This window comes from Pithys albifrons, chromosome 1 (assembly GCF_047495875.1).
Source record: "Pithys albifrons albifrons isolate INPA30051 chromosome 1, PitAlb_v1, whole genome shotgun sequence".
NCBI classification, from domain to species: domain Eukaryota; kingdom Metazoa; phylum Chordata; class Aves; order Passeriformes; family Thamnophilidae; genus Pithys; species Pithys albifrons.
In genome coordinates, this window is record NC_092458.1 from 98691116 (window position 1) to 98763204 (window position 72089).

General features: G+C 41.0%; 1 protein-coding gene across 1 annotated transcript; it reads left to right on the forward strand.

Moving 5' to 3' along the window:
• The first annotated feature begins 3214 nt into the window (after window positions 1-3214).
• PLCXD2 (phosphatidylinositol specific phospholipase C X domain containing 2) lies at window positions 3215-30441 on the forward strand. The gene is made up of 4 exons (XM_071562092.1): window positions 3215-3337; window positions 18412-18872; window positions 20598-20839; window positions 24432-30441. The coding sequence occupies exons 1-4, from the start codon at window positions 3280-3282 to the stop codon at window positions 24592-24594; spliced, it is 924 nt and encodes a 307-aa protein (XP_071418193.1). The 5' UTR covers window positions 3215-3279; the 3' UTR covers window positions 24595-30441.
• Window positions 30442-72089: the final 41648 nt, after the last annotated feature.

Consider the following 72089-nt stretch of genomic DNA (forward strand, 5'->3'; position numbering starts at 1 on the left):
CACATGACAGCCTGGGGATGCTGAAACTGATTGTAAACAAGGGAGAAAGTTGCTGTGCTGTGGTAGCACTGAAATACCCCAATATGTCACATTCTTTGGTACTATTCAAAAGTGATGGCAAAGGAATAGAGGTGTTTGGGAGGCTGTGAAAGGAGAAGGTTTGAGACTCTCTCCCCTCCAGCTTTAGCCCCTCTCTTTTCTAGCTGATCTGATGGCAGAGGACCACAAAGACCTGCTCCTATGGTAAATATTATTAGACTCCTTCTCCCATACCAGAGCACACTCTATATGTTCCTCTTCACACTCCACTGTCTGCCATAGTCACTCCATCTTTACATCCTTTGAAAGATGGAAAACGCAAGACAGGGCCTGGCAAGGACACCAACAGTACTGTGTCAGCAGTCCACCTTAATTGTTTTGGCTCCAGACTGCAGTTTCATTGTATACAGTTCCCTGCCCCAGAGACACAAAGATGTCCTCAGGACACAAAGATGTCATCTCAGCCTTGGCGAAGTGGCTACCCCTGCACTGGAAAGCTTTCTCATCCTGGAAAGCTACGCCATGACACAGCCTTTGTCACCAACCATATTCACACGCACTCATTTGCTTGGCAGTCACAGGCTGCAATGGTGAGAGCATGAAAGAGGAGGTAACCTACAGAAAAGTAGTCAGTTAAAGAAGGTAAGCTTGCAGTAATGTGGACTGGAGCTCCCATATTGGAGTCAGTCTGTCAGTTGAAGATAAAAAATTATTTACAAGAGAAAATGTTGCTTGGGGGCTGTTGTGGGGAGGTTTCCCACTGGTCATAGGAAAGGGAGATCAGCCCCCACTTCCCGATGCCCCTAGACGAACCACGACGACCGATGAAGCAGGACACAACCAGGAGCAATTTATTAGGGTAGAGCACTCACTTATATAGGGTAGGCGAGAGAAGCTTCCAGAAAATGGGGTGGTCCCCCAATCCCAATTGGACAATAGGGGGATTGAGAAATGCACCAATCAGAACATGGGGATAACAACCAATAAGAGAACATATTCAACAACCAATAAGAAACCAGATACAACAGCCAGTAAGGAGTCACAATGGACAAAATGACTGGAAAATGCCCTAGGGGGTTATGGGAAGAAGAAACTGGGAGGGCAATGACTAAGGGAAAATATAACTGGGACTCCATAATGGTTTTATTTAAACTGTGTCATAGCTATAAACATCCTTACCACCATACTATTATTCTTTTCGTCATTCCTCGGTGCAATGTCCTTTAGTCCTGTATTATCATCGTAGATCCACCTCAAAACAGCCCTGTTATTGTTCCTCTGGGCAGTATCTTCTAGCTCTGGGTCCTCATCATAGGTCCATCTCCTGAAATGACTTTTCCACTGATTATATCCCTGGTATTCTCCCACAGTTTCTGATCTCATATATATGGCTTTGACTAGCATAGCTTGCGGTCTCCTACACTGAGGCAAACGTACCAGGTGGTCTTAAAGGGAAGGGGGAGCAGAGCTGCAGGACAGTGGAATGCATGGTAAACTTACCCTCCAATGCTCTTCCTTGAGTGTAAGGGTCCTAGTTCAGGAGTGCTTTGTGAAAACTTATAATAGAAATTGCACCATTTTTAAGATTCTTCAATATCAGAGTTCTAAAAGCAAAATGTCTTTGTTCACTTCCTTGAGAAGGAAAGTGCAGATTCATGGAAGGAGATGGATTCTGGTTGTAGTAGGTGAAAATATATAGTTAACCTGTGCATTTACAGATACATTAATTTTATGTATACTTTCAATATATAGTTCAATCAGCAGTTTTACTATATATCAATGAAACTATTCTGTGAAAAATGTGCAAACTGTAACACACCGAATGAAAAATACCTACTATTTTAAAATAACTTCCCTATATACAAAACAGAGGACTTCTGAAATACATATCTCTGGCATTTAGCATTCAGCCTTTAGTGATTTGACAATGAAAAATTATCTTTCAGGGCCATGTTTGTGGGGTTTTTCCACCAACATATGATGGAGTAAGTCTCAATGATGCATACCTGGGCACCTTTATGTCCTGAGGAAAGAATATGGAAATAATGCTTGGACATTTGTAAGGAGCTTTTAAGAGAACTTGCTCACAAAGCATTATCCTTCAAAGATGTAATAAATGCAAGGAGGCGGGGGGGGGGGGGGGGAGGGCAGAGGGGAAATATATTTTAGCCAACACATTTTGTGTGTCACAGCAAACTCAGGAATTGTTTTGGAGAAAATGCTTTAGCCAACAGCTAAATACAATGAAAGTCCAAGTTTGAGACTGTCAGGAGAAGATAACTTCTGGAAGAGCAGGGGAGTGAGCCTCTCCTCTCTAGCTCCTTAAATCTGCTGCTGCAGTGTTGGCTCTTGCCAGGTGCAGTCCATAAATCGCTCCAGCTGATCCACTTACTGACCAGTTGGCACCCTAAAACCAAGGAAGGCACTGACCTTCTATACTGGGGGTAGCTTCTCTGGTACTACAGTAGAGGGAATGAATGAATTTTAGGGGACAGCCTCTTTTATGAGGAAAGGCTGAGGAGGCTATGCCTGTTTAGCCTGAAGAAGTCAGAGAAGGGACCTCATCAATGCACACAGTGATTGAATGGAGGGTGCCAAGAGGCTGGAGCCAGGCTCTTCTCAGTGGTGTCAAGCAATAGGACAAGATGCAATGGGCAGAATCTGATGCACACGAAGTTCCACCGGAATATGAGGAAGAACTTGTTTATTGTGCAGTGACTGCACACTGGAACGGATTATCCAGACAGCTTGTGGAGTTTCCCTCACCAGAGATACTCAGCAACCGTCTGGACACAATCCTGTGCCATGTGCTCTGGGATGACTTAAGCAGCGAGGCTGTAGGTTGGAGCAGATGTTCCATCCCGTAGTCCCTCCCCCCCGCCCCATCCCGTCACTCTGTGGCTCCGGGACCCGAGCCCCCCCGCCCCATCCCGTCACTCTGTGGCTCCGGGATCCGAGCCCCCCCCTTGCCCCCCCCCCCCCCCCCCCCCGCCCCATCCCGTCACTCTGTGGCTCCGGGATCCGAGCCCCTCAGGTCCCCACGGGACGGGGCCGGTGGGGCCGACGGCGGCGGGGCCGGAGGCGCGGCCGGCGGCGCGCAGCCAATGGCGTGGCGGCGCGCGCGCCGCGCTGTTACATAAGGGCTGCGCGCGCGGCAGGAGCTGCCTGCCCGCCATGTGGGAACGCGGGCGGCGGCGGGGTCGCGCTGTGGCGGCCTTGGCGGATGGAAACGCGGACTGGATGGGCTCGCTGCCGGCGCCGCTGCGCTCCCTCCCGCTCTCCAACCTCGCCATCCCGGGTAGGGCGGCGGGGCACGGTGTTTGTGGGCCAGGTCCTGGCGCTGGGCGGGCGGCGCTTCTCGGCCGCGGCGTCGCGTTCCTTGTAACAGGATAGGGGCTGAGGGAATCCCTGTCCGTTGCAGCTGAAGAAGGAGGGCTTAATCTTCCGTAAATACAGCCAAGAGACTCAAACCCAGTGACCTGCTGTCTTCACTGGTCTGAATGAAATAGGTAGCTGTGGCCTCGGGAGGTCCTCCTTAAGGTTTTTCAGGCTGTTTAAGCAAGGCAGAAATGAGGTCGTGGGAAAGGCTTGTTTGTGTTGACCCGAACAGCTGGAGGTTCAGCAAATGGACGTGTTCAAGGTGTGTGTGTGTGTGTGCGCCTCGGCTTCGCGAACGAAGATTTGGGAAGGGCTGTCCCCACGTGGGTGTGCCCTTCCAGCCTGCGCAGTGGATTTTAGGTGAGGCTCAGCGTGCGCAGAACTGGCCCCACCGTTTAAGTCCTGAGGTTCGTCTGCCACGGCCGAGCGAGCTTGGACAGTGCCCGTGAAGTCCTCAGGACTAGAACCTACAGCTCCCGGCATTTCCCAGAAGGTCTCCCATCCAAGTACCACTCCGGGGCTGATCCTGCTTAGCTTCCGAGATCTGACAGGATTGGATGTCAGGGAGGTTCAAGGTGTGCTGGGATGAGATTTGGAGCAGCCTGCTCTTGTGGAAGGTGGGCTTGGAACAGATGATCTTTAAGGTCCCTTCCAACCCAGGTTGTTCTGTGATGTCTCTTCTATAGCACAATATACATATGACTTATTAGGGGAATAAAAGTGTACAGGATGGTTATGAAATATCCTAATTATGGTCTTACACTAAAGACACTAAAATACTGTAATGACTTTTAAAATTTTCCTGCTAAAATTTCCATCAAAACTTGAAATAGCTAAACCTATCTCCTGTGCAGACCTTCTGGTTTAATTTCTTAAAATTGGCAAGAGTAAACATCATCACTTCAGGTTTACAGATAGATAAACTGATAAATGAGTACAACAACAGATGACTTGAAACTTAGATAGGAAGAAGCTGAGCTTCCAACAGTAAAGGGCAAAAATTACTATTACTTATAGATGTCAGTAGGGAAGATTTTAAGGGTGGCCACAGTGGCAGCTAATTCTGATACTGGATGTTAGACTGCTACAGGTGTGTAGTTTATTTTAGTGCTTTAGCTTGTTGGAACAATTTGGATATATGTTATATTACAGATTAGTCTCAGACATTAGGATATAGCCTATATGGGAGGAATTTCTTCACAGAAAAGGTGATTAAACATGGTAATGGACTGCCCAGGGAGGTGGTGGAGTCACCAGCCCTGGAGGTGTTCAAGAAGTGACTGGAGTGGCACTTCATGCCATGGTCTAGTTGACAAGGTGGTGTTTGATGAAAGGTTGGACCGGATAATTTCAGAGGTCTTTTCCAACCTAATTGATTCTATACAGCAGACATTCAGAGATACTTCCCTAGAACAGAGTAACTTTTTGTGTCTGCAGAAATAACCTGTCTCCATGAAGCACGTAGAGGAAGAGGCTGTGCATCTCCTGTGGGGTACCACAACACTCACTGCTGGTTACCTGAAGCAAAACAGCTGAAATGCCAAGTTTCAATCATAAGTGGCACCCTTTCTTATCCTGACAGTAGCAAAAGCATTTCATGTGACCCTGTTCAAGAGAAGTGGCACCAAAAGGAAGTTCAACGTCCAAATGCAAGTGTTGGCAGATTTTGAAACTTCTAGGAAAGAAATGTTTCTGTTTTAGTGAAGGATAACAAGGTCAACGTTTTGCTCCTGTAACCACTGAAAGGCTGTGAAACTGAGAAGAATATTATGATACTGATTGCATTAGATACATTGCTGCAATCTGTCCCTTGCAAACTTTATGCAACCAGTATTGCAGCAGAGAAACCAAGGAAATGAGTTCTTGTTTCAGTAATGCCATGATGCTTTTAAAGTGAGTAGTTGGGTTTTTGAAAATTATTACAGTATATGTTTATTTGCGGTCAAGGTTGGTGTATCTTCCCCCCCTGTTTCCTGTTTATACCTCCTGCAATCTGTAAGCAGGCAGAACACATTTTGGATGTTTTGAAAAAAAATTTAAATATTATTTTAATCCACTAATTATTTTGCTGAAGTGCATTTTTGGTACAGTGCTGGACAAAGCAACCTTTTTGAGAGCCAGAGTGGTATTCCCAGAGGTGTGCAAGGAAAGGATTGTACAATCCAGGTTGCAATTTAGGGATCTATTTACAGATGCTGAATGGCAGTGGAGGCCAGTGTTATCTTCAAAAGAGAAATGAAAGGTAGGCTTCAGCCCAAATGAGAAGCATTTTTGTCTGTGCTTAATACCTGCATGTGCATATGACAGGTGTGGCCTGCTCTTGTACGTCTCTGGGTGCATTTGTTTTCTCCTCTGGAATAATGGACTCAATTGGTTTTGGTTTGGGGATTTTGTTTGTTTTCCCTTCTCTACTCCCAGTCACTCTTTGTACACAGGGGCAGAGATGGAGCTCCAGGAGTGGAAAACTTAAAATTTTTTTAACTTGAAATAAAGTCAACATTAAAAATCATGTTACTGTTGCTTTTTACTTTTTGCACTTCGAAGAATTGAGCTTTCAAAGAATATTTTACTTCTTTTTTGGAAAAGAGCAAAATGATTGTATAATTGCTGTATACCTGTTTGAAGTGGGGCTATTTGAAGTAAAAGAATTATAGTACAGAAAGTAACTGCTTAGGTTTAATTTATTGTGTGATATTTTAAGTTGGAAAGTCTCTTATATGATATTCAGAATGTCTTAATAGAGTTCTGCTGCTTTATCTGTTGCAAAACTTTTGCTTTTGGAGCTGCTTGTTTTCAAGGTAGTTGTGACTCCTGGGGGTCCTTTTCAAGCTGTGTTATTCTGTGATTCCATGAACTATTAAATATAGTGTGAAACATTTTACCTATGAAGAGAGAAAGTCATTCTTTGCTCAATCCTTAGAACCAACTGGTAACAAATGATATTGAAGATGGGTACATCATTAAGTATACTGGGTTTTTATAGGCTTATTTGTGCTCAAAATGGAGAGAGAACATAAAAAAGTCAAAGTCATTCTCCAAAGCCTGTGGGATCTTTTCGCACATTTGGGCTTTTCTGTTCTTTCTTTTAGAAATCTTATACTAGTGTAGGAAAAGATGTGTGATATCATGAGAGGGAGAATCTTTTGCAATTAGAAATTGCCAACTATCAAGTAATTAAAATGTCGTCAATTTAAAACCATACAATATAGTCAACAAAAACAACTACCCTCAACAAGTGGTGACCTTGTGGGAAAGTCTAGATGGTTTTATCTTAATTCTATTCCTCTAATCCTCTTTGAATGTGGGTTTAAAAATGACCTCTTAAACATCATGATTGTGGACATGACCCTTGGCAGGGTATTGTATGATATTTGTTTAATCTCAAGCTGGTTTACTTTAAATAGTTTCATGAAATCATGAATGACTGTGATGCTTACTATTTTCCTTGGTCATCTGTTGATCTGCATCAGCTATTTTTCTTACTTCTTCCATGAGAAATGGAACACAAGAAAAATCTGGAATGCTCTCACTGATCTGCTTTTGAAGTAAATCAGCTATTTAAAGAATTAACTGGAGAAGCCTAACCTGTTCCTTCCTTGTACTTGCGTGCTGATAGCTCATTGCACCATGGTATGTGGAGTTTATATTGTTCCATTTTAACTACTTAAGGAATTCTTAAGCAAGTGTCTTGATTAACTAGATGCCAGAGTCTGAGGTCTGAAGGTACAGTACCACCTTCCAGTTTCATCAAGCTTTTACAGGTGAAACACTTATTCTGTCTCAAGGTCCACTTTGTGAAGTCATGATAAGTTTGTGCCTATTGGTTTGAGACAGCAAGGCAATCTAGCAATGTTCACTGCCAACTATCAGTATTTGCTTATTGAGTGTTTTATTAGTCCAGCCTCCAGGGTGCTGGATGAATGTGATAAGCAGAAAAGCAGGCAGTTTGGTTTTCCTTTGGGTCTTGGTAATAATGCATTTACTTAATCCTTTTTCCAACTTAGAATATTTAAGAGCACTGATGTAACAGGTAGGTATACTTGCAATTTTATATCAACCTATATACCTCGACTGGTTGGTTCCCAGTTCTGGTCAGGATGGTTAGCAGTGAGTTTGCCCAGTGCTGATTTTCTTTTTGTCTTTTAGAGTAGGCTTGTGATGACTTGGTAGGGATCCACTGCTCCTTGCAGGAACACCAGAGTAGTTATGGGTAAGGTGACCAAAGGTCCTGCCTTCCCTCCTCTTCCCATTCGGGTACAAATGAGTGTGTTCAGGAAGCTAACCTAATGGAAAGGTTTTCTGTGGTGATTATGATAGTTTAGAGGAATTTTAGAGGTGAGGGGGGTTGGGGAGTGTTTTTGTTTGCTTTGGGGTTTGCTGGGGTTTTTTTTTTTGAGAAGTGGTTCCTGCCAGGAAAGCTTCTTGCAACAGTTACCCATGGAATTGGGCAAGCCCCAGGTTGGCTGCTGGAGCATATGTGGGTGTCCCAAGGGAACATGAAAGTTAACCTGATGTGTCATGGTAATGCAGATGTAGACAGGAAAGAACAACAGGTTGTAGAATATATAAGCAATTATATGCTATTAGTAAAAAGTAAGCTTGGTCGGGGAACAATTGAGTTGAATCTGAACTAAGTTCAGTTTGATAAGAATCACTGGAGAAAAGAGCTGAAAAATGGAAACTTTGGGAAAAATAAAATGTTTTAATTTAGCACTTTGAAATGTAATACTTAAAAACCAAAACAAAACCCCTCACACCAATGGTTTTGTCCAAGAGTCTAAGGATTTTTTAAAAAATTGGAAATACACCTGTTTCTGTGTTGTAGGTGAAACTAGGTACATCTAAGGTTGATTTGAAACAGTAACAAAGTTTTTGCCACTGGAAGTCAGTTTTTCAGATGCTGGCACACCTAGAACTGAACATCACACTCATCAGGGTACTCCACTTGTGTGGAATGTGCAGGCCAGGCAGGCTGCCTTTCCAGTGAGAGCTGGGGCAGCTCTCCACCTGTGGCTTCTGATGGGGCACAGAGCCTCTTCTGTTCATCATCTAGTGATCTCAGCTGGTGTGTTCTTGCTTCCTTGGAAAGCACATGGAAAGCTGGCCAGGATCTCATTTGTAAGTCATGCAGAGCAGTTGGAATGTGGAGCCATTTCTGTCAACATCAGGGTGGATGACTGGTGAGGAGTTTCCTGTGGAATGCTGGGTGGTAGTTTGCTAGAGCTGACAGAAAAGATGAGTTTTACAGCTCCAGAAGCATTTTTTAACAAAGAAAATAATATTGGCTTGAATATGGCTGAAACAAGACCAGGTGTGAGACTTGAAACATTTTGTTAAAGTGTCTTTAACCAGACTGTTCACTGATCTCTGAGGGGGAGTGGGTCCCTGCTCTTACAAAATAGTAAATCTTTGCCTGCTGCTCCAAATTACAGCGCTAGTCAAGCTGCCTAATTCCCCACTATGACACATGCATTCTTAACTTTCTAACTAACTTTGAATATAATAACTTCCCATAGTTTGCTCATGGTAGTGTCAGTATGACTGTGGCTGAAGCTTTCACTTCTGTAACATGCTGCTGTTTCTGCCCTTCTCTGAGAAGCTCACCCCAAAGGTCTGAGTAAGAAGCTTCCTGGTTTTGATCTAAATAATCAAAGTGCTGTGAAATGATGAGCCCTGGAAAACAAAGCTTTACAAATACAGCTAGTAGACAATCATAATGAGGAGCAGCCCTGCTGGCCAAGTCCATACTTAAGTTAAAGGGGGGAATACAAGACAGGGAGAGGTGTTTACTGTGATGCAAGCCGCTGTAGCGCAACTGCTGCCGCCCTAATGCGACTGCTGGGTGCTTGTTGTTTTCATGTGTCAGGCACGTGGGGAACACTAGGGGAAAGCTGGTCGAGCCCTGTGCATCTGCCCAGTAGTGCCATCTCCTCATCCAGCAACTGGACAGCAGTGCTGTCCTGACAGTGCCAGTGTTCAGCAAGAACCCAATGAGCTACTTGTGTTTTAAGTTGGCCAGGCAGAGCTGAAGTAGTTCTAAAAAGAAGCAGCAATGCTGTTTCATTAAGAGCTGGTTGCTAAGTTCTGACTGATGTGACCTTTTTTTCTCTTTGCCTGCATGACCCTGAGGTGAGCTGCTGAACTTGCTGGTGCTGTGGTTTTCTTGTTTCTTTGTTCATGGTCTGGTGTGTACTGCACACTGTGGGCTGAGATAAGTGCTAGTGAGCTTGAGGCTGCATCCTCTTCCCAAACAGTACTCCTTTATGCCCTTTCTAATTAAAAGGATTATTGAATCAGCTGAACTGGCCATCTGTTGGGTTAACACTGAAAGGGCAGAAATGTAAGATTTGTTCTGATGCACCAAGCTTTGTTTTCCTTTCCAGTTTATTTGGCATGGAGCAATGAATCAGATAGTAACCATTAGAAGAAAGCATCTGCTTAAGTGTGGTCATGTTGAGTATGATTTGTAAATGCAGAATTTTCAAGGTGAACTTTTTCTGAAAGGGCACGTTATTTTATTACCTTGGTAGTCCACTTGATTGTAACAGCAAATCTTAAATGCTTTTAGAGAGCCTGTTAAATTATCACAAATGTTACACTGATGAGAATATTCGTGGAAGTTTTTGCACTATTCCTAAGTAACCAAGTATTGTGTGTCTCTGTGTGAGGAACTGGTATGGCCAACACTGGGTCTGTGCAGGAGATCCCCAGAAACATCAGACGTAGGGTTTCTCTTTTTAAAGAATTCTATCAATTGTTTAGACAAAACCAGTTGTTCTTGAAATGCCACAAAATTTTCTTCAGACAGTATATGAAGGTCTTAATTTTTTAATCTGGAAAAACTTTCTGCTGCTTGTTGTCCTAGTTACAGTGGCCAGGACCAGCTTATCACACTGTGAGTGTAAACTGTGTATCCGACACATTCTGTCATTTCTGTTGAACTGGTAATAATGGATCGTTTGCAGCAGCTGCCCAGGGCACACCAGACACCTCAGGCTACAAGCTGGGTCTTAGAGCCCTGTGAAATAGGGGAGTGTTTGTGTCTTCACACCAATGACTCAGCTGTGATAACTCCTTTCCCATTCACACCCAGCCTGAGGGGTCATGTCTGCTAATGGGCCATCAAGGATTCCAAAACTATCCCATGGCTCACAGCATTAAATCACGCATTGTGAAACTCCTTGCCCTGAGAGGCATACCAGGCATTCTCACCTGAAACTGAGTGTATAATCTTGGGGTTTGGGGACTTCTCGTACCACTCCTCAGATCCAGAGGAGGACCAGAACCTCAACAGGAACTGCGACCGCCACTCTCAACCGGACTGCAACCATCATGCTCTCCAACAGGTTTTCCTTTTCTTTGTGCTCAGGGCAGCCACGTGGCACTCAGCACAGGGGCTACCGAACACCATTCTGTTTGTGCCCCGGGGTGCTGGATTATGCATCTGGGTTTTGTGGGTTAAAACCAATTTTTTCTCTATCATTGTATTTATTGTGATCTTTTTATTAAATTGTAACTCTGACTTGTAATCTCTCTTGAGTCGGATTCATTTCTCCTGCCAATTTACCTTTAAACCAGCCCACTTACTAAGATCTGCGCCCTAGAGAGTGATGTGTGTCTAGTAATGAGTGCAGAACGTGCCAGGTTTTTATTTCAAATGGAGAAAACCAGTCATAACGTTATTACTGGTTGTTGCTTGCTTTCCATGTTGTATGAAAGTTCCCCTTTGCTTACTCTTAGAGAAAAGATGCTAAAAGACACAAGAATACTATGTAATAAAAAACAAGAAACCATTTTGCTGGAGCCTTCTCAGAAGAGATTGACCCCTTGGTCCCCACATTTCTGAGTGGTCAGAAATCAGGAGATTAGGACTCTAAACTGAGGATTTTTTTCCTTTTTGGAGCAGGTGGATCCATTCAGGGTTTGAAATGATAGACCTACTGCTGATTTCTTGCTTTCCCAGTGCAGACAGCTGAGGTTGTTGATAAACAGGAAATCGCTGCTGCATCACCTTAAACTTTTATGGCAGTAACTCCAACCAATGCCAAAAGGATTTCTCTTGGCTGGAAAGAAAAGGAAATTACTCTGTGACATTGTCTCTAAGACAGTTTTAAGCTGTCTTTAAGGTCTCTTTATGACCCTTTTATTGTACCCTGCTCCACCTCCCACCCTGAAAGGGACAGTGGGAAATCAGGGTAGTCCTTTTATAGAGAGTTTTCCTGAGTCTGTAGTGGGATTTGTCTTTCCTAATCAGACTGCATTAAGAATACAAAAGGATTCTTTTAAGATTGTTAAAATATAAACATTCATCTCTATAGTTTTAGATAATTATCAGTGTAGGATGGTTGTTATTTCTGCCTTGCCTCCTTTTGCTGGGCAAGTTAATATGAACTATTTGATTTGCTTTTCATTAGTGATGATCTTTTAAGATGTTAATCATCCAATTAGAAAATCTAGATTGTTAATTGACCTGAATCTTGAGGACTTCTAGGCTTTGAAAGGCACTTTTGCTTATCCTGTTTTCTCTGTTTTGGCATACAGAACATATGTTTTAGAACATCATTTGTGGGGTAACTTTAACTTGCTAGCAATTTTATCCTGTGGTTTTGAAACTTCATTACTGTGCTTCTAGCTGTCTTGGCTGTATAATGCTTGCTACGCTGTGTCGTGTACTTTGGTTTGTAATGTATGGCAAATGTACTTTGTCCACTGAGAAAAGCTTGCGCTAAGAAGTTTGGCATCACTACAGCTAGGGGGATTCTGTGTCCATAAATGACCATTTAATGCTTTTAGGGAGTTTGGTATGTTACCTTGACCTTGTTTCTTACAAGCGTTTGACATAAAAGAGGTTTCCTTGTATTTTTCATCCCGTTAATGTGAAGATGAATCTAAATTATTCTGATCTAGTTAAATTTAGTGACAGTGCATTCTCCTGCCCTGCTGCTTTCATTTGTTGTTTCTTGGTATGCCAGATTATTGCAGAAAGTGTCTTTAGTTGCTGCTTCTGACTAGCCCACAGCCTTGCGATGAGGGAGGCCAGCAATATGCTAGTAGACATGCTTGTATGCAAAAACCAGGTGGTTTTGTCTTGTTTTCAAGTAATTGGCCTGGCACAAATATGTTCTGTGTTGGAAGATCTCTGCACTTTGCATGCCAGAGTCATATTTTAACATCTCAAAGGTAAATTCACAAGCTTGCAAAAGGACTCTGGTTGATTAGGTGTTCATCCCTATCTCTCTGCTGCAACTGGGTATGCAGAAAGTACTGTGTGGAAACAAAAGATAATATCAATTGATACAGCTAATAATTGTTGAATTTTGAGGCTTAACATTCTGTTGATGAATGTCACTTGTTTGAGCTGTATCATGCGTTAATTTGACTATCTGTGACTGACTAGGATGACAAAGAGCCACCCTGGAAAGTTAGATTTTGCTACAAATGTTATGGTAAAAGGCTGCTTTCTAATGATTAGCAGAAAGGCTTCAACAAAAAAAGCCATCCTGAACAGTGAAATACAATCTATTTAACACACAAATTGAATTGAGAAATTAAATATTGTTTAACATACAATTAACTTGAAAAATTAGTGTAAGGAGAATAAAAAGAGGTTTAACAATACAAATAAAAATTAATCCATGGCTGCAATTACTGGGATAAAATTAAGAGGACTATCCATAATTTCCTGGTATCTCCTAGCTTCTAGGAGATACCTCTTTATTCTAACTTTATCATAGACTTTGGCAGTTAAATATATGGACATTTGATGAGATGTGATTGCTTTTCTTGAAACTTCCAGTCTTTGTGAAATGAAAGAAAAACCAAAATAAAGCAGCTCTTGTCTGTAAGAGCTGCAGCTGATTAGTAGTCCCCTAATTTTTGCCTTTGAATGTGCAATCTCTTTCATTATTAAATTTAATGCCTGCTGGTTCCTGCTGTGCATTGTCAGCCACTTGGTAGCAATTGGCAAATTATCATCACTTTGTATTTCCTGTGCCTGCCTTGGTTTTGGGAAGGGCATCAGTGACCAGACTAATGCCATGTCACTGGAGCTGCTCAGTGAGGTTTGCAATCTGAATGCTAATCTGGTCTCGCCTACAATAACTCAGAAAGATGTGTGATGCATGTGCAAGAACATGCCTTGGAGGCAGTTCACACTGGGATTCTGGCCTCTGTTTCTTGACTTTTCTCTGCCTTTTGACTTCTCGGTGTTTAAGGTGGAGATTATAAATACCTTCTTTTCTTTGTTGCTTTGTTTACGGTCAAAAGGTTAAAGGAATGCTTTTGTTGAATCAATAAGGGTGTTATTTATATTTGAGGTAGGTATCATCTGAAATGTCTGGCTTCAAGAATTCTTGAGGATTGCTTTTTCCCGAGAAAAGTGCTCAGTATAATTTGAGATGACACACACAATTTGTATGGTGGAGAACACAGGTTATGAAGGACTTCTTACATGTGAGAGACTTTACTATGTGTGTTGCTATGAGTTTTGTGGCACTTGCTCTGTTCAGGAACTGCCATCCCTGTTGCTGTCACTGTACAGCATCTGAGTATCTTCATGTATCCTGGTGTTAGACATGAATTGAGAATGTGGTTAGTGGCTCTTACACTGAGCTACTAACAAAATTCTTCTGGGGTAGTCTCTGGCCTTTCCCTTTTAAATTTTAGAGTTGGGTTAGTTTAGGCTATGCTTTTTCAGAAAGAAATCATGCTGTATCACATGTATTAGCATCCAGCCTGACTCCTGCCATAGCTAAAAAATGGTTGGACTTTTCATGGAGTTTGGGGGGAGGAGTGAAGAAGAGCAGGGATTATTTTGACCTTATGATACAATCAGCTTAGCATGTACTTAACGTCACAGCTAAGCTATATTAAAAGGCAGTGACTGAGCTGATCATTACAGCGGTCATTAAAGAAGGGCCCGGTGGATAATGTAAATCCTCATGTCACTCTTATCCCACACCCCAACAGGTATCCAGTGCTGTTGCTTTGGTTTGTTTTTTCTCTCATTGGAGCAAAAATGTCGTTGGTCCAGGTTTGGCCTAGGTATTTCTTAGAGTGGTGGCTGGCCTTCTTAAATGACCTCTGTAAACCTAATTGAACTTGTGCTGTCTTTCCAGCCTCAGTATTGATCACTCTGTGATCAATAGAATTAATAATGCTCCCCTGTCCTCTTGAGGAGGTGGTCTGCTACCAACCTTGAAAAGAAGGGTGTGTTTTTCAGATGCTCTGGCTCATGTTCTGCTTGGTTTTTTATAGGTATACACATTGACTTCAATGTAAGTAAGAAGTTCCATTTCCTAGACTTTTAACAGAGCCATGGCAAGGGAATGAAACCTTCTCTAACTATAGAAGCATGTCACACACAGTTCAGTTTGCTGTTAAGGAGTGCAGTTTTTAAACTGTGTTCAAAAAGTTGCAATGTGCTTCTCGCTTATTTTCATTCTTGTTGCTTTCTAGTGCTATAAATAGAATGTAGTTTGTGATAGTTTAGGGAGAAAATTTGCTCTTTGTGTCCTTAAATGCACCTTATATGTGCCAATCAGCAAAGGAAAGGTTTTTGTAGCTGTAAAATGTGATCAGACTTAAGAAAACAAGCTGTTTCTTGATTCAGATTTGCTTAGACAACCCTGAGTTGACAACAATGTATTTGTGGCCAGATAAAACTGGCATTCCTTCATAAGTCAGGTTTATCCGTTTGAGGGAGCATAATGGTGTGAGTGACTTCTGTAGACAGGTGTCTAGACTGCTGCACTGTCTTAGTTAAAATAAAAATATTTCTTATGTCCTTATTCCAGAAAGTCAAACATCTTCTGTGCTGACCTAAATAGAGGAAAAAATAAAAATAGATAGAACCAAGATCATAAAAAAATACCCCAGACAAACCAATGCCCACACAGAGAAAAACAAAAACCCCTATGATTTCTTTGTGCCAAGTGACTCATTCCAAGGCAGAAGACAAGCCTCTTGTGACTGAAGTCTACTTTCCAAATACTGTAGAAGCTTCAAAGACTTATTCTGCTGTAAGGGAAGGTTTATGAAACTCAAACATCTGTAAGCTACAGCTTGCAGCAAGAGCCAGGCCTTACATGGCTTCTCGATCCTATATTTTGTTTGGTGTTGCATGTGAAGTAGAGAAAAGCCAGAACCTAGGGGATTTTACTAAAAGCACCCAACTTTCCGGGGAGTTTCCAAGAGATGAGGTTTAATTTACGGAAGACATCTAACTCTTAGTGAAGTCATAATTAAAGATCCATGTAGCGAACAGGTTAATCCCAAGAAAGAAGCCAGAGCACCGTGTTTGGCAAGACCCACTGCAAGAATCTGCAAGAATCAGCAAAATTAGACCGAGCTGAAAAGTTCATGAGGATGAAGAGCAAAAATACAACCACCACCAGATGAAGTAACAGGATCTCCCCTCATAATATTCCTCAAAATGGACAGCTCTGCCCCAGCTCCGCCTGCGATGAATATTATAACTAGATATTGCAATATTATAATCGTGCATGAATATGTAGGTAAAAATATTGTAATACCTCAGTAGAAATGTATAAATACTGTAGCTTCTCACTGTAGATTTTGGAGCTCTTTTGTCCGATACTAATCGGAGGGTTCCCCAACGTTGTCTTAATAAATACCTTGCTGTTTATTGACTAAAACTTTGTCTCTATACAGTTTGTTCTGCCTCTTTGGGCATCACATGTTTGGATGTAGGAAAGAAAATCCTGTCACTCCAAACTGACAACTGCTTTTTGATGTAGTTTGCTGTGACAGGTACTAAATAGCTTAAGCTGGCATCTTTTAAAATCTGCTCTTTTGGTATTTGTCACTTGTTTCTAGAAGACTGAATGGAAAGCCATGAGGCCCACTTTTACAAAGGCTGTGAAGAATTGATGGAGAGTTGGTCAGTTTTAGTGTTTATTTGTAAAGCCTGAAAACTAACCTTCATGGTACCTTTTCATTGCTTATCAACTAGTTGAAAATCATGGAGACAGAGTGCATTTAAGGTTGTTGGCAACTGATGTTTGGTTTATGCACACTCTGTTCTTCCGTCTGGATTAAAAAATGCCGACAGGATAATCCAATTAAGATCATAATCTTGTTTGTAGCTTTGACCTTGCATCACAGGAAATGCATCAGTTTTCAAGTGATCCCTGGTACACAAATAAGAGGTTTGGTAAAGGGGCCTGTGGATGCCTCAAATGTCATACCCAATTTCAAGGTAACAAATTAGGACTTTTAAGAATGGCAGACTGAGGTAGAGGAGGAAATTCTAGAAAAGCATAGCCCCAAAAGCAGGTACAAGACCCCTGAGGCATGCAAAATTGGAAAATGCAGATGCCAGCCACATGGTCCTGGGTCCTTGTATTCCTGGGGCAGCTGGAATATGAGTTCCTTGTTACTGGGGGTGAAGATATTTTCTCTGTAGTTCAGCAAGTGGGTCTGCAAGGAGAAGGTGGGGTTTGGCTCAATGAGCAAACTGGTTTTTACTGTACAGAAGACAAAGGGAAAGAAGGCTGTTAGAATTCCTATAGTGTTTTTCCTGGCTGGGGCTTTGCAGGGAAGGTGAGCCTGGAGCAGTAGCAGCTGCACAGCCAGAATGCTCATGCCTGGTGTCAGTGATTGGTTAACTTCAGTCTGTGGTGGATCAACTTCTACCTGTCTTTTTCAGCTGTTCTGATACAGTATGGCAGTTAAATGCCACCTTAACGCCCGATCCTGTCACATCTCGGAAGCTAAGCAGGGTCAGCCCCGGTTAGTACTTGGATGGGAGACCTCCTGGGAATACCAGGGGCTGTAGGCTCTAGTCCTGAGGACTTCACTGTCACTGTCCAAGCTCGCTCAGCTGTGGCAGATGAACCTCAGGAGTTAAAGGGTAGGGCCAGTTCTGTGCCCGCTGTGCCTCACCTAAAAAATCCACTGTGCAGGCTGGAAGGGCACACCTGTGTGGGTAGAACCCTTCCCAGATCTTCATTCATGAAGCCCAGCCATCAATCAGTCTGATACAGTGCAGACTGAGATACACTGTGCCCTCACTCTTTGTTCTGTTACTGACTTTGCTAATATAGGGATATTTCATTGACTCCAAAGCTGGTTTTTTTAAGGAATTTTGTTATTATTGAGGTTTGTTTCAATTTAGTATTGAATTTTCAGTTGAATGGTTTTTTTCTGGTAAGCAAAACTTTATACTGGAGATGCACTTTCTCTGCCAAGGTACAGATTGTGTTAGAGGAGCTTTGTTGAACATGCATTATTTTGGCAGGGACCGGTGATTTTGATTGCTGGTCATGTTTTTTTGAGGATTTTCTATTCACCATACCTTTGGTCACTCAAAGGCACTGCCAGGCAAAAGACATATTCATGAACTTGTTTCACATGAGCTTGGTATCTATATACAGAGTAACCTCTAGTATACTCAGTGGTTTCACTTTTAAGTTCAGCCAGTTGTTGCCCACTGTTCCAACTACTAATAATTTATTTACCATCTTGTAGCTTGTGCAGGTGCAGATCCTCTGTCCATCACACAAATAAAGACACCTCTTCGAAGAACTTTGGTGTATTAGGTCATAATTGGATTTCCCAGGTAGAATTAAAGTCTGAGTTTTGCAATTAAGCTGGAAGTCTCATCTTAGGTCAGTCTTAGGTCAGGCTCTGGGAAAGCTTTGGAGGCTGATTTGTAGTTTATAAACTGAAGAAAGGTTAAAAGGAAGTTTTCCTTTAACCACAAGACAAACATTAGTGGGTTTCAGAGTGCACTGAAATTGGGAGCTCGCACAAGAAAATAGTTTCAACTGAGAACCCTATATGCATAGCTCTTGTAGGGTCAGATAAAACTAAGTGGTAATGGATCATCTGAAAGACTTGCACTTGAACAGGATTCCTCTGTGATCTTGCCATACACATAGGACTTTGTTCAGTTTAGAGAGCACATCGGTTTATGTGTTTGGGGAAAGTCAGTTTTTCTAAAATTAATTATTCTTGGCTTTTTTTTCCTAGGATCACATGATTCTTTCAGCTACTGGGTTGATGAGAAATCTCCTGTGGGACCAGACCAAGCCACAGCCATCAAACGTCTGGCCAGAATTTCCTTGGTTAGAAAGATCATGAAGAAGTGGTCAGTGACTCAAAATCTGACTTTCAAGGAGCAGTTGGAAGGTGGGATCCGCTACTTTGATCTTCGTGTATCTTCCAAACCTGGGGAAATAGGACAAGAGATTTACTTCATACATGGCTTGTTTGGGATCAAAGTATGGGATGGGCTGAAGGAGATTAATACCTTCCTTGAGCAGCACCCCAAGGAAGTCATCTTTTTGGATTTCAATCATTTCTACGCCATGGATGACGGCCATCATCACTTTTTGATCAACAGGATCCACTCAGCATTTGAATCCAAACTTTGTGCTGTTGAATGTGTGGAATATGTGACATTACAGTACATGTGGGAGAAGAAACACCAGGTAGGGAAATGATGTGTAATGTTTTTCAAACCCAGAAGGTTAAGATTTTGAGAACAGAATCTGTGTGTAGTTTCTGCTCAGAAGTATTGGACAAAGTGATGCCTAAAATGGAAGAAAAGAACTTTTGAGACAATATTAGTATAAATATAATAGAGATCAGGTCTTTAATTAAAGCACTTAAGCTGCAGTATATAAGTGAGCAGTACTAGGGCTCCTACAATTTTGTAACTAATTACCATCTCTAATGGATACATCAAGCTGAAAATTGTCTGCCCCCAGAACCTCCCTCAGGTCTGCCCCTTGGCACTCCTCCCCAGAACTGAGTCAGAGGTCTCAAAACCCTTTTCTTCTTCACCATCATCATCTGCAGCATCACATGCTTTCTTTGGAGCTTCTCCAAGGTTTCTGGGTCTTCTGGGCCTTGCTTTGACTACAATATCTTATTATGTCCTTCTAGGTATGTATCCCAAATGAAATGTCCTTGGTAAAATCTTTTTCCTCAAAAAGACCATTAAACAAAATTTGAAGAATTTCAAGAATTTGACACAAAGTGTGAGAAAGGAGAGTTTGGTAACAAGTGCTCTTTTAAAGTGTTAGAAACTATACAGCTATATTAAAATATATATGCTACAAATCTTAAGAATCTTAAGGCATCACAAGGATGATGCTGATGGTCAATTTAAAGGCCTCTAGGGCCTTCTTTATGTAGTGTGCTTATCTTCTTCTATTTACATGCAGCTGTATATCTTCTCATCCATGGTGTGGCTAGTCTGTGTTCTGCTCCCAAGCATGTTTGTTAAATAGTTAAACTGTACTATCCTCAGATATTTGTTCCTCACAAATGTTTTTCTCTTCTGGAAGAGTATTGGTATTACTGAGGATTTGATTCACTGTCATCTTTTTGGCCAATGTGAAGCAAATATAAGCTTTAATGTGACTAAGGTAGAATACAGAATTTCTTACCTTCTTTGCAGTCATCCATATCTACAGAGGTGAGGTTAAATGCCTCTTCTCTGTGGTAACTGCTCTCATGTGTACACACAAACTGAGAACAGGTTTTCAGCAGTGGCTGTAATTCTGAAACTGTAAAATACAAGAGGCTTTGAGGAATTTCTCTGAACTGATGCTGTCAGTCCTAGGGCTCAAAATGAATCTTTTGTAAATGTTAATAAAGTGTTGCATGTTTGTGCTAGCTTCTTACAGAGAACCACATTACAAGGCATAAAATACTGACTTTTGATTTGGAGGAGGTTTTGCAGAAAGCAGGAAAGCTTTGGCATATTGTGCTGCAAGTGTGAGCAGAATGCCATTATGCCAGTTGGCCCAGTACGCTTTAGCCTCATAGCAGGAGTTACTTAAGAATATGGCAAGACTGCTAAAATCCTTACCTTAAAGTACCGATATAATATTCTCTGACAGTAAGAATCTGAAATTCTCTTAGAAATTAATTTAAGCTGAATTCTTTGAATGACTTTGTCATTTTAAACTGATGACTCTTACTGCCTGAAGTAATCCTGTTCTCATAGCTAACCAAAACGACTTCCATCTCCTTTGGCAATAGTGCAACAAAGTTACTGACACTTATGACTCAAAAGCAATCTTTTTTTGCCTGGTCTTCTTTTCACTGCTATGCTTCAACAGTTACGTATGAGCATAAACCAATACAACATCCTGCTCAAAAAAAAGTAGTAATCGTGAATTGTTTTTGTTTTTTTGTTCTGCTAGGCTCTCATATTTTACCACCATCCTTTGTATCAGGAATATCCCTTCCTGTGGCCAGGTAGTAAAATGCCAGCACCATGGGCTAATACAACCAATGTGCACAAACTGTTGCAGTTCCTGGAGACCACACTTGAGGAACGAAGTCGTTATGGGACTTTTCATGTTTCTCAAGCAATCCTAACACCTAGAGTGAAAACTATTGCACGGCATCTAATTCGTGGTCTGAAGAACACACTTGTTCATAGGTAAGGACTTGTCTTCATTGCTCAGTTTTTTATTTAGCATATTTCATGTTTAAGTAGGCACTGAGTAAGTGAGACACTATGAGGTGTTAGCTTAGTCTTGATACTCTTTGGTCAGTACTGTTGCTTCTGAGAGATATTTGCAATCCTTAAAAATAAAGAATCAGTGAAAATAATACAGTAACAGAGTGTATATATATGTGTGTTTTAGGGAGGCAAAAAGCTTGTGCCAGAGAAAGATTGGCTTTTTCTGGCTTCAGTTTTGCATTTGTCCGTACAAATCTGTCCCAGTAATATCAGTAATGGATAGAGATATGTGACCTGAGACAGTATTTTATCTTGATTTGTTTTAGTTTTTTTAACCAAAAATTAGATTAACCATTTGACTTTAATTCCACTGATTTTTGTACAATTAATTTGTGTATGAGTAAGATCATTACTAGTGGGTTTTGCTTTGAGTAGGGCAGAGTGCCCATAATTTTTAATAGTACATGACCAGGATAGTTCCATGTGACATGATTTTATAGAATTATCAACTTGTAGCCTGTTTGCTAAAAGTTACCAGAACTGTAACAATCCTGGTGGGATCTGATCTCCTGGCTCACTGTTCAATATACTCTGTGTTGATGTCACTAACACTTTATCTTGCCCGTAATGATGTTAAGTTTTAAATTACATGGGTACAGGTGATCACAACTGGGTCTAATTTGATCAGGAACTAAGCTTAATACTAAACAATGAGATAAACTCACATCTTCAGCAGCCAGTTGATGTTCCTTGTGGGAGGATCACTAGTCAGTTTAGCATTAATTACATTATTACTGTTTTGAAGCTAAAATCAACGTAGTTTTTTAAAAATCCGTTCTAAAAATAACAAGTGTTGTGCTTTTGCAGTCATAGAAGTTCCTGATGGAAGTTGTTAATTGATTGAGAGCAGTCCTGCTGAGAAGGGCTTGGTGGGTGCTGTTGTATGAAAGCCTGGACATGACCTGGCAATATGCACTTGCAGCCCAGAAAGCCAAACACATTCTAGGCTGCATCCAAAGCAGTGCAGGCAGTTGGTTGAGGGAGATAGTTCTGCTTCTCTGCTCCACTCATGAGATCCCACATGGAGTACCATGTCCAGCTCTGGGGTCCCCAGCATAGGCAGGACTCCTGTTGGAGCGAGTCCAAGGGGGGGGGAGGGGCATGAAGATCATTAAAGGGATGGAGCGCTTCTTGGGATTGTTCAGCCTGGGGAAGAGAATTCTCCAGGGTGACTTATTGTGGCTTTCCAGTACCTGTAGGGAGCTTACAAGAAAGATGGAGAGAGACTGCACAAGGGCATGTAGTGATGGGACAGCTTTACGGTGAAAGTAGGCTTACATTACAGATTGTAAAAAAAATTTTTTACTGTGAGGCTGGTGAGGACCCCAGAACAGTTGTGGATGCCCTATCCCTGGAAGTGTTCGTGGCTGGGTTGGATGGGGCTTTGAGCGACCTTGTCTAGTGTAAAGTGTCCCTGCCCATGGCAGGAGGGTTGGAATGAGATGACCTTTAGTAACTTTTCCAGCCCAGGCCGTTCTGTGGTTCTGTGAAGTAAAGGTATTCCAGTTGGAGATATAAATCTTGGTATTTTCAGTCTCCTTCCTGTTTACAGACATTAATCTGGCAAAAAATAACGAAATCCAGCTGACACTTCGGGCTGTGTGTGATGCCGGGGTGCGGGCGGTGCCTACGGCTATGCCGGCGCTCGGCACTGGGGGGCGCTCGGGGGCCGCGAGCAGCGCGGCCGTCACCGGGTGCGGCTGTGGGTGACACCGACTGACTCGAGATCAAAGCCGACATCTCTGTTTTAACGCTAGTGAAGGGTCATCTCATTTCGTCTTAGTTTTTCCAAGATCTCCTGGTACAGATGTGGGCTGTATGCCACTGTTAGCTGAAAGCTTCACTCGATCCCTCTCCCTCAGCCCTATACTTACCACTTATTTGCAAATAAACTGAAAGTTCAAAATAGATGGAGATGTTTGCTAAAGCATGATTGTTCATGTTCATTTACACAAGCTAGCTGATATGCAACTCAGTCTTCGCAGTTCTATGTAGATGTCTGCCTTCTCATATGGAAATTTTTTCCTGAATATGAATATTTAAGTGTTCTTGAGCTCTTGCTTAAAGGAGGGATATGCAACAGTCACACGTAGCTGGCTGAAGTCTGGTATGTCCCTTGACAGGAGCAGTAATTATGATTTCACTCAAGTTCTTTTTTTTCCTCTTAGTTCTTGATAAAATTTTTAAAATTTTCCTGAAACAGTTGTGGTAGGGTGTTCTTAGATTTTTTGGGGTTTATTTTTCTTCGTTGTCATCCTGTTAGCTAATTTGCTTGCCTACCATTTTCTCAAATAATGTATGTGTGTTATGGCACTAATTTAAATAATGGTAATATATTTATTCATTTTTGTCTAACTGCTGAAAAAAATGATGTTTGCATGTTGGAGTGCCAAAAGGCTGGTGCAGACTCCTGGTTTGAACTGAAATTGCTTGAAATTTTTCCCCATGGTAAAATTTCTAACTCCATTTAACTCAGTTCCTGACATGCCTCACCTTTCTCTGGTCATAGCAATGTGTAGCAGAACGTTCTGATTCGAAGAAATCGACCCACAGGCAGACTATAAGCCAAAGTACCTTTATTAACCCTTTTGGGGGAGAGCACAGGAGGGGTCTGCGCCTTACAAAATGCAACTCCGCAGAAACAAAATCTTGGTCAGCTTATATAGTAAATGTTGCTAAAAGTACCGGTTGCAAGACATCTTTTTAAATTGCATTTTATGACTTCACATTTTTGTGGATTCATGGGTTAACTGATGGAGAGCTTCAGCATCTGAGTTTCTTATCTTGCTTAAAAAAACAATTCTTTTGTTCTTTCTTATCTTTGACCTTGCATAGGACCAAAGCAAGGCCGATTTCCTGATTAGAGTTTACCAATTAGCACATCTTGTTTTTCTGAAGGCTTTTGAATCCTGCAAAGTCATCTTTATACTAAGGGAGGTCTCCTTATACTCCCTACGTAATTTACAATATAGCGAGCTTTTGTTTTAGTTCAACCCCTGCAGAGCTGACAGCTTGATTCTGGGTCTGGTTTCCCTGATCCCATTGCTTTGAGTGGGTTTGGAGGCTGAAAAGGGTTTTTTAGAAGTGCTGCCTCCAACTTATTTCTTGCCCACCCTGGGCAGGGGAACATTTTGTGCCAGATACACCTTTACTTTTTGCTACATTGCAAGCTGAGCTTTTGACTTAATGTGTATAGGTAAAAACAAACAAGGTTGAAGAAAATTACAGTGCAACTTTAAATCCTGAAGCACGTCCGCTCAGTGAATACAGAGTTCACAAATATTTTGTATGCCTGCTAGTTTGGATTGATGACTGACCAATATTTCTACATGATAGCTAATGACCATATGCTACTTAAGCACTCGTCTCATGAGCTGGTGGTAGTCACTACCTGATCACAAATATGAGAATATATTTTGTAAACAGAATGTTGTGTTTGAAATAAGTACCGTATTTATAGAGAAGTCTCTTTTAAAATGTCTAATTTTCTTTATTTCAATTTCTTTAGGAACCTGCCCATGATTTTGAATTGGGTGAAAGAACAGAAACCTGGTGTTATGGGTGTTAACATAATTACATCGGACTTTGTGGAGCTGGTTGACTTTGCTGCTACAGTTATTGCATTGAATGACCTCCTTTTAGAAGAGGATGAATCTGTATCTAAATCCTGATTGCTGTATCCATTTGTGCTCCTTACTGGACATCTTCAAACTGTGCTCAGTGTTTTGCTTATTAAGTGAAACCCATTGTAATCTCTGTTTATTTTTAAAAAAGTTTCCTAGAGGAAACATGGTTAGACATCACTTACTGCTGGGTCCCTGCTCCTGGTGATGTGTGAACCTGAGTGGAACAAAGTGCTGTCTGAGTGCTGCTGTGTGTCTGTCTATGCTATGTGTTTGACTAAGTTATGCACACATTTGCTGGTGTCTGGCGCTGTATCTGCCTGCCAACATGCGGCTGGCCTCTGGAGCAGATGTACCCGATTGTGGGGCGCATCTCCCTGGTGACTGGACTCACCGTGCCCTTGCGTGTGCTCGTCTCCCATCACCAGGGCTGACTCCAAGTATTGCTGCTGATCCCAGAGCAGTGTGGCCAAGCTGGCCGACATGGTATTGTTCTCAGGCCACCTCAGGCATAGCTGGCCCAGCTGGAAGCTGCTGCTATGTTCATTATGCTGTTTTAGACACTACCTCTTGACTTACTTAAAGGGACAATGTTGCCATTGCTCAGGGGGAAGCTGTTAATACTGTTAAATATGCAAACTTTCCTTTGGGTCTGAGAGGTGAAAACTTGGCCCACTCCTCCTCTTTGGAATACAAATACATCTTGTGGACCTCTGTATTTTACTTTAATACTTCAATACATTTGTTGCAACCATGTTTAAGTTGTTTCTTTTTTGTGTTTCTTTTGGCATTACTTTGGAGAATATTTCTGTCTTCATATTTTGAAGATTATAAATTGAAAGTCTGGATTCCTGTTGAGACACTTGAGAAAGTACAGCACAACCTTTCTCTTTTCCCTGTTGGTCACCTGGGTTTTTTTCATCCATCAGTTTTTCTTTGGGAAAAGTCTTTTACCCAGACAGCTTTTTTTCTGGAAGGAGGTGGGCTAAGTGGGGGATCATTTAATATTCAAAAACCTGGAGCTGACAGGGGCTGCTAAAAGCCTAAATATTGAATTGTTGTGATTTGTGATGTGATAGTGAATTTTGAAATAGGGCCTGCAAGCTGTGCTTGTAAAGAGAGCCACAGTTATGGGAGAAAAATTTCTCCAGACTTCACATGCTTGTGACAAAGTAAGCAATAGTCATGCAAGCACAGGCAGGTGTCAGTGCTGCTTCTTTTCTGTAATCATGCTTATTTTTGTTTGTTCACAGCAAGATGTGATCATATGTGTTTGAGCCAATGCAATTGCATGTTCATACTTATCAGCACTTAGTGCACTAGCTGGTACAGTCTGGTTTATCTTTGTTTTTTTAAAGGCAAAGCACAGAAGTGACTGATTAGCAGATACTTCTCTGCTCAATCATCTTTCTAAAGCAACTGTTGGTGCACTAATTATTCATCAAATATGAATTTGTATTAATCTCTAAGCTTATTTTTAATAGAATGGATCATTTTATAGGTATTTTATTCAAAAGAAAAATGAACATCCAGATTTATTATTTATTTTATTGTATCCTGTGTCTGCCATCATGGTCTGACAGCTGTGAAAAATTCCAAACCTCTTTCCTTGCTTGTCACAAACTCTGAACTCAGGACAAATTTATCTAAAGGTTGGCAAACCTTCCATGTGAACCTTGGCTGAATTCTGAACAGAATGTGTTGTTTGCATGGTTTTCATTAGAGTTCTTTTGAATTTTTTAACTGAATCCTCTTTCTAAGGGAGTTGAAGGTAGGAGGCTGCCTATCACTCAAGCTGTCTTTCTCCTTTCCTCTTCTGTTCTAGTCATGGGAAACAAGTCATAAAAATCAGTTTTGGGGAACTAAGCTCAAATTTCTAGTTTAATACTTCCTTTGAAAACCTCAGCAGAAGGTTTTTATTACTTTTGGTAATTTTTTTTGTTGTTGATGAAACTTGTCAGAACTGTTTTTTGAACAGCACTGTTTAGTCTGCAAATTTATTTAAAATACCTGGATTTTTCTTAGCTGTATTTTGTGTTAACCTACTTTATTCATGGCCCCAGCTGAAACTCTGTGATAGTGTTATATGTATGCATTTGGTTTTAGTGGTGTTGTAGCTGCAAATTGTCTTAGAGCTGCAAACTCAGGAATACTTAGGCAGATGTAATGTTTGCAAGGTTTCCTGCAAAACTGGAAGACAAGGCAAAAGGTGAAGTGAATATGATGTTTGCATTTGACCCTTAATGTATTTTGTAATGTATATATCTACCTCGAGGTTTATTGGGCCTAAACAATACTTACATTGTGCGTGCACAATAAAGAACTGTGTTTAGTCCTACTGTATTTATTTGGATAGAAATGGGATGGTTGTAATTCAGGACTTCAGTTAGACATTAAGTGAAAAATCAGCAGTTTCTCTACTTACTGTTAGCTCTTGCCTCTTGAAATAGATGGCAGCATGTTAGGTGTTGAGTATTAGCAGAGGGAGAAGAAATGGAGAATAGCTTTTGGATTAATGGTTAAGTATGTAGTGGGGAGAACAAGATTTCTGTAAGTCTGGCATGTCTGAAGAGATTCATGTGTCATTTCAGAGAAGTACTTGGTCTTTGTGCTTCTAAAGTGAGGCACCTGACAGTCTCTCAAGTAGTAAGATGGGCTCTTGGCCGATAACATTTGTCTGTGACAGGATTATCTCACAAGGATATTCAGGGCAACATTAATGCTGGTGTTTTGAATTGGTCCTAGGGTAGTCCTAAACCATCCTAAGCAGTCTGAACTACCTTTCTTCTATTCTGTTACACAGAGCAAGGCTACCCATGTTAACAGGCATACCTCTCTGACACAACACCTTAACATATTCAGACTTCCTCATGTTTTGCAAAATGGAGCTCATCTAGTCTTGAACTTTGGGCTGTTGACTCTATTTTCCAGCGTTGCAAAATTATGAGCTGGGCAGGAAGGGAGGATCAAGAAAGTAGGGCAATTGTTTGCATCCAGTGCCCACATGGAAGGTGTGGCAGTTTGGCCCAGTTTCGGGCACTAGAGTGGAGCAGGTCTGGCAGGTGTGACTGTGACTGCAGCTCCTACTGAGACACTCAGATGTCTGGCTTTGAGTAGTCTTTTCCTGAGGTCAGTGTGAGCAACTCACAGACTGAGATTAGGGATGTGTGAGCTTCAGGAAAGTAAAGATTGGCATGAACGTAGGAGAAGGATGGGATTTTTTTGGTGTTTATGTAGACATACATCTGGTGAACAGTGGTTTGGTTTTGCTTGTATATCTCCAAATTAGTAGGGTTCACTTTTAAACAGTCTAGGTAGAAAACTCCTCCCCCGCAGGAATTGTTCTGAATTCTTGACCAGTTGGTAGGTGCTGGGAGAGGAAAAGCCAGTAAAGTAACAGCTGCTTGAGGCAGTGTACTTACTTGAATTGCGTATTCTTGAACACTCATACACTTCTACTATACATGAAGGTTCCTTATACATTATGACTTTTTTCTCTTCCTAATGTGCAACACTGAATGCCAAGCACGTTTGGAGGCATTCGTGTTCTCACACTGATTGCTGCCATGTGCAGTTCAAGGACTTATTTGAGGCACAGTAGCCCCGTGTTGTATCCCTGATGGGAGGTAGTAGGGAGATAGTTGTTATAGAGCATAGACAACTACTTACCTCTTACTGTGTCCTTTTAGGTGAAAACAAAAACAGTTACTACTGATTTTTGCAGACTGACAATCTCTTGGCTTCTTACTTGGGAAGTACTGTACCAATGTATTGAACAGTAAAGCTGGGAATTGCAGTGTTGATTTTTTTTTTCGTTAGCAAAAGGCAGATTTCCTGCTGTCCAGTTGTATCTCATCAACTGAAGGGATGCATATGCTTTGCTGGGATGGTGAGGATCTTGCTGGAGAGAGTGCTGGCAAGACATATTTCAGTGGTGCTGTAGGCAGTGAGAGATGTCAGACTGAGAGTCTTCTAGGGTTCTTTAGCCTAGGGAAAAGAAGGCTCAGTGGAAACCTTATTGCTCTCTAAAACTACCTGAAAGGAGGTTGTAGTGGGGTGCAGGTTGGTCTCTTCTCCCAGGTAACAACGGACAGGACAAGAGGAAATTACCTCAAGCTGCAACAGGAGAGGTTGAGATTAGGTAAATTCTTCATGGAAGGGATCATAAAGCATTGGAACAGACTGCACAGTGCAGTGGTGGTGTCACCATCCCTGCAAGAGTTCAAAAAAATATGTGGATGTGGCACTTGAGGACAGGGTTGAGTCTTGAACACAGCAGTGTTGGGTTACCAGTTGACTCAACGATCTTGGAGATCTTTTTCAGCCTTAGTAATTCTATGATTCAGGGTAGAAATGCTGACTGTTAAAAGGCACATATTCTGCTAAACATACTTTCTGAAGACAGTAGTAATGGAAGAATGCTGTCTTTACTTTACATGATGTGTCTGCTGTGTTGGTACTGAGTTACCATGTTGGAATGCACAAAGTACCTGTGCTCTAAGATTGAAGAAGCCCTTTTGAGCAGGAATTTCAGCTCAAACAGAAGTAGGGCTTCTGCCAAGATGCTTATGTTCTTTGCAAATATTTTCTTTGCATACCTGTCTCAGGTGTCCAAGTTCATTGCTGTGTCATCTAGCAGAACAGGGTTTGGCATTTCAGTAGATAAAAGGAGGATGTGGCCATTTTGATTTCAAATTGGGCTACCCATGGAAGTTTACAGAGCATGCATGACTTAAGGTTTGCTTGATTATGCAGTATTTCATACAAAGTCCATATGAAGTTTTACTAAGATTTTCATCTTAAACATATTGTTACTAATCTCTAATAAGCAAGTTTTTTGGTCAGAGGACCACTCTTGGGGACAAAACTTCAGGCTAATTTTCAGTGCTTAAGTGCAGAGAAGTTGTTTAAGGTGATGAAATAGGACTGTCCTGAAACTTTAAAATTCAGACCAGGTCAAAATGCAGTCCTCTTGGCAGTGGAAGTTTTGCGGGTTTGGGGGATTCTTTGGGGTTTTTTGCTTTTTTTTCTCTGACAAATTCTTATTCCAGCTTTGGTTCTGATTCAACAGATGGGCAAAACAGCCCAAGCATATGGTGAAGAGCAAACAAATTTTATGTGAAGGATATGTATGTGGCAAACATGTAGTGATTTACTTAATCACATCTTTAATGGCAATCCTATTAGCTCTTTGGTTTAGGTTGTTAAATCAGTCTCTGTTTTGTATTAAAAATAATCAGCCCCACTAATTTGTCTTTCCTGTTGAAGTGTGTTTATTTCTGTAAGCATATTTATTTTGTCTACAAGTCTTTTTGAGTAAACTTTTAATTGCAAAGACTGGAATAGGAATGCCAGCTGTAGAATTGTGCTGAATCTGATTATATTTTATATTCAAATTTTTATGTAACATGTCCATTGAAACAGTACTTCTCTTAACCCTTTGATAGACATGTGATATCACCTACATTGAACTGCAATGTATTCTTAATTTTGAAAAAAATACTGATCAGTACATTCTATATAAAAATAATTTTCATGGTTCTTTGATTTTATTTGTTGGGTTTTTTCCTCAGTCAAATGTATTTTGCAGATAGAATTTTTTATTTATACTGTGGAAGGTGACAGAGGGGCCAGATGAAGAGGGGTTACCAACTCAGTTATATTATGCAGTTTTTCTCCTCTCTTGGTAGTTTGTACTTGATCCATTTGTCTGATATAGTTTTGTGAAACCAGGATGCCTCATTTGAACTGCAGATGAACTTGGGGTTTCACATCTGTTTCTTTCTGCTTTATATTGTTGGGGGTTTTAATCCTGAAAATAAAAAGTACAACTTCAGTTAATCATCTTTCCTGCGTGTTCTGTACAACTGCTTAGATACATGATGATTACATTGTGAGTCAACTAACATCACTTGAGCTCAGTTACTTCTCTGATGCAGGATGGTGTCACTGAACATTGGTTTGGGCTTTTTTTTTTCCATTGTCACATCTTGCTGCACTTGCATCTCCTGGGCAGTTGGACCTGGACAGCATGCTTATTTTTAGGATGTGCTGACAGTTTCTCAGCAGAAGTAGCAATGCAAAGTGATGAAAAATCGTGTGTGCTTGCACTTGTGTGCATGCACGGTTATATCTCTGCCTACCTGCACTGGCATAAACACATGCTAATACATGGATCCAGTTTTATCTTGGAAGGCAAATACAAATTCTCTGCAGCCTCTGCTTATTTAGTACAGGTGATGAAGCACCATGGTAACATTTGATCAGGAAACAAAACATTGGCTGAGACTCCAGGAATCATCAATGTCAGGTGCTTGTAATCCAGTGAGATCAGAGAGACGAGACCCTGCTTTTGGGTTACTTCCAGCTTGCCTTTCTTGAGGATGTGGGAGTACTGAAAGTGGGGAGAAGGGGAGTATGAGTGGGCCCTGATTCCCTTGGTGGTGGTGACTGAGCAGGGTGTAGATTTTTTTTTTAATCCTAAGGGTAGAGCTGGGAATTCAGAACTTAATCATTACTGCCCTAACCTGTTGTCTCAGACCTGGAGGTGTTTACAAGCCAGACTATATCAGCAGTGACACACAATGGTTTAGTAATGTGTCTGCAATGTGCTGTAGGCAGGGAGTGTGCTACTAGTTTTTGCAGAATATATACCTATGCTGTATGAGTCTAATGTGTCTGGCATAAGCTGCCAGTGTGTAAAAAGTTGATGGTCGAATTGCTTGCAGTAGCAGTGTGACTTTTTTGCCCTGCCTGTTGCCTTAGGCAAGGAACATCATATACCGGAGGGGGCTTCAGGTGCAGGAGTGAGCATGATTTCATCATATTGTTTCCTTGGGGGGTTAATAGATTTTTTTTTTATTCTCCCCCTCCCACTTTTCTGTGTGCCTTTAGCAATGCTGGAAAACATCACACATGTATATGTGCACATACGTATATGAAGTTGATATTTTTTGAAGCATATGAGACTGCAAAAACTAGATGCATGTTCTACAACATTTATGCACACCCTTTATAGAGAGATTCACTCTTGCCACAAACCTGTGATTAGCTGTTCAAACAGAATCCTTCCTGAATTACATTGCTTCTTAGGGGATACTGATGAACCTTCATGTAGTTTTTTAGTTGTGGAGGATCAAAGTTTCCATACTGTCCGAAGGAAAGCCAGTTTGAAACCTGGTGTATGCTGCCAACTGCTCTCATTCCATGTATAGTTGGAAGGTGAGAAAAATGCTGTCAGGCTCTGGACCTGAGTAATGGTAATGTCATTGATTCTTCTGATCAATTAGGTGACACACCAGGCACTTGCATTAGACTAGACAAGCATTTGACCAAAAAGCTTTTCTCCCATTTTTTAAAGGTACTAAGTGAGGTCACTTTGAGGTCTCAGGTGAGCAAACACTGGAAAAAGAGACCAAGTAATTTTGAACTACTGCTGGTTAAGTCCAAATGCTCTTCTTGCTGATCAGAGGTTGTTGGTTGTTTCTGCTCTGCTCAGCTGATAGCAGTGCCACGGCCTGAAGTCAAGACAAGTGGATTCTCCTGGAAAAAATGGTGAGCGTGACCAGGATCCTTAGCAGGTACTTTGCAGTATGGATAAGCTGTTAAGGTAATCGTGCTTTCAAATTCAGTCGGTTGTCTGTTAAGGAATCAGTTTTCCCTCAATTTAGAGATTTGCTTTAAAATTAAAAGTGAAGGTTGCTTGCCATAGAAAATGGTTTCTTGTTACTTGTATGTCTCTTATCTGCAGTAGAAGTAAATATACCCTGGGGGAAGAATTTTGGGATGATGCAGAATCTGCTCAAGGAAGAAGCCACTGTCATACATGTAGCTGTGTAGGTTTATATCTGCAGGTTCAACAAAAAATTTGGCCTCAGCAAGTTGGTCCCATTCCTTTCAGCAACCAGTGAGAATATATGCCTATTGCAGAAGTATTTATATAACCTAATTTATGGATTAAAGTTTTCCACATAACCTATGGGCTGAAATTGCATACACTTGTAAGTTGTCTGTACTTCAGAGAGCCTTCTCTGGTCTGTTTTGTGATTTTATTTTCTTTTTTGTAGTTTAAAACAACCCCTTTGTTGCAAGATACGATTTCTTAGCCTGTCTTCTAATTTGGAATTGGTACAAGGGTAATTTTCTCCAGCCTTCTCTGCAGTGAGTGGTGTCTCAGTGGAATAAAGGAAGTGACTGGTAGTACCTGAGGCACTAGAGCACCAAGGAAGATAGATGGTAGTTGTATGAAGTGGAAACTATGACACCATGCCAGTACAGACATTGAGGTAGATTGATGAACTTTTGAAAAGGTTCTGATGACTTGGGAGATGCTGAATAATGTGTTGGTCTTCATGCAAAGGCTTGCAGGTTCCACTGAAATGGCCTAAAAGCTTGGCTGGTGTGTGCAAAGCCCAGATGGTATCTCATGCTTGGGTTTGAAAGGGAAATTTTTATATTTGATCAGAATTGCAGAAGCCTTTGGTGTTTCATCTGTTGTAATCACAAGGAAGTTTTGATACTGCTTATGACAGATGCTGTTTGGGTTGCTCAGCAGAGGGGCAGACAAATGGCTGGCCCAGCCATGTCTCCCCAGCCCCTCACTTTGTACTGTGGGACAGCACTTTAGCACTTCAGATGTGTTTGTAACTGTAATACAAAATCCTCTTGGATTGAACACTTGTGAATGCAAAATACTTAAAAAATGATAGCTGAGTTGTTTTCTTCTGTGTAGCTTCTTGCAAATACACTTTAAGGAAAATAAAAGACTGCTCAGGGGATGTTCATTTCATCAAAGTCATCCTCTGGCAGATAGGGTGGAGAAAAACTCAGTGTTTATTTAGTCATGTCTGTATAAATGAGAATTAAAGATGGTAAAAATATTTTTCTTGAACATTCTGTTACTGAGCAATTCACTTTTCTTTTTGTTCATAGCAATTGAACAAAGGGTTGGGTTTTGGTATTCCTAGGTTTTTTCCCAGCTTGAAATTGCCAAACCTAAAATCACAAATGCAAAAAAGAAACAAAAAATATTCTCAGAGAGAGAGAGACTCGAGCAATGGCAAGGGAGGAGGAAAGGTATGCAGCAGTGATGATGCTGTAACTTGCCCTTTGGAACAGAGAATAAAGCTCTCTGGAGTGCTTTTCTGAGACAGAACAAATTATTACGCAAAGTTCAATCTTTGAATCGCATCCAGTACAAAGTTCAAGTGATATGTTAAATGCAGTTCCACATTTGAAAAAGTGCTGAATTTGATTTGATTGCATCCTTTGAAAGACTACACTGGTAGCAAGTAAAATATAACATGTCAGGTGCTTCTCCTGAGAAAAATAACAATTTCTTGTATTGCAGTCTAAATATCTTAAATACCAACAGTTTGGGTTTTTTTCTCTAATTCTGCATTTGTTAGAGGAATTGTGACTCAAACTCTGAAGCATTAGAATTGGCCAATTCATCCTGTGTGATAGTGGATATTGCTGAAAAATGTGCTTTGGTCATTGCCAAAATTAAAAAGTGTGTTGCAAGGATAATCCTCTCTGGCCCTCCATAAATCAGTCTTGAAAACTGCCCTTAGTAACAGGATTGTCTAAGGATCAATGACACAGGCTGTCTCACCAGGTTTGCCTGCGTGGTTGCACACCACAACTGTGTATATGGAGTGATGAGCTGGTATTTCTCAAGACTGGTATTTCGAAACCCTGCCCATTGGATATGTTCACTGTGCACCTATACTGGCAAAAACACTTGAGACCAGACATACCCTTCCAGGCTTTAAGATTCACAATGAATCTAAAATATGAAATATTTCTGAAATATGTTCACAAAGGAAGTGCAAAGCTGCTGCTAGGAACTACTACCAAGTAATTGTTTTCATAGTGCTACATCTGGAAAGAGATTGGTAGTGCCATCTTACGAGGAAACACGGAGAGAATTGAGAGCTGGGAAGAAAGAGGGCATTGGGGTGATCTAACTGCAGCCTTCCAATACCTGAAGGGAATCTACCAGAAAGGTGAAGAGAGAATTTTTAGAAAAGGACGTAGTGATAGGACAAGGAGGAATGACTTCAAAGTGAGAGTAGGTTTAGATTAGATACTTGAACGAAATTCTGTGGTGGTGGTGAAGCACTGGAACAGGTTGCCCAGAGAAGCTGTGCATGCCTCATCCCTGGAAATGTTCATAGCCAGGCTTGACGGGGCTTTGAACACTCTGATCTAATGGAAGGGAGGTTGGAACTAGATGTACTTTAAGGTTCCTTCCAACCCAGGCCATTCTATGATCTTCATATCACCTGGATTTTGTGCACAAAGGGTATTGCATTCTCAAATGGTTATTTGACTGCCATACCCTGAAAAGACTTACAAGAAACTGGACTACTAAAAATTGCTTCTTTATGCCAATAAACTGGGTAATTACAGTCTTGTTGCATTTACTGCAAAAAACTTTTAAGTAGCATAATATCCCTTCTACATGTTCCTTCCTCCTGTCTTGGGGCTAGGTTTGTCCCCTTTCCAAGGCTGAAGGATAATGCAGGCAATGTTAATACATGCATGCAGAACCAGCTTCTCAAGATCAGGATTACAGTGGAATTATCCTTACCTAAAAGTGAAATGAAAGAATAGGCCAGTGAATTTGTTCTCTGCTGTGTTACTATCCTATGACCTCTGGAGCACAAGAGATTGTAGAAACTGTTGGAGCAAGGGTTTTAGAGGGAAAGGAGCTGAAAATCAAGCTTCCAGAGGGCACTGGAGTACCCAGTAATGTGTGCTTTTGTAGATGGATAACAATCAGCTTAAAATCCTTGTTTTCCTACCCCACTAGCTGTGAGTGATTTCTTAGAGTGTTTTAGGAAAGATGAGAGGAAAAATCCTTCTTACTGTCCTTATGCCCACTGAAATGCAATATCGAACAAACAGGTGCGTATTGCAGTCCCTCCTGCCTCTCATGAGACATGGGCTGGTAGATCAGAGGCTCACTCATATGTTGTCCCAGGTCTCTACCATGTGTTTTGTTTGAGATGTGCAGTTGCTTCATTCTGTTCCTGGGATCTTGCTTTGTTTAGGCTTGTATGGATTTAAGTCTTCATGCACGCTTTGTGCATGTGGAACCGATAGGTAGGATTTTCTTCATGGATCTCAAGCCTTGCCAAAACTACAAAGTTTTGGAAGCAGCAAACTGAAAAACCTGTATTATTTTTCAGAAGAAAACCATGAGTATCTTCTCATATGCTCAATATGACAGTGGTGATCATTATACTTGCCCAATTGTGTTGCACTACAATCACTAAAGGTCGAAGAACACTCCAGCTCCAGTGCTGAGGACTGCAACTATGTAGTCTGACATACATACTAGGCTAAGCAGACTGAAACCAAACTCCCACACACAGACTCAAGAATACCTTCTGTGAAGTGCTGGGGTTCTGTCCCACCTGGCTTTTTCTGTGACACACCTCTCTGAGGAAGGTGGACCCCTGGGTCAAAGTTAGGCTCAAGTACATGCTTCCAGATACCATCTCTGACATTTTAGAGCACCACACCTCCTTCTCTTGAAGGCTCCTGTATGTGGTAGGACATGAAAAGAAAGGCCAGCAGGCAGTTTTTCCTCAGTCTCAAGCCCACACTTAGACCTCTGTCTCATTTCCGTCTTGCTGGATTCCCGATGGTCAGAGTCCATCTGGTCTGTCCAGAGAGTCTCCTCATTAATGCTTGTGCTGTTCTTTTCCTATCTCAAGGTAGCCAGAATGTGTAGCCATGTACACATGGAAATTAACCAGGAGAGGTTAATTAGATATGACCTTCTGGCTTCAAGCTGAGACATCATTCAGGCTGATTTTTTTTCCAGATCTGATTTGTCTTGGAATAGTGTTGAAAGCTCATTTTTAGTTTCAAAAGCACTTAACTGTCCTTTTAAATTATCAGCATTGGCAAGATGCCACCAGGTGGGACAGAGTCCATTTCTGGGAAGGTGATAAAGCTGCTCTCTTACTTTGTTGGTTTTTATTGAATAACAGCCACAAAGGTCACCTAACACTCATCAAAGTTTTTCTTCCTGATCTGATGGGAGCAGAATGTATTGATAGCATTGAGTCTGGGGGAAATGCGAGCTCTTCTCTCCTGTGATTTTCTGTTTTCTGTGTGCCAAGTAAAGGAAGAGGAGAACTCAGAAAATGCAATAAATTTTTGTGCTGCCTTTCTCTCTGCCTGTTTCTAAGTCCCATAGTGAGAAGCTGGTACTTTGAACAGAAGTCTGGAAAGCCTGCTAGAATATAATTACCATGTCACACCTTTCATCCTGGTTTTGATGCTTCAGGAGGGGGCATCCTTCCCCAGTGGTATTTTGGACTCCTGTTATCCTGCTGGATGATTGATATTTGCTGGTGTTTGTAAAACTCTATTTGCTGTCCTGTGTGTTAGTTGTTCTGTTTCAACACACCTTTAGCTGACTTGTGCTCTGAAGTACTGTTAAACATTGCAGGCATGCTTAAGGAAGGAAAATAATCTTTCTTTTAACTTGTAGTGCAGCACTTAAACTTACTGGTGTGGCATAAGGAGCACTAGATCTGCTGTGGGTGGTGCTAAACTGGTTCGGAGAGAACTGGACAGCATGAAGTGTGAAACAAAAAACTTTATACCATGGTGGGCTGAATAAGTTAGCATCTATGTGCTGGTAGACTGTTTTTTGGGTTTTTTTTCTGGGGGTATTAGAGCATTGTGGGTTGTAGAAGGAGCACCGTGGAAAGTCTTTGAGCCCTGGCATCGCCTTTGCCTTGGAGAATGCAAAGGAGAAGGTCACCAGAGATGGTTAATAAAGCTTTAGCTGCTGAGCTCACTAAACAGTCTTCCAGTTCAATGGCCTATGCAGAATGATGTGTTTAGTCAATGTTTAATTCCTAAGCAACAAATGGTGATTGTCATACTAGAAGGCACTTGTGGTGTTGACTGAAGCAATGGAGGCCAAGGATAAAAAATGTTGTGCAAGGAAATCTCTTCTACAGCTTCAAAGCTCTTGCCTCTAGGTCAGGTGCCTTCTCAGCAGGAGAAAACAGGGAGAAGTTCATGCTGCCTTAAGGCCAAAAAAGGCTTTCCGGTAAGAAAACAAACCAGCTGTTTTTAAAAAAAAAATTGGTTGTAAGAAACAAAGCAAAAGGAAATGTTAACTGCGGATGGTTGAGGGAAGGCAAGGGAAAGCAGGAAATTAGGAGATATTTACCCTTGCCCTGGTGAAAGGAGAGCAGGAATGGAGCATGGAGCTGATCAGCAAAGCCAGGCTGTGACGGACAGCAGGAGAGGAAAAGGGCGGCAGCTGAAATGGCAACCAAAGTTGAGGATTGCTGGTATGGTTTGGGTCTGGAAAAGAGATGCAGAGAGAACTGCAAACAATTGCCTCATGGAGCAGAAGATATGCATGGGATGTCAGACAGAAAACTCAAGAAACTTTCTTGTTGGATGAGTCAGAAATGAGAAGAGCCCTCTCAGATGTGAGACTCTAACCCTGTCTCACCTTCACCCTTCCCTAAGGTCTGCCTGCCCTCAAAAGGGCATCTGCCCTTTTAGTAAACACTGTGCTTTTTTAAAAAGCCAAAGCTCTTGTGTCTGCATGAAGCACAAACTTCAATGTATGTGCAGTGCTTCCTGCAGAAGATAACTCTTGGTTGCTACCACACACACTGGAGCACTTGTGTTGGACAACTCAGTACTGAAGGACTCCTGTGGCCTCACCCATGGGCTCTGAGCAGCCACCAGAGCTGTTTATCTCCAAACCTGGCCTGGTTTTGTCTGAAGCTGCTTTTCCAAGGATTCTGTTAGCTCAGGCTGTGGAAGGGAGGATGAAGGGAAGGGTGTGTGACATTCCTGCCTCTTATGAAGTAGACTCAAAGCATGTGAAGTTTACAAGTCTGTTTATAAAGTTTGGCCCAGGCCAATGAGACTGATTTGGCTATTGTGGATCTATAGTGGTTCACTTCTGCATCAGTGCCAGGAGGATCAAGACGATTTGTCCTTTATTGTCCTTGATTTTCTATGTTTTATACGTCAACATGCATAATAGCAATTATTCTGTGTTTTTCTAGCTCTGCTGGATAATGTACACTGGAATTTTGTGATGCAGACAGGCAAAGAGAACGTGCCATTCAAACTACTACACTTTTCAGGTTGTGACTCAGTATTTGGGATTGCTTTGTGCTAAAGTCAGAGCTATTACCAATTTTTTTTTTTTTTGGTAGACTGTTACTGAGTCTGGGCATGTGTAATGCAGACCAGGGTCATGCTTCAGTTGTAGAAGAATAAGGCAAGATTGAGTAGATTTTATTTGATCTACAAAAATGTTCAGTGCTTAACTACTAAGGGAGGGCAAGACTGCAAGCTAATAGCAGGGCTTTATTGTGGCCAGGACATGCTACTTCTTCCATACTGTATATTTGTTGTGAGATTGCTTGCAAAAAGTGAATTTCTGAGCAATCCAAACTGCTTCAGCTCCATGAGAATCATGCAGATACTTCAGCTTGCAAGGACACACACCTGCTGTTTGTCCGTTAGGCGACGGTCACTCCTTGCAAATGTTTTCATGAGAACGTCTCAACTGCCTTCCTGATCTCCGGACATGGACCTCAAAACATCAGGATGAGATAATACAAACACTGGACTTGTGAGATATAGACTTTTAACCAATTAGAAGTTCTAGGGTGTTGGGGTGAGACCTTTTTAGCCAATAAGATGTACCTCTAACCCTATATAAACCGTGTGCTGTGTGAAATAAAATGTCTTCACTTTGAATCTCGTAGATTTGTACTGTGAAGTCCTTTTTCTCCGCAAAAGTTTGTTTACTTTATATATTGACTCCAGCCCTGCTTTAATGGGCAGCAGGCATAAGTTTTCACCCACAATCTCCAGCTGCAAATAGGTTTAGTTCTAAATTACTGATTTGTGAGGATTTCAATCATGGCAATGATTAATTTTGCTGATGAGTTCATGCTCCTGGAAACATACAGGGCAGCTCTGCAAAAATTATTGTTTGAAGTATCTGCTGCTTTTCTTTTCAAATTTCATGCTGTTTACCTTGAGAATGAAGAATGAATGCTGCATAAAAGTGGCATATCCTATGAGCCAGTATTACTTTGCTTAGTATATCAGCAGGAGTGAGTTGTTCTAGCAGCCAGGGTGCACATTCCAAAGCAATTAGAACAGTTTCATAAGTAAATACTGCTTAGCAGATGATAAAATGCCTTTCAGATGTTTTCCTAAAACAGATTCAAGTGACCAGCAAAGAACTGCTTTCTGTAGTCTTTGCAGCTGAATGTGAAAATACTTACCTTGATTTTAACAACTTTTTCGTTTAGAAATTGCTTTGAAAGTAGTTCATTTGTGGTCTTGGAATAGCCTGCAAATCAATCACATGAAAAAGAAAAGGTGACAATCATGGATTCCCACCCTATCTGCTTCCCCAGAGTTCCTGTCCTCTCTGAGTGTAACCACACATTGAAATAATTTGATGCTTGGCTTGCTGTGTGGGTGAAAACTTCTAGGAGGAAGGAGGAAAAGTGGAAAGCAAAAAAGGAGGATTTCCTCTGTCTATAAACTCATGTACAAAATTGCAATTCATCTGCTGAGCTCTGTAAACTAAAGATGCCTGTTTGGTGCTCAGGATGAGCATGGCTTCAAGCTGCAACACTGATTCCCAAAATCTTGGACTAGCTTTTCTCCATATTGACCCTTGTCATAGAGCTTTGAATTCTTAATCTCAGAGCAGTGGTCTGGTCCCCTGGCCCCTCCACAGGCTCTCTGTATTCCCTAGCTGTGAGAACCGCTAACCTGGAATACCCTTTGAGTAAAAACAGGAAGTTGGCCATTATGTACTCCAGTCCAAAGCTAAAAATCTTTTCAGGAGCATTCCTTCAGTAACTAAACCAGTCTCTGAAATGTGGGTTAGGTTTTTTCTTTTTGTCTCCTCTGTTTCTTTGATTTTCTTTCTTTTCTATCCTTTATATATCTTGGCTAGTGTTACTTTCTTTAGATTAGTTCCTTTTGCTGAATTATAAATTAGTTTGAGTTGGAAGGGACCTCTATAAAGGCCATCAAGTCCAATTGTCCTGCTTTAGGCAGGGACATCTTCAACTAGACCAGGCTGCTGTCCAACCTGACTTGAAATGTTTCCAGGGATGGGGCATCTACCACCAATCTGGGCAACCTCATCCAGTGTTTTACAACCCTCATTTATAAAAACTTTTTCTTTATATCCCATCTAAATTGACCCTCTTCTAGTTTAAAACCATTACACTTTGTTCTATCACAACAATCTCTGCTAAAAAGTTTATCCTCATCTTTCTTATATAGTCATTAAGATTGGAAACGACCTCTAAGATAATCCAGCCCAATCATTAACTCAGCACAGCCAAGACCTCTTCAAGAAGTGAAAAGCCACAATAAGATCTCCCCAGAGCTTTCTCTTCCCAGGAAGAACCACAACTCTCTCTGCCTGTCCTTATAGGAGAGGTGCTTCAGCCTTTGGCTCATCACTGGAAGGCAGGACACTCGTTGGAAACTCCAATTGCAAGGATGAAGGAGGCCAAGCATATGAAGGGAGAGTAGGACTGAGTGCTGAACCTGAAGAGCTGTAGAGAATGAAGGGTGGGCCTCAAGCTAAGCCAGCTGAAGTTCAGCCTGGAATGTGTATGAAGCCAAACCCCAAATCTGTTTGCTTTGACTGGGTAACTTAAGATCTGAACTTGGATGCTGTGATCCAAGCCCTGGCCAAGCATACAGAGTGTTAGCCTGTTTGAGTATGAGGAAGAAATAATCAGTTTTGTCAGTCTAAGTCCCAAGCCTGTCATATAAGCACATCCTGAACTTTAAACATATATGTAGCCCTGTTTCCAGTACAGCATTTGAAAATGTGTCCTCACTTCAATCCTTCTTTCTGATTAATAAAACAGGATTTATTGAGAAGATTTCAAGCATAAAGCTGCCTTTTGTTCTCTACTGTACTGAAGCACACAAAGATCTAGTTCATTTTGTTCCCTCCAGCTAGCAGAAGTAGAACTAGCATTGGTTTGAGTTTTTTGTTTTGTCGGGGGATTTTTTTTGTGTGTGTGTGTGTGTGTCTTATTCTGTTTTGATGTGTTTTTTTCTGGAGTTGGTTGTATGTGATATGATAGCATGAGAAGTGTCGGGCAACGGACTGGGCTTGGCAGTTTTCTATGAACATCCAGGGGATTGCTGATGGCATGTACCTGGTGAGGTTCCAGATGTGACCAACTATCAGAAGATATTCCTCCTACCTCTTGCCCAAGTGCTTTCCACCCTCTGATTCCCTTTCAAGATCACTTTCAGACGAGCAACTTGTGGTTGCACTTGGTGGAGCCCAGTTCTGTGGGAAACCTTGGCTAGCTCTGCCAACACCTGGGATCTCATGTGATATCCAAGTAAGTCCAATCCATTTTTTCCTCTTCCGATCTCCCACATCTAAATATAGAATCCATGTTTCCATGTGGTTTTTTTTTTCTTTAATATCCTAAGTTATACAAAATAGGGAATCTAGCTGATTATGTCATGAAATCTTTTTTGTGGTATGGGTGTCTTCTTCAGCTTGATTAAGTTTAAAAAAAAAAGAAAAAAAGAAAAAACTAAACAAAATATTTCCAGAATATGAGGAGTGTGACTAAAGATTTCTTGTACCTCTGTGGCCTACAGTTCACAATAAGTATTGTGGTCTTGGTTTGCTGTGAGTCAAAATCTAAACAAAATCATAAATTCAACCTTATTTCCAAACCCTAAGCTCTACTACATTAAAGGCAAAGAGACAGATTTTACAGGGACAATTTGAGGCAATTTACAGGACCTTGCTTAGTTTTAAAGCTTCTATAATTTTGTGTTTAGTTTCAAGCTGGAGTCAGAGTCTTCATAGTATTTTCTGGCTTGGTTTGGAAAGGGAGCTACTTTGGCCATCAGCCATCTGGCAGAGAGGGGTAGCTTTTGGGCCTCCCCATGGAGCCCTGCTCTCTACGGGTCAGCAGCTGAGCCACAAAGTCTGGCCACAAGCAGGAAATTCGGGTCCTGGCCAACTTGGCATGCTATGGCCCTCAGGGTAAGAATGCAGCAGGCCAAGACCTTAAGCTCTCAGAATCAGGGAGGAGGTCTGCAAGGAGCCTACCTTCCCCTCTCTTGAGACCTGGTGCTTCATACCAGCATCAGCATGGAAAGGAGGTGTCTCCAGCATGCAGGACTGGATGGGAGGGTTTCTATGTCTCTATTCCCTAATCCCACACTGAATGGAACACAGCTGAAATCTGCTGCAAAATTAGCTCTGAGTCCTACATCTCTGAGTGATACTCAGACTTTTACAGTGTTTAAAATCATTATAGTAGTTTACACCTTGAACGCATTACAGCCTTCAAATGGAGAACTGTATTCTGTCTGAGAAAGACCAATCTGTGTTCAGATTGCAGCCTTTCTCTATTGTCACAACTTTATAAAAAAAATTGTAAAAAGTTCTGTCATGCTTCTTAAAATCCATGTGTCCCTATTATTCCAAAGCTCTTGTTGTTGGCATGACCAACAGAAGTCCTGCACATGGTCCCATGTGATGAGCAAAGTAATTTGCCTATAGAGGAGGAACCTCCAAATTTCTCTTATGCTACAGAAACAGAATCATAGAGTGGTTCAGATTGGAAGGGACCTTAAAAATAATCTAGTTCCAACACCTCTGCCATAACCAGAGATGCCACCCACTTGACCAAGTTGCTCAGGATCCCATCCAACCTGGCCTTGAACACTTGCAGGGATGGGGCATCCACAGTTTCTCTAGGCAGCCTATTCAAGTGCCTCATCACCCTTGCAGTAAAGAATTTCTTCCTAGCATCTAATCTAAACCTTCCCTCTTTTAGTTTAAAACCGTTGCCCCTTGACCTGCCAGTATCTGTCCTAATAAAAACTCTATCTGCCTCCTTCTTATAAGTCCCACTAAGGTACTAGAAGGCTGCAATGAGGTCTCCCTTGAAGCCTTCTCTTTTCTAGGCTGAAGAGCCCCAGCTCTCTCAGCCTGTCTTGGTAGGAGAGATGTTCTGCCCCTCTGATCATCTTCATGGCCCTCCTCTAGATCTGCTCCAACAGGCCCATGTATTTTCTGTGCTGGGGATGCCATCTGGACACAGTATTCCCAAAGGGATCTCACAAGGGCAGACTAGAGGCAAAATCCCCTCCCCTAACCTGTTGTCCATGCTGCTTTTGATGCAGCCCAGGATGTGTTTGGCCTTCTGGACTGCGAGTCCACACTGTTGGCGTATTTCCAGCTTTTCATCCACAAGAACCCCCCAACTCCTCTGCAGGGCTGATTTCAATGAGTTCTTTTCCCACTCTCTAGTCATGTCTGGGACTGCCCAGCACTCTATCATTTAAAATCTGGATGGTCCTGCTGCAAAAGTGTTGCCATTTCATTCTTTGCTGTTGGCCACAGACTTGTCCTCAGGTACAAAAGCATATGATGAGGTCTGCAGTTTTGGGAGGCTGAATGTGGTGACCCAGGCTAAACTGGCCCATGTCCCCAACATCTTGTATGCAAAAGGTGAATCTTGCTCATTTTTAAACTTGTCAGTTTTCCACTTTGCTAAATTTCCTTTTGAATCATTTCTTGGAAAGGAGAAACTTAAAAGCTGCTCTTTCACCTTTAATTTGGTAAAATAGGCTGAGTGCTGCTAATATGACAATGCTTAAAGGGATTAGTTAGCACATTAACAGTTTCAGTTGCTAATCTCCTGTAGAACACAGGAAGTGAAAACTGCTTCTCCCCAGTGACATCAATTGCTTGTTCTGCGTGGATACAGGTATTTCCACAGTATCTGCAGAAGACTAGCAAGTAGTGAGCTAATGAAACTCAAATGGTGGGATGCTGCAACAAAAATTGGTAGTCAGCTGAGGTGCTGAGTCAGCATTAAAGGCACCCTATGGAAGTCTATACTGAGGATAAACAAAGAGAAAATGCTTCCTGGCATGACAATGTCTTCACTTCTCAGAGCAGACAAGAGAAGCTTCCAAGTCACACGGTCTCCTCAATGCCTGATCACTTCTCATAACTCCTAAGTTAGAAGAAACATTAAAATCAATTTTTTTCTGAGTTGGTGTTTTCACTTTCAGCATGTTGAAAAATCTGTGCTTCTTCTACCCTCTTGAATGAAGATTTGGCCCATGTATGCATCATCTACATGATGTTACTTTGCACTTGCTATATGTAAAAAAAGCTAAGTAACTCCAGCATAGACATTCTTCAGCTGGAATGGTAGGAAAACTGCTTGCTTTTTCCCATGTCTGAGATGCTTGGTAGGAAAACTGCTTGCTTTTTCCCATGTCCGAGATGCTTGCAGTTTAAATGTGCATTGATAACAGGAATCTTGAATCTCTGTGTTCCTGCTCAGATGTGGCAGGTCATGAAGCACAGAGTGCTGGAGAACAAGATGTATTTGTGATGGAAGATGGACAGAAGAAAATTAAATCAGTCACCTCCTTAAGGAGTCTTTGCAAAGATATTTCACATGTAGATACAGGTCATTCATGCTATTCTTTCTCCCTGAAAAGCCTAATAATTTTTTTTCCATTAAAGAAACAGATGTATCTGGCTACTTCTTCAGAAGGAAGGTAGTGAAGTTCAATGAGAGGCCCATATTAAAATCCTCTGAGACAGTCAGTGTGTTAAATAAACTACTGGATTCCCTCTTGGGTGCATTTCAGAAGAGCGCTTGCCTGTAATCTAGAGAATGTCCTTTCAGTATCTGTTGGTGAATCACACTATTTTTATTTTGGGGCAAGCTTTAACACTGTTTTCTTCAGTATTGCTCCCTATTGCTGCTTTCAGTTCTGACCTCCTACCACTTCATCTGCCTGAAGCTCATTTATGTTCCAAAATACTTTTCTGGAAGTTAAGTATCCAGGAGAAAGTAATAAAATTAAGGCCTTGCAGCACCCTCTGACGTCTAATAAAAGGTTAACAAATCCAAAAATAGTTCCTCAAAGCTGTGGGCGATTAAAGGCCAGGTTTGCATTTTTCACATTCTTGCTTGACCTTATTTGGTCATGCAAAATGGGAACCAGCAGTCCTCGGGGACTTGGCTGTGCAGAGATCAGGCTTTGTTAAGAAGAAAGTATGCGCTTTTTCCTTAGGAGACACATAGCTAAATATGGATTGCGTTAATAAATGAGTCTGTCTTCTGGCAGAGTTACAGATTCCCAATGTCTCAAGTAAAAACGCAGGCATGCAGCAGCCCAATAGCATCAAGCTTTGACAGTGACTGTATTGATAGCTACAGTTCCCTGAAACAACTTTGAATGAAACTGAACAGGTCAGAGAATGAGAGTTGAATGATTTTGGGGAGCTTGAGACCGTATGTCATCTTTTTTTCTTTTTTTGCTATGTTTTTTTTTAGTAGTCTATTCTGTGAACAACCATTCTCCATCTGAAACATAGAAGAAGACAAAACATAAGGAGGCCAAATAATATGCATAGTTTTAGGGAACAAATATTGACTTAAGATCTGATATTGGTCAAGTGATATGATTGAGGTGTGCCCTGTAAAATGTAGCTCTTGGGTCAGGAGCAATATCAGATTAAAAATCTCTGCTGACTGCATAATTAATTTGCTTATTCACAAGGATTCTGAATAAAATGTATTTCAGTGCTTTGTTAGGCATGAAACCTGTTCATGCTTGGGCTGAGGTGAAAAGTGTAAGGCATAGAGCAAGGAAGAAGCATAGATCTACTGGAGCATGTGTTGCATAAAGCATTAACTGTGTAGCCACTTTTATTAAAATTTAACAACAAGGTTGGGGAATTCTTGCTGGACCAAAGGAAAGGTATAGCCAGAGGCTGTCAGGGAGTCATCAGGACCAGGGCAGATGTTAGGAAAAAGGTGTAGGTAGTGAAAGAGCTCCTACTGCTTTCTTGGGCACTGCTGATAGGACAATATGAGCTAGATCCTCATGCTAGTTTAACAGTTCTAGCTCTTCAGAAATGGTAACAGGCCAAAATCCTTATAGATGAGCCTCTGCTCACCCAAAAAAAAATCCTGCAACACAAACAACAAAGCAACCCAACTTAGAAAAAAGACAGCAGAAGTTTAACTTTTCTATTGAGTGGGGCTTGAGATTAAACATGGAGGAAAGGCAGAGAGGGTAGTTCCCAATGAAACTTTGAATAGAAAGACATTACATCTCAAGCTCAGTTGAACTTACTATGCAGGTGACAAAAAGGAGAATTATCTAAAATGCTTCTTGAAGATGTTCGAAACAGGACAGCCACAAAAGCTTGCGGGCATCCTAATGGCATGGTGTGTGTCAGTGTAGCTGCATCATGAAGAGACACAGATGGGGGGGCAGTTGCCCTGTCTTGATATCTGTTCCTGAGAAAGTAATTTTAAGCATGCCACAGTCTGTTCGTGTATTTACATATTACCACCTGGATTGTACAAATGTTTTGATTAGAACTGGTTGAAATTTTCTGGTAGAAAGAGCATTGGAGTAGAGGAATTTACTGAAAAATAAAAATTTCATATGAAAAAGGAAAATTTTCCTGGGACATTGCTTTAGAGTGTTCTTGCACTCTCTGTTCAAAATATTTTACATTAAAAGAAGGATTTTAAAGTTAAGGAGCTTTGCTTTCAGATTTCCTGTGAATATTTGTACTTTGTGGTGGGATGTAGGGGAGTATTTGTTCCCTTAGGTGTTGCATAGATTAGAGCCTTGGCAGATCTTTGATTACATGAAGTGATACAAAGCCTTTGTTATTTTTAATGTGAAATACATTCTCAGTCATCTTGTAAATGGTTTTGAAAGCCAGAAAGCAAAGAGCTCCAAAAACCAAGGGCATTTGCATGTCCAAGAGCAACATAATTACTGGTCACTGATTTTTTTTTTTATTTTTTGTGTGTGTGTACTTAGGTTTGGACCTGAATATTTGTAGGAGTGAATGATGTTGGTTGAAATTGAAGGTGGTTCAGGACTATCTCAAATTGTGCTGCAACTTTTCCTCATGGCTGGTGCTGAGTTTTCACACCACTGTTGCATGATCATAACCTGATATTAGACTGTTGAGGACTGATTTCACTTAGCTGTGTATTTGCCCTAATTTGGAAATGTGTGACTAGTTCAGGAGTTTGCTCTGAACTGAAGTCCTGAGGTGGCAGGAGAGTGAATGACTGAGGGCTGAATATAGTCAAGGTCCCCTTAAAATGGTGGTTTGTCTTACTCCCTATGGCCTGTACCCAAGGATAGTGAATTTGTTGGGGGGTTTTTTTGCATCCTATCTATGGACAAGCTACAGGATTTTGATAAGCTGTGTCTTCTCATGCACATGGAGACTCAAGAAATGAAGTCTCTGTGCAAATGTGGAGATGTGGCAGGCTTGTGGCTTTTCACAGGGGAAGATCTGAGCAGGAGCCAATCTATTTCCCTACCTTGGGCAAGATGTGCTGCAGATATGAAACCACTCCTGCAGCCCCTGGAGGCTTTATAGAAAGATTCAGTAATGCAGTTATCAGATTTCTATAATACTGATGTTATTGCTATTCATGCTGCCTCTGATTTGACTCTGAGCACCACCCACACTCTCAGAGCATGGTTTGTGAGACTTTCACCACAGGCTGGCTCTGCCTACGTACTGGGGTACACTGGGACAAGGTTGGGATTCATGCCTGGAATGCCTGGTGCATACCAACAAACCCACTCCCACTGCCTGTCTGTTTGGAGGAGGCACTGGCAGATGAAAGGACACTCGTGGCCTCCAATAAGTTAATGACTGGTGGCTTAAATGTTTATAGGGTGGAATGTGCCTCCCATTCAGTATCTGTCCTGTGCTAAGAAGCTGCCTTTGTTGTGTTGTTTCATGGGTGAATGGTTTAAGTGTCTGTGCAAAGTAGAAACTTGTTTGAATGATGTGTTGTCAGTCTTTCATTTTAACACTGAAGCTTCTTTACTGTCCATTTTAAAATATGAGTAAGTCCAGCACATTGGAGCTGGGGATGTAAGCTCACCCAGCACAAGGGCGCCTCTGAAGCAACCATTTAGCCCCTTCAAATCCTGTATTTTGTGTGTGTAATTGTGTTGCTACTAATTACAAGGTAGTCATTGTTTATAACCTCATTTACCCTTCCGGCTTCCTCTCCCATGAACAGGCAAGACTCCATCTCCCCGAGGCAACTGGAGGCTGCGTGCTGTGGATGATGGTGGTTGGTGGCACTAGCCTAAGCATAACACTTGAGACGGGAATTTCTGAGTTGGAACCCAACACTTGCCCTTCATATAGTCCTAACTAAGAGCAGGACAGGGAGAAAGAGCTGGTCATGTGGAAGGGAAAGCTTGCAGGATTAGCAGTAGCCTTAGGGAATAAGATCTTGTGCAATGTACAAACCCCCCTTTATTCTGTAGTAAAGTAAAATATGATCTCCAAGGAGAATAGTGAATTTGAAACAACTCCATGGACAGTTGAGTGTTGGATTCTTGAATCAGGAAATAGTTTTGAGGTTTTGTTTTCCTAAATATATCTAGTAGTTTTTCAGGAAATGAAAAGAAAGAAGGGAAGCATTCTCTTCCTTTGGAAACAACAATGAGGTCTTTGGATTATCCAATAGCAGCTATATTGATGCAGACACAATAGCTGTCTGTTAAGACCATGCAGACAGTTTAAGGATGAAGTTGCACTGCTCCCAGGTCCCAGCAAACATTAGTATCCACTATGGGAGGAATTGATGATGGCCATGGATGAGGCACCTTCTGAATGGAAGGTTTCTTCAGCATTACAGCTCAACATGCTTGGAAAAGTTTTGAAGAAAATGTCTTCTATAGAATAGAAAATGCAATTTTATCAAAACTGAAACATCTTCTATGAAATGGTGGATCTTGAAAAAAGTTATATAGTAAGAATTGGACTGATTACTTTTCTCAGTTTGGAGGAAATGAAACGTCTATACCTAAACAATCATGTTTTGGGAAAGTAGTATGTTTCATTTGGTTTGTTGAAGAGTATACTTAACCCCAACTGCTTTTGGTATTTTAAGATTCATTTGAAAGTGAAGAAAGAATATTTGAGGCAAGGTTTCCCTTGACTGAAATGGGAAATGTGAACCTAAAGAGATTTTTATTGATCTTACTTAAAATTGGGATTTTTCCAGCCTTCCATGCTTGTTAAGACTGAATTATTCTTAAGTATCATTATGTTTTTCAAGAACAGAAACTGATTATTGCCTGGCTTATCCACAATAAAATAGTAAATTCAACTAGCTACTGAGCTGCTGAAGAGCTTTCAGGACACTAGGCCATTAATTTATTTCATTTAGGCTGCTAACCTCTAAACTTGAAATGGCATCCCCCGCTCCAGTCACAGAGTTTCAGAAGGAGTTTATCCTACCATAGGGGAAGAAGGAACAGGCAGAGAAGACATAACCAGGCCAGCATCACATCTGAGCTTGACTTGCTTTAGACTCCTAGGGAAAAAAACAAACAAATGGTGCAACCCTGGTAAGCTATATAAGATCAAAACCCCCATCTGTGTAAGTGATCTGAAGGGCAGATGGGATACCTTTTTGTCAGTGTGACTGTGCTAATGCTTAAGGGTCCTGGGTCCCTTGTCTCCCCCTGACAGCTGGTGGATCCACCCTGTCTGCCATGTCTCTCAGGGCTGGTTGAGATGGTAAGGCACAGGAGAGGGGAAGAGGGATGGAGGTGGCTGTAAACACTGAAACACCACCCAATGAGAGACCCTACAGGTCTGTGACTTCCTTTCTCCATTCCTCTGTGAAAAATAGCATTTAGAATGGGTTGATAGTTATATTACTGTTATGGCAGGGCACCTGTGTACAGACTTCATGGTGCTGCTCATGCTGGGTGGAGCTGTTATTTTGGACTTTGTTCACGTTGTGCTGCTGAAAGTAGAGGGAGCAGCAACCTTAATGGAGAGCAGAGCCTTTTCCAGAGCTGAACCTTGGGGGGCCAATGCAAGCATCTGATAGAGGTGTTACTGGGGAAGGGTGGGGAGTTTGAATAGGATTTCCTTTTGGTAGCTTCCTGAAACATAAGGGAGCATTTTTAAGTAAATATCATCACATTTTGTGGGCACCTCTTTGACTACTTGATATGATCATTGTTCCTCAGAAGCATAGGAAAGATAACAAGGAGGCAGGTCTTCCGTTGTACTGTAGTGGCCCTGGAGGATACCACAGTCAGATGGAAAAACCATGAGATGAAAAGATTCAAGGTATGTTTTTGATGGGGAAATGAAGTGTGAGAGACAAAGCAGGAGTGGAAAAGAGAAATCCCCGAACAGCATACATTGCTTTAGGAGGAGTCAGTGGAGATTCCCTGGCAGCACCAGCGACTGGCCTCCAGCAGATTGGAAAATGAATATGGACTGAGCATTAAGCAAAACACAGGGCCTGGGAAAGCACATGTTGTTCTTCAGTAGGGTTTGAGAGTTATTTCCCTCTGTCTATTTCTGTCTTGCATAAATACTATAAACTGGCACCAGCCAATTGCAGATGATGTTGCATATTTTTCATCTATCAGCTTTTCGAAAATGTGGCTCAGAACTGCTTAGATCTGAAATTACAGTTTATTTTTAAATTTGGGAGGAATGGCTTATAAAGCCTTTGTGTAAAAAGAAAAGTTTTAGTACACTGTTTATTTTAAATACATTATGGCATTGCAAAGTGGTGCCCATCAAGTGTTGATTCACACATTGTACCTGAAAATAGGAAAGGCTGTATGAAAGAGTCAAATAACACTGATATTTAGAAGGTTAAACAAGCAGCAAAAAGAGGGTTAAAGCAAGTAAAACATTAACATGATTTCTAAGGATGTAGAACTGTTTGATCAGACCTAGTACTGGATCTGCATGTCTAAAACTGTATCTGTTGTGCAACTTTGATTGTGTGATAAAGGGAGGAAGATCCTCAATGTAATTCATTTTTGTAAATGAAATGCAAGGAAAAGGTAGAGAAGCCACTGCTGTCCTCCAGAGAGAGCTTAGATGTAACTGCAATTTTTCACAGACATCTGAGAGTATATGCAGAGCAGCCCTTGTGAATGCCTCTCCTTCAGGGAAAGCCACCTTGGGATATTGCAGAGTGTTTCACGTTTGTACTGGGATATGCTCAACTCTTTTAGGGTATCTATGGAAAACATTTGTAGTAGTATAGTCACACAATGGTGTGCTGAGTAAAGCCCTGTTTGCAGGAGAATGGCTGTGGTAGTGTGCCAATGGTGATGGGCACTGACCCCTCCATGCAAGTCCAAAGTTAATACATTCCCAAACTACTATGAGCTCAGAGCTAAGACTGCTCAGTTGTCTAAGTTCCTATAAGCAACATGGAAGAGGGGGAGAATGGTGCCTCTAGTAACAAATGTAAAGTCAAGATGTGCAAATTCACACCCTGGGGATTGCTGGTTTAGGTTATGAAGTGGTTATTAAATTGCAGAAATTTAAGGCTACCTCTGTGTTTAAAACTTCTGTAAATGTGAAAAAAATGAAAAAGGGGGGGTGGGTGGGGTGGGTGGAGGGGGGTGGTTGAAGAAGAACGTGTGGCTTTTACAAGGTTGCATTTCAGAGATGTGAACTGAGACATGTTTCTGCAGGTTTTTCCTAGTAGTGGTTTCCCATTACTAGGTGGTGGATTTGTTCATTGGATCTATTAAGGAAAGTGTAATTTAGAGGTCCTGCATAACTTGATTCTCGAGCATCTCATTGCAGGGCTCAGATTCTTTTTGCCCTGGGGATCAGCCGTGGCTGCTCTCAGGTGGCATGTGTGACTGTGATTTTCAGTGGAAGAGGGCAACTCTTTGAGAGGGGTAAAAAATAATTCCTGTTAACATGTGATGGCTTGTCAGAAGTGTTGGTTGATGAGCCTGGTGTTGTACATAGTCTTCCTTACAGCTGATCTAAGTCTCATCTTCGTGCTTGCAGAAATCTGCTCCAAAGTGTCCTATGGACTGTGTGAGGATGGGATGTGACAGTGCTGGGATAATACTCAACAGGAATGAACTTCAGGTATCGCACACTGTGGTGGCCAAGTTACGAAATGACATAAAGCCTACTCTTTGGCAAGCAGAGCTTGCATATTCCTGATGATGGCCAAAACAGGAATATTTTGCTGTGGCAGGAAATGCTGCTAAAGCAGTGCTACATTGTGAGTGGCACTTTTGCTGCTGACAATTTTAACTGTGGAAAAGCTGTGCTCTCATTAAAGATTCTCAAAAAGACCAAGTTACTACTTTATAGTTCATTTCCTATCCTGTGGAAGTGAGGTGTTAGCCATTTTATTTTATAGACTAATATGTGATGGTGTTAAACATTTGGCTTTAGCAAAATAGTAAGATTTATGGAATACTGAATTTTACAAATGAAGGGAAAAAATCATGGGGAATTGCAGTAGGCAGTTTTTAAAACTCCTTGAAAGTGTAATGTTTTAAAAGTTTTTGTTATGACAAGGTGCCTCTCAATTTCCAGCTTTAAATGCCTTTTGAAGTCAAAAATAATTGTTTTTTCATGCAAATCAAATGACTGTGCTTACTTTGGTCTTCAAAGTCAAAGATCCACTGACCAGTGTTAATAAAAAATGGTGTTATTAGAGTCAACAAGGAATAGCTTCTGCAATGCCATGCTTGAGTTTAGAAGAGAATAGTAGAATTGTAAGCAGTAAAACAGAATATTGCTGATAAAGGGTTGAATGTAGCAGTTTTGGAAATCCTGATTCTGAGTTTCTCTGAGACTTGCATCATGGAATTTTGCGTGTGTGTCAAATAATAATTTTAGATCCAGATCTCTTAGATCTCTGGTTTTATTGTGCTATTATAATCCCCTTGGAAATAATGGGAAATAAAACCAAGCATGTGCAGATCATGTTGATCACTGACACTATAAACCAATGTTTTTCAGCTTAAGCCATACTGTATTTCTGGCACAGTTCCTTTGCTATTCTTTTTATGTTTTTTTCCGATCCTGTCTTCAGTGAAACTGGTCAGTCCCTAAGCTTTTAAATTTACAGGTGAAATTCTCATACTTTGCCTTTTGCAAGGCGCAGCAAAGCAAAGATGTTTTGTTCCATCCAGCACAAACATCAGACATAGCCTGGCCATGTGTGTGCAAAGAGGAATGGGATCTGACATGCAAAGGAGCAGTGACTGCCTGTGAGGTGGGACTGCTCCTTGTGAGCACTGCAGACATGTCCTTGGTCTGCAGTTAGTGTGGACTAAGCAGGCACCTGAGATCCCTTGAACCAGGTAAAAAAATGCATTTTGTATGATGCAGGAGCAAATCAGTCCTCTGTGATCCTCTTGAAGGGTGATGATTATTATGAGGGCGGTGAAGCAGAGGGATAGGTTTCCCCAAGGTGTTGTGGATGCCTCATCAATGACAGTGTTCAAGGCCAGGTTGTATAGGGCTTTGGACAACCTGGTCTACTGGAATGTGTCCCTGCCCATAGCAGGGGTGTTGGAACAAGATGATCTTCAAAGGTTCCTTTCAATTGAAACCATTCCATAATCCTATAAAGAGGATTTGGGGGCCTGTCCTTCCAGGGAATGGTAGAAATGGATAGGCAATGACTAACCTAATACACTTGGGAAGATATATTAGGAGATCAGTTTTTGGAAGAGAGGATAAAATGTGACTGCATCTTTCTGAGAAGGAACATGGGACACTCTTCCTTTTCTGCTTGCTAAATCCATGCTTGCTGAAGACGTTTTAATCTGCAAGTTGTCAGTCCTCTGCAGAGAGAAGCACTTTGATTCTCCTTTTTCAACACCACAATAGTTTACATTAGTCTTTGAAAGTAATATAGCCAATGTGAATGTGTCCTTTATTATTCAAACCTTCTAAGAGTTGGTATTGTCTTGCTTGGTAAGTCTAAGGAAATATGATATAATCCAACATCAGAAAACTGCTCTGCAACTACTAGTCAGGATCATCATCCAAACGAAGGAATTCACCAGAGAGACCTCAAGCCACTTGGTATTTTTCCTGATGACTTGGATGATGGAACAGTGATTCATGATTAAATAGATTTGAGAAAGGAAAATTTGGGATGGGAGTGGGGATCAAGAGTTCTAGGCAACAAGTTTTTGCTTCAAAATAACTGAAAGAAAGTAAAAAAATTATTTGCAAAGTGATTATAATCCAGGGAAGACAAATGTGAATTTCTGCATTGTAACAAGCAATAGTTTTTTGGCTGGCTACAAAGTGGGAAACAAATGGATAGACTGCAGTTCTGTGGAAAAATACCTGAAAATTACAGTGACTGAGATGAGATATATATGTATTATCAATGATATATATTATCAATTATTCCACAAGGTTTTAAACAGACAGAGGCAATGGGACATGCAAAGGAATTTTACTCCCTGTGGAGGTAATAGTGGTAAGACCAACTGAAGACGCTTGAAAGGAAGACCAGGGCCCTATACCATGAAGAGAAAGGTATAGGGTTGTGTAATTTAAGGGACAGTAAAGCTGAAAGAAACCAAACAAGTTGTTTGGGAAAACAAAAGCTCTGTTCTCTGTTCCACGATGGCCAAAAGAGGACTTAAGATGGTTTTGCTGAAACTAACTGTTGTTGGGACAGGCAACTTGCAGTAACTCTGTTCATACCATGCAGATGCCTATGTTGATCAGGGGTGGTGTGTGTACAGCTGATCCTGCCGGGCATGGCTATGTGGTGTGAATTCATGAGGCCCCATTTTGTCTTTCGCTTCTGTGATCAGACTGGGAGGTGGAAGCAGGAGGGAGGAACCCTTAAACTGTGGTGATCTAACATTTTGGCCAGTGCTTTCTTCTGCCTTTCTTCAACCTCACACTTCTAATTCCTGAGCTCAGACTCTTTGCTCTGCCTGTGTGTTGACATAAATTATGCAGCAAGTCCTTTCAGGCAGGGGCTGTGTTTACCTATTTGTCTGGCATCAGTGGGGCTCCAGTGCTGACTGGTGCTCCAAGCATAAACAATAACCATTGTCAGAGTAGATTATTCAGAGCAGAGCAATCTGAAGTCATTTGGTTATGAAAAGCTCCCCAGAGCATGAGTGCTTGCTGTGATCCAGAAATGTTGTCATGAAAATCGATTAAGTGGTAGGATTTATTTGGCAAACTTGTGGTTCTTCCTTGTGCAGACAGCGCATGGTGTCATGGAGATGGTGCCTACTGTGTGAAATGTATGTGCAGCCTTCCTAAAGGAAGCCATGGGAGAGAGGGCTGAAGGAGCCCATTTGTTGGGAAAGGCAATGATAAAAAAGTTTTTGAAATGAGATTCTATGAAAAATAATTGTTGGTGAGTGAGCGAAATATAAGGGCCAAAGATGCATGGTCTGAAGCCAAGTGATTTCCTTTGGACATGTTCTCTGAAGGCATCGCAGCTCTGTTGCTTGAAAGGTGATTAGACAAAGCACTGAAGAATACAGAACTGTTTGAAATGGGCCGAAGACCTTTCCCTCTTCTGTGCCCTGCTGCTTTCTTCCTCTGATGAAGGTCCTGCCAGATCCTGCTTGCTTTTTGGTTGGTATGGAGAAACTGGACATAACTATTCATAACATCTGCCCTGTTTCAGACAGCTTTGCTGTTGTTACTTGCTGCAGCCTGGCAGCAGCTGAAGGTTCAGCATCTCTTGAATGGGGATTCAGGCCCTGGAAACTGCAGTTACGTTCCCCACCAAAATTTTGGAAACTGTTGGGAAGGTCCCCAGCTGTTTCTCAGAGTTGTTAAGGACAGCCACGTAGGTGCATGATGCAAAAAAAAAAACAAACCCAAAACCAAACCAAACCAACCAACCAAGCAAACAAACAAACAAAACAACAAAATTTCTTCATGAAAATTTGCATTTCTCTAAAAATAGATTTAAAATGCAAAATTTGTGCTTACAAAAAAGTAACAAAAATGAAAGCCAACCAAAACCCTCAAAGACTGAATGCATTTGAAGAGGATCAAAGCCATTCTTCCTGTGCATTCTAAGTAGCACAATAAGGGGATTTCCTAGCAAGTCATTATTGGTATGTGAAGTGCAATGTGTTAAATATCCAAAAGGTACACTCAGCTCAGAGCAATGAAGCGTGTCTTGATTTCTGCTCTAGACAAGTTACAAAAACACAGAGCAACATAAACAAAGCAGCAAGGAGAAGATATGTATATGCAGCATCAACATCTCCAGCTGGGGCAAACATCTAATTCTTGAGCCTACAGCAAAGAAGCCACCAACAGAACAATGAACTGGCGTGATAGTTTTGTATGAGGTGAGACACAGTTTCTTTCCTAATCTATATGGTGATCAGTTTAAACCATGAAGTGTGAAATGTGATTTCCCTTGTCCAGCGTTGGAATTAGGGAGCTGCAAGTAAAGGCTTATTGCTTCAACTTGCATGAAGGAGGGGAAAACAGGCACAAGACTAGGAATTACTTCTTCATGTCTTGCTGAGGCAGGGCAGAAATAATCCTCTTCCATTTATTCTTGGAGATTTACATATGAAGAAATAGATAAAATTCCCTCAGAAGGGTTTTAATACAGATCTTTGGAAGGGGCAAGAGGTGCTGTGGAGGACAAATGAATGACATGTCAGTCTTTCTCCACAAATTGAAAATCAGTTCTTGGGAAAAAAAAAGACACTTGGAAATTAACATTTACCTAGTGCCAGGCTTTGGGCAGTTTGTAATCACTCGTGCTGTAAGTAGGATCACAGTCTTATATTGGCTTTACCTGAACATGTGTTAGTTGGCACAAAACTTAGAGTGCAGCTACCTGTGAATTAACTTGCATTTGCAGATTATTTTTCTTTCTCTGGTAACTCCATCCATTTTGAGTGGGCCTGCTGGTTATATGAGGAGAGAAGTTGATGGGAACCTTTATTTCCTTTTTCAGCAGTGGAAAAGATACTTTGATACTGATGCTTTGGCACAGGTGTGGTGCTGTGAGCAGGAGCTGTGATGTACACTTGTACTTTTCACACTACAAGGCTGACAAATTCACTTTGGAGTTGTGAACCTTTCTTTAGAATCTGTGCTGCCATTTGAACTGTTACCTTCATAGAGAAACCACAGTATTCACTAAACTATATGTCAGGCTAGAATGTGTAAATGAAAACAGCTGAAAACCAGTGATGATTATCATTTAAATACCAAGTGTAATTTTCTGTTGTTTATTCATTTCCTTTGTTTTTATAGACCAAATTTCCATTATCCAACCAGTTCTGTTAGCTTTCTATAGTCAGAAGGATCACTGCCCTGCTCTGGAAGCAGCTGTGTGAAACCTTTTGGTTTCATCTTAGTGCACTGACATCCTTTGATTGCCTTTGGAGAGCAAAAGCCCATCATAGCTCTGTGTGCTGTAATTGACTGCTTGCAAACACTTGACTCTGCAGTTGCTTGGACTTGGACAATAATACTCATGAGATATTGATGGTCTCTGTCAAAGGAAAAGAATTCACTATGCTAGCCAAGTCTGGAAGATAGATTTGAAGACATTTGCACAGTACAAAAATCTCAGCATTACTTTTGAGTTGGGCTCCCTGTATGAGGTTGGTCTATCTGAGAATAGAATGATGTTCTTCATCTGCCTATAAAATGCTACACAGCAAATATATTACAGTAGTAAGAATTAGTAGTCTTTACTCTTATTCTTTCTTAGAGGCTTTCCACTGGTCTTTGAAAACAAACTTATTTTCAATATTTCAGTATTCACTCCATGCAATATCCACTCCGTTGTGTAGACTATTGACAAAGAAATTCCGTTCTGGTTGCCTGTTGCCCTTTTCTGTCACATTATTGATGTACTAATGTCTTTCCAAGCATAAGTCTGTGCACTAGGATTTTTTTTCATGGCATTTTTCCCATCTGCTTTGTCCTTGAGGAAATTTTGGAGGGATGCTGGAGAGCTGTTGTCATACTGGGTGAGTCTCACTGCTGAGTACAGGGATTTTCAGTCATGAGCTGAAGCCTCAGACCTGCCTCTCTGACCCAATTCTATGACTTTGCTGCTCACTAAGAAAAGACAGTGAAGGAAACAGGGTGGTTTGAGGTGGGGAGCCAGAAAGAGTGTGGAGATCCCTGTTTGGCCCCATGGGGATTTGGCTGGGGTTTTGGGGTACCTTTTAGTGAGCACCCCTATTCAGCAGCCAAGTGGTTTTTTCATGCATGCCTTGTCCTAGGCTTGAACTGCCAGCATGTAACTGCAAGGCTGTGGATCTCATGCCAGTATTTAAAAGGTCCATTATTTATTATAAAATAGCAAGTATAGATAGGAATGGCATAGCTTGAGCTATGAATCACATCTGACTCACATTAAAGGATACAAGTCCAATTCTACTTTCATCTGTATCAAGTGTTGTTCTGCTATTGGTGCTAATACAAGCAAAAACAGGTGTTAGTACAAGAAAGCATTTAATATGAGAGATTCATCTTATCTTGTTTCAGATTAGGTATTTCAACTGTGCCATCACTTGTATTTAACAGTTGTCAAAACAGTTGAATATGGTAGAGGGGTTGTTTCTCATCAGCAAATTTTGCAGCCTGCCTGAGTTCACATAATAAGTCCCTTCATAGAATAAAATATTTTCCTATAGATAAACCAGTTACTAACTTTTGCCTTCCTCAAAGTAATAATAATATGCTGCATACAGGAGATATCTGTGGTTTGGATGGGAGAGACATGAGAAGAAATATAGCAATTTATTTTTACATATTAAGCAATATGTCTGGATGATGGGGGATGTGATAGAATTGTTTATGTAGTGCTTCAGTGACAGCTAAAAAATGGAGCATACAAATATGGATGATTTTTTTGACTGTTGCTAGTGCCGGTCACCACAAATAAAAGACTATAAAGTTGGTCCTGCTTGGTTAGTTCATTATTTCCAATTAACTCTAATTTCCTCCAGATGTATGTATGTAGTCGGCTTAATATTTTTGGATTATTTTCTCTTCTTACTCTGCGCTTGGTTTAGTAATCCTGATTATGCTATTTCTCTTCCTCCGCTACATGACTGAAATACACTGGAGGAAGAGCACTGGAGAAAGGAAATTCACTTGGACAGCCTAATCTTCATAATTTTGTTAATATTGATCAATGCTTTAGGAGCCACAAACCCTTTTACAAATACTTGGTAATCTTCAAATATTTGCAAGCAATTAATATTCTGGTCTGGTAAATGAATACAAGTTAAACTATGGGTTTGATTATTTTTAAAGCTGTGCGTTAATGTAACCTTTCTTTTCTGCTCCCATGTTACTGTATTTGATGAAATTGCTGCTAGACACAAGGTTTGTGTTTGTCACAGGGTATCATTTTCCACAGGAAGTTAGAAGCCTTTGTGTTCCTGAGGCCAGGAGCTATCTTGCAGCATTGCTGTTCTTCATTCACAGGATCTCTGCCCTAAGCACAGCCATGTTCACCAGTGCTGCTCTGGCTGCTTTTCTTTTTCATTGCTATTGCACGAACTCAGCTGTGTTAGATTTGCATGGCAAGGTTTTGGTAGCAGCAAGGTTACAGGGGGGGCTTTTATGAGAAGCTGCCAGAAGCTTCCCCCATGTCCAATGGAGTCAACGTCAGCCAACTCCAGAATGGACCTGATCAATGCTGAGCCCAGCAGTGACAGTAGTATGCCTCTGTGATAACATGTTTAAGAAGGGGAGAAAAGTTATTGTGCAGAAGTAAATTGCAGTCAGAGAAGAGAGGAGTGAGAATATGTTAGAGAATCAGCTCTGCAGACACCAGGGTCAATGTAGGAGAAGAGGGAGGAGGTGCACCAAGTGTCAGAACAGATTCCCTGCAGCCTGTGGAGAAGATCTTGGTGAGACAGGATATCCCCCTGCAGCCCATGGAGGTCCATGTTGCAGCAGAGATCTACCTGCAGCCTGTGGAGGACCCCACATCAGAGCAGGTGGATGCCCAAATCAGGCTGTGTTCCTGTGGCAAGTCTGGGCCTTCTGTTATGTTGTCTCTCCCCTGTCTAGCTGAGGAGGAGAGTGCTAGAGTGGCTTTAATGGGCACATGGTGTCCAGTCAGGATCAACCCACAACATCAACTTAGTGAAAATAATACATTTTTTTGTCATTGTCTAGTCACTCGTACATTCCCTGTGCCTACTGGCTGGTGCACAAAGCATAGGAAGCTCCTGACCTGTGCCTCCAGGCAGCTCTCATGACTGGTATCAGCAAGTACCACCTTCCCACAAAAATCCTTATCTCTCTCTGCCTTCCACCACTTCCTTATTGTTCATCACTGATGCATCTTCATTTAGAAGCATGGTTCCCCAAATTAGTTTGCATCAGTAATGACAACTGGTAACAGCAGAAGCTCTGGACTCTGTGCTCTGTTGCACAAGCAGTAAGAGATGATTGTTGGTTCAGGCAATTTCTCTAATATGTGAAGTATCTGGCATGCAACTTGTCTGAGAAATCCTAATTAAGACCATTCAAGTCCTGCAGCATTGTTCATCTATGGGTGGATGTAGAGTTGAGAAGATGTCCTGGACCTACTTGGAGCTTTACCTGTGAGCCTCTCTCTCTTGGTACTATACTTATTTTTTCTGCTTTTCTTAAATCCTTGAAAGAAAATTAAGCAGTAAGTGACATATGTCTTGTATATCTCTTCTTCACATGCAAGTAATGGATCTGAGTAAAGGAGACTGAGTGGAAGAGGCAAAAGAGAGGCACAGGGTCAAAACAGTAGCTCCTTCAGATGTTTGCTTCATTTGTGTGTTTTCTAAATTTTAGGGTTAACTATTTGGAATCCAAGCTAAGCAGGACATAATTGTGTAGCTTTAGTAGCCTTTGGAAGTAAATATTGGTTTGCTTTTAGGTCCCACTAACCTTGCCAGGAAAATCCAGCTTTATAATATCAGGCAATAAAATTAAACTTTACCCTAGCTGAAACCTCTTTGGATATTTGTACAACTTTTCATGATATTTTGGAAATATCTGATGTAGACAAGCATAATAAATCTCTTGCAGTGTCTCAGCTGTAGGCAAATGGCTCTATCTATGAATAGTCCATGCAAATGGTTTGCTATACTTGAGTGGCAAATTATATGATTATGAAATTAATACTAAAAACTTTGCTCTTCCCCACCAGAGTGCAACAATATTCAGATGAATGTATTGCTCATTTGTTCCTTGTAGTTCTTTTTTCTTCTGAAACAGTCAGCACTGGTTGAGTAATCATTTTTTCATATAAGAAAAACAGTTTTGATCGCAGTCACCACATTCTGTAGCCCCATATTGAATACATCAGACTAATTTCTCCTTTTGGACCTACGTGTAGAAGACTCATCAATACAAGATACTTTGTAATTAAGCATGTGATTCTTCATCTTGTAAAGTGATGTTTTGTCTCAATTTTGCAAACAAATTCTCATGATCCATTGAGCATGTGGGTTCAAGTGCTGCAGCCATGGGTGGCAAGTAAAGCAAGGAGATATATAGGCAGTAGCAGCCTTTTCATGAGGGTATATGATGTGGTTGAGGGAAAAAATATTAGCACTGGGGAAAAATGCAAGCTTCCATTCCTCACAGAGTCACTGATACCCAGGAATAAATATATCACTGTCTCAGTTTTTCCAGTGTCATCAGTGTTGATAATATGGGTCTGCCTGTAAGATGCAGTAGAACTTGCCCAGAACAGAGAATGCCTTTGACAAGCCATTACTTCTCCTTAGAAAGGATTATGTGTATTTGCTGGCTCATTTGGCCTATATAGGTATGCAATTATTTTATATTGTTACATAGTATTAAAAGATGGGGGGTTTGAGACTATTTGGTTTGTGAGTTTAAATATCCCTGTGATTTGCACAGAGAATAAATAGCCTGGAGGGAAGATGTTTAATCTCTCATCATTCTTCATTAATCAAGAAAAATCTAAAGAAAAGTGTGAGAATGGACCCTACTATGGCTGAGTTCAGTCTAGTTCTGCTCACACTATCTAACTTGGGCTTCTCTGGTGCCAACCAAAAGTTGAGATCCCCAGCATATGTGAGCAGAACCCCTGCCCAGTGCCTCCCAGCTTCTAGGTATGGCTGCTTTTGATCAATTAAAAAGATATATGTTTTAGTAATGATTAAAGACTCAGTCAGAAACCCAGTCTTTTCAATTTTATGAGAACTGAAGATACATCTGTGTAAAGCCTGCAGCCGATTTAGGATTTGAATCTATAGGAACATTCCTTAGGCTATTTCTACTGACAGATGATTTTTGTATAGAAACAGTTCTTAGCTTATAGAAGATTGGTTTTCAATTTTGAGTGTAATTTTTTTAGTTGGCTTTAAACATCGACACTTCTAACACATTCATCTCCTTAATGTGAATCTTTCCACACCACCTCCTTTTCTCTGCACCTCCAGAAGATATTCCAGCATGTCTGACCATATTACTTGGACTCCTGGTCGATGTCTGAACATTGGTTGCCCTAGTATACAGTGGAAATAGGGAGGTGGTTGAACACCCCGTTTCACCCTGGCTTACACAAAAAGGATGGCGTGAAGCAGGAAGGCAGCAGCACACATACACACACACACCTGTGTCTGCCTTAGCCTCTCTATGGGCCCTCTGTCACTTTCATGGACGTGGGCATGTAAGAGTTGTCTGTGAGGACAGAGTGGTAGAACAGACATGAGGGGTGGTAGGAGAGGCCAAGACACCTAGTAAATTCATGTGCACTTTGCATGCTGTGAAGGTCAGCGACTACACTCCTAAAGGCAAATGTCAGCTGGCCAGAAAACCCAGCACCTGGGTTAGATGCCTGAAAGTGTTTTGTACCACCAAGGTAAATGTCAAGGTCACTTGGCTCACCTAAATAGTAGGGCAAGGCTGGGAAGGCCTTTCCTCATGCAGGCAGCTTGGAGCAGGAGCATTGCATCTTAGACATCATGGGCTGTCAGTAGCTGCTGTACAGCAGGAAAGGGCTTACTTTGCCCATAACAGCCAGCAGCTTTATGTTCACGTGTAGGGTTCAGGCCATTGCTGCCCTAAGCAATCGTCATGAATGAGCTGCAGAAGCAGCAACTTCAGGCTGTCACTCCCGCCAGGGAATTAAAATTCCCCTTAGACCAAACCTGTCCATATTCCATGGCATGGGATGGTTAGATGGGTATCTGGCAGTTCACAAAGGAAGCCAAAAAGGATTCTTGTGACACAGCTCCTGGATACAGCATTGACTCTTCTTCAAAGGCATATTGTCACCAGCTGCTTATATAATCCTGATAGAAAGATCAAAGAGGGTGCATGAGGAGATTGGTCCTGTCATGTAATGTCCTGAGCTAAGTCCCTCAGTTAGGCAGTGAAACTACCCCATCATTCCCTTGGCAATGAAAAGAGCTGTTTAAAATTTACTTTGAGAATTGTGACTGAAAACTGCCTGTAGATTATGGGTGATCCACAATGAAGTCCCTGCTAAAGGCACAGGCTGAAATTTCATGGCATAATTTTCCAAAGTGACTCTTGGTGTTGTCTTCCCAGTGGTGTCGTAGGATCTGGAATTTCAGGGGGAAAATCTTCAATACTGTCTGCAAAACAATGCCGTCCAAGCTGCTCTCTATGTTACATATGCAGAATCAGAGTTCCAAACTCGCAGTTACTTTAGAAAATACAGAGGAGAATATTTAAAAATTAATTCTTCATATTTTTATTTCCAGGACTAATTCTCTAGACATTACCACTACACAGATACTGCCAGTTTTTCAATGTCATTAGTGTTGCTGTGGGTACTTAACCGATGGGAGCAATATAATACTTGCGGTATTGCCTTTTTTAAGACTTGTTTGCTCTGACTGAATTTGGAGAAAAATCATAGCCTTTGGTCTGGGTACCATAACTAGAAGTTTGGTGACTTTTGGCAGTCTTTTTCACAGAATCAATTATGTTGGACAAGACCACTGAGTGCAACTTTTAACCGAACACCACCATGTCACCTAGACCATGGCACTGAGACTTTCCTGGATTTTTATGCAAATCTAGATCTTCTTGTAGATCACAAATCAAAAGCTAAGTGAAGTGGAGCATGACTTAAAATAGTAGTTTTTCCAGATTTGACAATTGAGCACAAGAAGTTCAAAGAAAAGGTTTTTGCCTTTTTACCAAGATGTCAATGACATTCATGATAAAGTAAAATTAATTTTGTTAATTGCTGGAGACTAAATGGGAAAAGGAAAGCATTTTGTACAGATAGAGAAAATTATTCTGGCTCCTTTCCATTACACTGGATAATAAGGTCTAAATTCCCTACCCAGCCTGTTGCAGATCCATAATTATTCTTCCAAAATCAACACCTAACTCATAGTTACAGGCAAGTGAACTGAGTATTGCTCAGGTACTTTCTGCAACTAGGATACAGATTCCAGTTTTCAAAGATCAATCACCTCATATTAAGATTAAAATGTTCACATTAGTCTTAAAATGTATACTAATTTTTTTCAACATTTCATATTAGAAGTACAGAGCAATCTGTTTGTGGAAACTAAAGCCATGTTTTAACTGATAATAGATATATTCTGCTAAAATAGTTTCTGAAATTTAACAATAACTGGAACTTAAAGAAAAGCTGCTTCTATTTAGAGATACACAGAATTAAATTTGTTTTAACAGCCTAGTTGCAGGCATGAAGCTTTAGAAGTAGTAACCAATAAGCAGAAACACCTTAAATTAAAATGGTAACAGTGAAATTTCATTTTGGATTAATCTCTAAAAGGGCAACCTGCTAATTAAAAACAAAATACTGGATGTTTCTCCCATTACAATCCTTATAATGGTTCCTAGAAAATGGGAGTTACTTGCTTCAAATAAGTCCCTGACTACACATGCTATTACTTTACCAAGTTCCCCAGACACAGCAGGATACACCTGGAGCTCCTGTGCTGAGATAAAAGATAGCATTTGAAATTCACCTAAACCACAGGGGATGTCAGCTCAGCCAAGCTGAGGGAACCCTGTTAATGTTTCTCTGGGGTCAGCCCTTTGTGGCAGTATCCCTGTTTGGTCCCCTATGCCCTTCTGAGCAACAGCAGCACAGCTGCTTGTATGGTGTGTGTTGATGCTGTTTGAATAGTTTCTCTTTAAAGATAACAAAAATCAGAGCATTGCTGCTGGAGATACTAATACAGGACTGCATCCTTCTGAACTGTGACTCTAGTAGACCCTGAATGAGCCAGGCAGTATTGAAATGACATTAGTTTGCTCTCTAGAAAGTGGATCTAAAAGATTTTTGTGGTGTGCTTTTCTTTCTAGCAGCATGCATTCAAAGTCCATCAAGAGGAGCATACAAAGCTGCCTTGTTGGTCCTTGTGCTCTTTTGTATTTGTCCTGAAATGGACAAATTTGATCTGAATTCATACTTTTAGTTCAAATAAATTTCTCACTATCTTATGCTAATACTTACTTTTCTAGCTAATACTGAGTAAGAAAAATATTTTATTTGTGCATCAGATTTGATGAAACAGGAATAAAGAGCATGATGTGGGATTAAAGTATTAAATTAAATGTATAATACAAGTGATAGAATTAGCAGAGTAAAGCAGTTTATATATAGTATTTATGGTATATCAAACAAGATAAATACTTCAGTCATTATTAATACAGCAGAGAATAAAATCAAAAATAAGAGAAAAAAGGGAAACAAGACTAGTTTTTAAAATATTAGTTTAAGCTAATGATTAAAAAATCCCTCCAAATATCTGTGGAATAGGTCATAGTGGTAGAAGAAATGAAGTAACGACTAATCAGTGGCTGGTGTTGTACTCTTAATACTCAAAACCTATGGCTCCTGGGGCCCCAAAATTCATCTTTGGAAGGAACAAGTAAGGCTTTTCAGTGAATCTGTGCTGGTTTCAGAGGGCCTTACTGCCTTGAGAGCTTCTGGATAGGTTTCCTGTCTTGGTGCCATTTGGGTTCCTGTTAGTCTACATTAGGTTTCCAGATCATTTGGAGTTTTGGAGAAATCTGTAAATAAAAAACAACTACCTAGTTTTTTCATTTTTCACTTTAAATGTTTTTATAGAAACCAAAAGAGCCTGCTTTTCAATTTTAGCTAGGTAAGATTCTGGACTTCTCTGAGACACAGATTAGGATGGTAAGAGAAATGGTATGTTTTAGTATATTGTGTTTACACTAGATGAAGATGACAGTTATCACTTGTTTTCACTTAGAAGCCTCCTTCAATTAGAGCCTTTCTTTCAGTGTGGCCTTTGCCCATATGCAGCAAGTTACTGTGTGAAAATAATTAATTAATTGATTAAAAATATACTATTTGTATTATGACCACACAAGTTTTTAATCTGAATCTTCAAAGAGTCTTTGACCTGAGCAATCTAACTCTTTCTTCTCTTTTATATTCAATCCAGTTTTCATTTCATTCACCTCACTGCCTCATGCAGATACTAACTGCATATTATTCTTGTTTACCTTTCGCTGTAATTTCTGTATCTCTCTGGGGCTTTTTACCCCAGATAGCCAGGAAACAAAAAACAGGGTGCACTTTTAAAGGCAGGAAAGTAGCTTCAAATATCCTGATGGAAGAACTGTGAGATTATTTTTTTGTTTGTTTTTGAAAGAAGATTCTCCAAATTTGTGGCTTTGTGAAATATTTATTTTAGAGTCTCTTTCTGAGTCAAGCAGTGAAGCTTCTAACAACATAAGCAGGACTTCCTTTGCTTCTCTCATCTCCCTGCCTTCCTGGAGCCTTACAAATAGCATTTTTCCTGTAGAATAAAGAACTTCACCAAAATAGATATATAAACCCACTGTACAACTCAGACTTTTTATAGCTGAAACCCAACTGTTATTTTACAGCTGGGGTCTGTAGTTTACGCTGAAGCTTACAGAAGGTCATTAACTGCTCTGAGATCTTTGTTTTACATGTTAGTTCCTTTTCAATGAGAAATCAACCTTGTTCCTTACCTTTTTAATGCTTATTTTTACAAGCAGTAGGTACAGGAAGGCTCAATAAAAATAGCTGGAGGTTTGTGAATACTTACAAACTGTTCACCACGTACATTTTCCAAATGGGAAGTTGTACCGGAGGCAGGAGCTGGTGTCAGGGCTGGATGCAGCTCTGGGAGCCATTGAGGCAAGGAGAGGAAGGTGATGTTTGCGTTCTGAGATAATACAGACCAAGAAAAATCTCCATGTAGTTATCATTGTTCCTGCTCTAGTAAGCTATGTTTCTTTGCTTTTTGAGTTTTTGAGGTAGGGGAAGAGAGACAAAGATTTATTAACGAATCTGTGTAGGGCCTTTTGTGGGTGAGTTCAGGACATTTTGTAGTAAACTTATTTCTACGCTATAGGTCATGATGATAAAAGGTTCATGATCCTGGGGGTGATGTTATGTGCCTGGAAGCATGAATGAGAAATGTATTTACAAAGCAAAAATTTTGGAAGCACCCCTCTCTTTTTGTCAGAGCTACTTTTAGGTTCTGACCACAAGAAAGCTAAGTGTAGAGACAACTGGAAAATTATGTTGCTGTTCCAGTTCAGGTGGTAGTATCAGAATATGCAAGACCTAACAAGATTAGAATGGTTTTGTCCTTTAATTTGAACAGATGCAAGTTAAAGTTACTAGTAGATTTACATCATAACTCTGGTTCAAGCCTGAGTCATGGGATTATTTCATTATGCTATACTCATTCTTGATGAACCACTTTGCTCCTTTTTTCTTTTGAGGTTGGATTAAACAAATGCTAAGTCCTCAGTGAAAAATTTCTCCCCTGTTGAAACTTGAATGAGATATTTTACAGAGTGCAACATCAGAAACCACCCTTCATGCAATAGCTGTGCCAGAAATGGCTTACCAGGAAAGCAGATTGCAGAGGGCTGGGTAATATTAATGAAATGGACAGAGGGGGTGCTTTTCAAGGAGTACTTTTATTTCAATATTTTTCTTGTCTTGTGACATTACTCTATTTTTTTTTCACTGAAGCAAGTTGGATGTCACACATTTCTTTTATTCAAGTTGTTAAAATGTCCAGGCTTGCTCAAGCACAGTGTCATTTCTGCTTTACATTAAGGTTGTTTGACTATTTCATGACATAGAAAAAGTGGTTATTCAGATCACAGCTTTCCTAGTTGTGAGCACCAGGTGGGACCATATCTACCTGACTGCTACAGCAAGTCCAGGATCAGGTAGTGACTCTGGATTTTTACAGGAACCCACATGTTCAGATGCTGGCAAGGGGAAGCCTGCAGGAGTGCAGAAGCACAGCACCTACCTCACCCACCGCAGTTGAGGAAGAGGCCCAGGGCATTTGCAAAGTGTGAGTCATGTGTGCAGCTTCAAATTGCAGCTGCTGCAGCATCACAGGAAAGCACTAAACTGGAGCTTAAAAACAAGGGGAAAGGACAAACTCTGTGTAGAAAGAAACTGCAAACTAACTGAAGGATGCAGAGAGGAGTTTGAGAGAGACCTATAATATTTTCTTGTAACTCGCACCCTATAATGAATAGAAGCATTTGTCCCAGGATGGAGAATAAGATACAGCTATGTGTATAGTCAGACTAGTCTTGACTGTGGAATTTTTTTTCAAGGCACTATATTTAAATCAGAGTTTTAAATATTAAGAAAAAAGACCATTCTAGCTCAAGACTTATTTTTCCCTTTACATTTTACCTATCTTTAAATCTGTCATGCTTTCTCTCCTAGAAATTAAATCCTCCCCAAAGCAGACTATGTAGCTGTAGGAGCAAGACTGCACTGCTCTTGGAAAAATCTGCATGCCTTTGTGCTTAATTTCCTTGCTTTTTCGTCTGAGCTGAGGCCCTGATAATTGAAAATATTTAAAGAAGAAAAACTAAAACCTAATGAATGTGAAAGGCATCTGCACAAAAACACAAGCCTTCTTCCCTCTGCCTCAATTGGAATACCTTAAAAGGCTTGTATAGGCTATACAAATAAACACAGCTACTCATTCCCTCTATGCTCTTGTTTGCCAGTTTTGGTATCCATATTCTTTACCCTAATAAAGATCCTTAAGTAAAATTTCTGCCTGTGTGAAAGCTCAGCAGCTACGTGGCCACATCTTTTCTGTATAATTTTTCCTATGAACTTTCCGTTCCTTCTTTACTTGGAATAAATTTAAGCACTCTCTTAATGGCCAGAAGCCTGGAGTGGGAGGGCAGTACCACAGCTTATCTGGGCCCGTGGATGCAATAGTCTACTGGAACGGTGATGAGTATCTTTAAAGTCACTTTCCTATAATAGAAATTTAGTTTAAGAGCTGAAAAAGAACTGCTCTGCTTCACTACTTCTCCAGACCTGCTTTTGCCATGTAAAGTCAATTGGCTGTAAACTGTGGACCCTGCTTGGCTTCAAAGAGTGCCTGGCTCTTCATTCACAAACTAAATGTTCTAGAGAGCTGCCAAATTGGAGAGATTATTCTGTCTCATTTTTTGGCAAGCTGCGACTGCGTGTACCACTTAATTTATATGCTAATTGAGACCAAGCCTCCAAATAGACTCCATACAATGTCAGTCTGACTTGGCTCTGACTGTATGGTTATTCTGTCTTCCAGCAGCCTCGGTGTGTGTGCTCCAAGCCCAAGAGGGTTTAGTATGTCTTCATCAATGAAGTCCTGTGTCCTGACCCCAGCTTTTGGAAAGCAACAACTAAACTCAAGGAGCGAGGGTCATTCACACTGATGATTACCACATCGTTGTGAAGGTGAGCTCATGCCATTTCTTGACCTGGACTCTACACTTTTCAGGTCTGAGGAGATGTTGATGTTTCTTAGGCCAGCTGGCCTAATAAGAGGTTGCAGAGGGCACACCAATTATGGGGACAACGTGTTGCTGAGCCAGCTAAGTTGAAAAGCCGGTTTTGTTACCTCCTTTCTTCTGCCAGCTCACGCATGACTGAATGGCAAAAGGTCACTCTCTCCTAGACTGCCCATTTTAAAAGAATAGTAAGGATCCATGATTTGTTCATGCTTGAGAAGCATTGTATTGTTACAGAAAGAGTAAATACAAATATATTTGTTCAGGGCTACTTTAAAAATATACACATTAAGGGGTCTATTTCACTGTCTGGGATGTTGTGAATTTCAAAAGTCAAGGATGAATTATTCAGTAAATGGACATATGCCTCATGCTGAAAACAGGATGTTTCACTGAAGACTTCTGAACTTAGGTTGGGAAATGCACATACCTTTTCAGAGAGAAGCATTAGTACATCATGCTTTAAGGCAGATATGACACATTGGCACTCACATATACTTTACCTTTAGTCCCAGAGATCAGAGGTCCATATTGTTCTGAAATTTCTCTGTGATATTATTTCTGCACATTCTAAAACTTTCTTTTAGAAACATATCAAGGTGTGCTTTTAGAACCTTGTTAAAAGAGAACTGAGTGCTTGAAAATTAGAAAGTTCCCAGATGTCAGTCACCTGTGTGAATCTTTTGCAGGTCTACATTGCAGCACCACATGTCATTTTGGACAACAGCAGCATGGAAACATGGATTTGCAACATGCCTAACTTTTAAAAACAAGGGCTTGTACTACAATTTCAAGTCCTGGTCCAAGTGTTCAAAATGGGGCTACTAGCCATAGCATACTGGAGAGAGGCTGTTTACAACGAAAATGTGCCGATAACTCCTGTGGTCTCCCAAGCTGAATGCATGCTTACAGTTTTGAAATAAGGGATACTTTGAAACTAGGATTCATGGCTTGAGCACTGTCTCTTTATATATGGGGAATTTGGTGGTCTCTTCTGAGTTGTGTTGGTGTCCACCTCTCACCCAGGAAGCAGGGGTATCATTTCAGCATGAGCCCTTTCCTGAGGCAGCTCAAATTTACACCTCCTGTGCAGGATAATTGGCTTATCCAATTAAAGAATTGACACAGAGAGGCTCTCCACCTCACATGTGTATTTAAAGTCATGATTTGGTCAGAAAAGGAATGAGAGACTCATCAAGCCACAGAGTAAAAAGCAAGAGGTAGCATGAGTGCTCTGCCTAGTGATGAGGCAATTTCCTGGGACGGAGTAGTTATGGGATCTGGTACTTCCCAGAAGTATTTAAGCATTTTTGCAATCTGCTCATCATTCATCATGTAAAACTTCCATGGGATTTCCAAATCTGCGCATTCATTTAGTTTTCTTTCTTCCAGTGAACAGCTTGTGCCTGTTCTCAGCAATGTGTTGCCTCTGGGTTATGACCTATTGGTTGACAAAAATAGATGCCAGGTGAAGTTCCTGCCAGGGCATGACCACCAAGCTGAAGAATACCAAGGAAGTGGCTCATTTATTTCCATGACACTGTGCTCCTTTGTATGCTTTGTGGAGCAGGTCTTGGCAAGTGGCACTGAAGTAAGTCTCTCTGTTTAAAGTGGAAAAGCTCCAAAGCTGACAAATTTCCTCTGTCAAGTGGGTCAGAGAAAGGACATCCCTGTTCTAGGCAAAGCTGGTGTCATTAAGTAAATGGGGATTGTTCCTCAGCCTTGGAATGGGCCCACCCTAGATCTGAGTATTCAGAAGCTGTGCTAAAAAAGATGATTGTGGAGAGCAGGATGAGGGATGGGGATCAGCTGCATGACAGGGAGGAGAACTTGCTGCTGTGCTCAGAGCACCATCCTG

Bases quoted from the DNA above. Each gene is read 5' to 3' on its own strand.
- PLCXD2 (XM_071562092.1), top strand. From the start codon at position 3,280: ATGGGCTCGCTGCCGGCGCCGCTGCGCTCCCTCCCGCTCTCCAACCTC. The intron at 18,873-20,597 runs GTAGGGAAATGA...TTGTTCTGCTAG, and splicing joins TGTGGGAGAAGAAACACCAG to GCTCTCATATTTTACCACCA. The intron at 20,840-24,431 runs GTAAGGACTTGT...CAATTTCTTTAG, and splicing joins AAGAACACACTTGTTCATAG to GAACCTGCCCATGATTTTGA.